A 68644-nucleotide genomic window follows, 5' to 3' on the forward strand; every position below is an offset into this window, starting at 1 on the left:
CAGGGAATTGAACCCCAGTCTTCTAGAAGAGCTACCAGTGCTCTTAACCACTAAGCCATCTCTCTAGCGCTGCCTTTCTACTTGTTTTCTTTGACGTTCCTTTTCTGCCTCCATCTAGAGAAGGAGAATAGATATGAAGATGCTTTCTTGAGGTGAGAAGTTCTTCAGTTCAGGATTTTTAGATAGCCCATCTGCAGTCTGGTTGTCTCCAACATCCATATGCCAATGGATGGGGGAGGGAGCTGGTGAAGATTGCTCGCCCCAAGCCTTGGCAATTTTCCAGAAAATGCCTAATAACAAAACTCTTTGGGTCCAGGTTTCCCAGGTCTGGTGAGCTCACTGATCACATGAATCTTTGAAATCTGCTGTGCATTTTATAGCTCTAGCACTGCTCAAGGTGAAGTTGCCATATTTTGGGTGCTTGGTAGCCACAATACTTTATAGATTACCATAACCCTAGAACTGCAGACTCTCTCTTGTTTTAGCTCTCTGGGGAATATAGGTCTTGGTATTTAAGGCTTTTTTTTTTTTTGTTTTTTTTTTTTTTTGTTTTGTTTTTTTGAGACAGGGTTTCTCTGTGTAGCCTTGGTTGTCCTGGAACTCACTTTGTAGACCAGGCTGGCCTCGAACTCAGAAATCTGCCTGCCTCTGCCTCCCAAGTGCTGGGATTAAAGGCGTGCGCCACCATGCCCAGCCTGAAAGGCATTTTTAAGGTTCTAGTATGGATAAGTCTATAAGGGTCAGCACAACTATATGGAAGTCTGCTCATTTAGCCCAGGTTTGTTTCGGCGTACTCTAGAGTTTCCTGTTTTAATTGCAATGGGCCTGATCTGAGAAAAAACAAAACAAAACAAAAAACAAAAAACAAACATTTATATCTTTGAACATCAATATGTAGAAGTTGAGCAATGGGAGGCTCAGGATTTCAGATATTTTTCTTCAACAAGGCTCTATAGCCCCTATGTGAATTTGTGGGAGATGTGTGGGAACATGTAACCCAAGAGCATCAGGCTAGACAGGAGAGGATAGCTCTTAACAATGGGCAGCAGTGTCTGAGCCTTAGGCAATGGCCCAGGTAAAGTGTCCCCTTACAGAAGTAATAATGGTGTTCTTGGATGTGATGCTAGGGGGAGTGTAAAGGAACGACTCTGAGTGCAGAGAGGGAGACAGTCTGGGCTGGGTGAGACTTCCTGGAAGATGCATGCCATGGAAATAATGCTCAACAGTGACAGATAGGGTCATCAAAACCTTGCTGTGTATAAGAACTTCCCATGCCTTGTTTCTTTGTTTTGCAGAGGAAACAGTTAAGCTCAGAAGGGTTACATAACTTAGCCAAGGTCCAAGGAAAGCACTTAGGTTAGGAGACTTGGTACCCCCGCCTTTCCAACACACCATGGATGCTGCCGCACTCACAGGCAGCTGGGGACTGACTCTAGGGATCAGCTGGGATGTACCTGAGGACACTTTACTCGTGAGCAAGAGAGTTCAGCAGGCAGGTGCTAATGCACACCGCTGTGCTGTCGCTGTAGCAATCTAGATGACTCTAAAAATGGCACCCAGCGATGCCTTGTAGTGCTGAGCAAAGACAGAGGCTGCTCATTGCTGTTCTGTGACATCCAGGTCCTCAGCTGGCAGCCTTGGCTTCAGAAGCAGGGTGATTTGATGTTTCACATGGCACCACCTCTGGGGTTTGGTGTTGATTACAGTTTGAATACCCCAGATCTCTCTATGGGCCTCTGGGTATAGTCTGTCCGTATGGAATGACATCAGCTCTTTCAGCCTGGTGGCTGGCTTCTGTCGGCTAAAAAGTGGACAAGAGCCAGTTGCTTATGTTTCTTTTGACCCCAAAACAAAGCATCATGCACTGTATAAATCATATTCAATGAGGTGCCAGCACAAAGGGGAGGTGAAACAGACTTGGACTTTGTGTACATGGTGTGTGTATCATGTGTGTTTACGAGTACACATATGTGTGTGTGTGTGTGTGTGTGTGTGTGTGTGTGTGTGTGTGTATCTCCCTCCTGGAGCTGGAATCACAAGTTAAGACCCAGCTGACATGGTTCTTAGAATCAAACCCTTAGAAAAGCGACAGGTAGTCTTAGCTGCTGAGCAATCTCTCCAACTTTATTTTCTGAGACAAGGTCTTTCACCCACCCTGGAGCGCACCAGTTCAGCGCTGCTGGATGGCCTGGAAGACACAGGGATCTATCTCAACATTCCTACCCACTCAGCTCTGGATTACAGGACCGTGCGGAAGGCCTTGCTTTTCCTACGGTTGTAAGGGATGATCCAAACTCAGGCCCCCAGACCTGTACATGACAAAGACTTTAGCAACTGAGCCACCATCTCAGCCCTGGATTCAGTGTCTTCAAAGGAAGAAGCAAGGCTCAAGAAGGCTGTGTGGGGATAAAAATACTGCCTGGAGCCATTTTTGGAAAATACAATCTGTCACAGCCATCAACATGTTTGCCAACAACTGGCTGGAATGTGGCTAGGTAACTAACTGGGAAAGAAAATGTTGTATTCAAATGCCATGGTCTCTAGTAAATGTCAAAGCGGTGAAAGAGAAGTAGGAAAATTCTAGAGAGGCAAATTAGCTCAAATGCAAATGGAGGAGAATTTGAAAAGGCTTCCTTAGCTGAAGATCTTTCAAAAAAGCAGTTGACGTCACCTTTGACTCAGGCCACTGCCTTTATTTCTCAGGGAGCTCCACTAGGCCAAGCCCTGTGTCCTGGGGAACCTTCCACAGCCCAGTCCCAGGCAGGGGTCCCAAAGCTTGTCTTGGGCCTGCCCTCTTTCCTTCCTGGCTTAACCCCCAGCCTCCTTTCCCTCGAGACTGGACATTTCATTAAACCAGGGCTTGAACTCAGGAGTAACGACCACCTTTATACGTACTGGCTCTTTGCTGGCAAGCTATTAGAGGGAAGACACTGTTCTATAACACTGCAGAAATAAAGCCCAGAAAATTATGCTAAAAGCTCCACCACCCAGGATAAATGTTATAGGAGGCATTAACCTTCCATAAAAATCCCTTTGCTAGGCAGGAATTTAAATGACAGTCACTGTGAGAGGAGATATTTAGCCTGAGAAATGTATTATACTGCCACCTTCTCTTAGAATAGCAAGCTCGTTGGTTATCAGCAATTGAATATTGTCCATCTTTTTCACGTGCATGCTCAGAAATAAAGCAAATATGTACATGCAAGTTGGTGTGTGTCAACTCATATTGCATTTCCTATTTCCCTGGAAGTTGTATATACAGTGCTTTTATTTAGGGAACCTGAATAAGAAATTAATATTCAAGCAGAGGTGAAGCAAGCCTCCACATTGCTAGTCTTGAGAAAAATAATTATTTTTTTCTCCCTAAGGCTTTAAGTGTGATTCTGTGGTGAGTATGCTAGACCAGAAATTACAAAGATTATGTAAGATTTGAATCTTCCAGGAAACAAGCCAGAAGATCTACGTAATGAAGGTTTACATACAGAAGCTTAGGCATGCTCTAAACTCAGGAAAGAGGGTCTACCTTACTGATTGTTCCCATTGTCCCAGCGTGAAAGCCGTCTGTTACAGAATGAGAATGTAGACAATCCCCTGCATCAGAATGGCTCAGTTGCTGCCTCTGCCCTTCCAGAGTTTGATATGGGAAGATGTTCCATTTCCCAAGGGCTTGGTAGATGTGAATTGTTAACACTGACCCTGGCTTTCACTGCTCCTGTGACTGGGATTTCATAAACAGGAGAGTAGTTTTTTTCCCCTCTGAGGGACTAGCTTTGCAGATGGGTTTAGGAGACCCAGAGTGGAAACCTATCCTATAAGACTGGGTACTTATAGACCCAGTCTTGCCCACTGCTCACGCCATCAAGTTGGAATACTATGAGGTAGTAAGGAAATATCTTGAAGTGTTTTAAGACTTTCTGTAGAAAAAAGAATAATAATAAAATCTACTGAGATTAATTATAGAAGATGGAGAACATGCAAAGAAAAAGAAAAATAGGACGGGAAAGTGGAGGAGGAAGAGGAGGGGGAGGAGGAGAGAGGCGGGGGATGATGATGATGACGATGATGATGATGATGATGATGAGCAGCAGTAGCAGCAGCAGTAGCAGCAGCAGCCATAGCTGCCAGAAGAGGTGGTGCTTCCTTGGAATCCCAGCATTGGAAGGCAGGGGAATCAAGAATTCAAGGCCACCTTTGGCCATATTATAAGTTTGAGGACAGCTTGGGCTATATGAACCTGTTTCTTAACAAAATGAAAGAAAGAAAAAAGAGAAGAAAAGAGAGAGAGAAAGAAAAGGAGCAAACAGGGAAGAAATGAAAAGAGAAGGAAGGAGGGAAAATGAAGATAGCAGGAAATAGGAAAATGGATCTTCTGAAAAGCTTTATATATTTTTCTCATGTAAGATAATAATGCAACTTTTTGAAACATATTTTTAAAAATCGTTAATTAGACAATTGAAAGACTTGTATTTTATAATGAATTGGGTTGAAAAGAATGCCATATCTGGGCTTAATGAAATTTGCTACTTCGGGAGGACTACTCGCTATAGTCTAATTTGGGCTGGGAATTGTGCACACTAACTTCATTTGATTACTGTGGGTATTGCCATCTTACTTCCCAACATCGGAAAAACAAAACCCAGGAGGTCCACCAGCTTCTGCAGGTGCCAGTTTACCTAGAGGTGACAGGCTCATCCATCACCACTTACCATCCATCGTGTTCAGTTTTTAGAATCTATGTTACTTCATTCTTTCTTCTTTTGAGACAGGGCATCATATATCCCTGGATGACCTTGAGCATTATCTGAAGTTGACTTTGAGTTTTTGATCTTTCTGCCTCTACCTCCTGAGTGCTGATATTTCATTACACTGGGTCAATATGGTTCTGGGGATCAACCCAAGGCTTTGTGCATGTCAAGCAAACCCTGTACCAACTGTGTCACATTCCTAGCCCAGAACTGCATGGAACTTCATGGCCATCAACTCTTTTAAGATGTTGCTCTTTAGGAGAAATATCTGATCTTACCATTCAATGAGGTCTAATTGATTAACAAATTCTTGAAGTTTTAAAAGATGACCATTGTCATCAGGATCACTGTTGGAGTCTGAGGCAACACTTGTCTGCCTTTTGCCAGCCCTATCTTGTTGTAAGTAGAATACCTATGTCTTAGTCAGGGTTTCTATTCCTGCACAAACATCATGACCAAGAAGCAGTTGGGGAGGAAAGGGTTTATTCAGCTTACACTTCCATACTGCTGTTCATCACCAAGGGAATTCAGGACTGTAACTCAAGCAGGTCAGAAAATAGGAGCTGATGCAGAGACCATGGAGGGATGTTCTTTACTGGCTTTCTTCCCCTGGCTTGCTCAGCCTGTTCTCTTATAGAACCAAGACTGCCAGCTCAGAGATGGCACCACCCACAAGGGGACTTCCCCGCTTGATCACTAATTGAGAAAATGCCTTACAGCTGGATCTCATGGAGTCATTTCCCCAACTGAAGCTCCTTTCTCTGTGATAACTCCAGCCTGTGTCAAGTTGATATCTGCCAAAACACTGCAGTCTGCATGCTTTTTAGTGACCAAGGACACAGGTGAGAATTTCATGTAAGTGCCCATGCCAGCTTAGATACCTACACAGCCCAGCTGACATGGGAACTACCACCCTCCGCCGCCTGAGCTCCACCTTCCTTCCAGCCTACTTCCCCAAGGGCTAGAGCAGTGGCCTGATACCTGCCCACATGCTAAAGCCCATGAACCTCCCAGGAGTTTCACAGTAACCAAGGGCACAGGAGGTATGCAGTAACCAGGAACACAGAGGCCTGCGTTAACCAGAGATACAGGAGGCCCAACTTAACCAGAATCAACGTTGCCTGTCTTCAAGGAAACCAACCCTAACTCAGGTCACAGAGTTCTACTTGCCTCCAAGGGAACTGGTTTCAGTCAGAGACACCCAGGCCAGTTAACACCAGAGATAACCAGATGGCTAGAGGCAAGTGCAAGGACATAAATGACAGAACACAATGCAATTTGGTACCATCAGAACCCTGGCTACTCTAACATGCCTAAAAAGCAAGATAATGGCCTAAAATCTTATCTCATGAAGATGATAGAGGCCTTTAAGGAATATATGAAGATCTTCCTTGAAGAAATACAAGAAAACACAGGCAAACAAATAGAAGCCCTTAAAGAAGAAATAAATCCCTTAAAGAATCAAGTAGGTGAAGGAATTGAACAAAATGGTCCAGGAACTAAAAATAGAAATAGAAAAAGTAAAGAGAACACAAAGGGAGGCAACTATGATAAATGGACAACTTAGGAAAGAGATCAGGAGCTATAGATGCAACAACCACCAACAGGATAGAAGAGAGAATCTCGAGCATAGAAGATATCATAGAAATATTGTCATGTTGGTCAAAGAAAATACAAAGTGTAAAAAGCTCTTAACCCAAAACATCCAGGAAATTCAGGACACAATGAAAAAAAAAAAAAAAGAAACCTAAGAATAATAGGAATAGAAGAGGGTGAAGAATCCCAGATCAAAGGTCCAGAAAACATCTTAAGCATAATCACCGAAGAAAACTTCCCTAACCTAAAGAAAGAAATGGCCATAAATATACAAGAAGCCTACTGACCACAAAATAGATTGGACCAGAAAAGAAAATCCTCTTGTCACATAATAATCAAAACATTGCACAGAACAAAGAAAGGATATTAAAAGCTGTAAGGAAAAAAAGGCCAAGTAATATATAAAGGCAGACCTATCAGAATTACACTAGACTTCTCAACAGATTCTAAAAGCCAGAAGACCCTGGAAAGATGTCATCCAGACCCTAAGAGACCACAAATGCCACCCCAGGATACTATATGCAGCAAAATTCTCAATCATCATAGATGGAGAAACCAAGAAATTCCCTGACCAAAGCAAATCTAAACAATATATTCCTACTAATCCAGTCCTACAGAGGATACTGGAATGAAATCCCCAACACAAAGAAAGTAACTTCACCCAAGAAAACACTAGACTAAACAGATCAAAACAAACCCAAAAGAAGTGAGTCATACACACATAATACCACATCCAGCAACAAAAATAACAGGGACTAACAATCCTATGTATTTAATATCTCTCAACATCAATGGACTCAATACCTTAATAAAAAGACACAGGCTAACAGATTGGATACTTAAGCAGGATCCAGCATTTTGCTGCATACAAGAAACACACCTCAGTGACAAAGACAAACGCTACCTCAGAGTAAAAGGCTGGAAAAAGGCTTTCTAAGCAAATGGTCCCAAGAAACAAGCTGAAGTTGCCATTCTATTATCCAATAAAATAGACTTTCAACCAAAAGTTATCAAATGAGATAAGGAAGGACACTTCATATTCATCAATGAAAAACCCCCCAAGAGGAAGCCTCAATCCTAAACATCTATGCCCCAAATGAAAGAGCACCCACATTTGTAAAGGAAACTTTACTAAAGCTTAAAACACATGTTGAACTTCAAACAATAATAGTGGGAGGCTTCAACACCCCACTTTCACCAATGCACAGGTCATTGAAATAGAAACTAAATAGAGACATACTGAAACTAACAGAAAATTTGAACAAAATGGATTTAACAGATATCTATATGACATTTCAACCCAAAACAAAAAAAATACATTCTTCCCATTACCCCATGGAACCTTCTTCAAAATTGACCATATAATCAGACACAAAACAAGACTCAACAGATACAAGAAGATTGGAATAATCTCATGCATTGTATCAGACCAGCATGGAGTAAAGCTAGACTTCAATGACAACAAAAAACAACAGAAAGTTCACATACTCATGGAAACTGAACAACTCTGTGTTCAATGATAACTTGGTCAGGGAAGAAATAAAGAAAGAAATCAAAGACTTCATAAAATTCAATGAAAATGAAAACACATCATACCCAAACTTATGGGACACAATGAAAGCAGAGTTAAGAGGAAAATTCAAAGCACTTAGTGCCTTCATACAGAAATCAGAGAGATCTCATATAAGCAAATTAACAGCACACCTGAAAGCTCTAGAACAGAAAGAAGCAAACACACCTAAGAGGAGTAGATTGGGAAAAATTTTCACTAACCTTACATCTGACAGAGGACTAATATCTAAAATATATAAAGAACTAAAGAAGTCAATCTCCAAAACCCCAAATAACCCAATTAAAAAAAAACAGGGTACAGAGCTAAACAGAGAATTCACAACAGAAGGATCTTGAATGGCTGAGAAACACTTAAAGAAATATTAAAAATCCTAACTTATTAGAGAAATGCAAATAAATCAAAACGACCCTAAGATTCCACTTTACATCAATCATAATGGCTAAGATGAAAAAATCAAGAGGAACACTCCTCCATTGCTAGTGGGATTGCAAACTGGTATAACCACTCTGGAAATCAATATGGGAGTTTCTCAGGACATTGGAAATAGTTCTACCTGAAGACTCATTTATACCACTCTTGGGCATATACCCCAAAGATGCCCCACCATACCACAAGGACACATGCTCCACTGTGTTCACAGCAGCCTTATTTAATAGCCAGAAACTGGAAACAACCCAGATGTCCCTCAACCCACCTATCTCTTTGTCCCTTGTCAGGGTAATCTAAAAGTTCCGCCTTGTCTCCTTGCCCAGCCAATGGCTGTGTGACAATTATTATCAGTCGAAGCCAGCTGGGGACAGGGACCCTCAGGTCTGGAAGTGTGGCTTTTGGGAGCAGATATAAGAACCAATCCCCAACACTCTTCACTAAGAGCTCACAAATTAGGTAAGCTGGTAGCCAGTGGGCTCCAGGGAGCTTCTTGTTTCCACCTTCCCACTACTGGGATTACCAGCACCGGCTAGGTTTGGTTGCTTACATGAGTTCTGGGGGATCATTAGTGGTCTTTATGCTTGCAAGGTAAGCACTTTACAAACGGAGCAATCTCCTGGCCCTCTGCTGGTCTTTTGATTGTGTCTAGAGTAAGATTGCAATTTATAACCTTAGCCTGTGATGCTCAGTATGACCCATGTCAGTTCTGTTTTCTTCTCCCCTCCAGCCAGCTCTCTGCCTTGCTCTCTAAACTCCACCTCTTCCAACTGACATTTGTATTTTTTTTTTTTTAAGAAAAGAGCAAGCACGTCTGCTTCTCGCTTAGCACGCTCCTCTCCTGGCTCTTCCCACTGCATTACAACACTTCAGATCACAGTTCCTCCGTGGTGCTCCTTTGGCCACCTTCTTTGATGCAGGCTCTCAGTCCATCTTCTCCCATTTCAGCACCTGCTCTGAGTCCTGTGTGACACAGCCTGGCATTATTTGATGCATTGATTTCCATGCTCACTACTGGTTTCCCTTCCTCCTCTTGTGTGGCCTAGAAGCAATGGGAAAGCAGGAGCCCTGCTCATGCATTGTTTGCTGTTACATCCCCACTGGACACGTGATTTTCTGTTGCCACCAATCTCTCAGCCCCATCCCACTCCTGACATCTGGTGCTTTCCACATTCCCTACAGCTGTTCCCACCCCAGCAGCCTTCCTAGAAGCAGCTTGGTTACAAATATTCTCCACATGGAAATGTAGCCTCAGTTTCCATTTCTCTTCTGATGGAGACTCTTACACACTGCTCAAGATTTGCCATGTGCCACTGTTTGGGTGGAAGGCAAGCCTTAAACAGCACTGTCCACAAGGGCAGATAGATTTTCTTGTTGCTACCAACCTCTGTGATGGTTGGGGGGAATTGTCTACCATTAGTAACACCTCAGTCAGGCTGAACAAGCATCCTGGAGAGAGGAATACCTACTGTGACACAGTGTAACTTATGTTATGTATCTCCTATCTCGCCCCAGAACAGGGACTTCTCATCAAAAATCCTAGCCTGAGAAAGATCATGGGTAGCTGGAGACACAGGCTGCACAGTGGCACCTGGATCTGAACTACGTGGGGGGGCCTAGATGGTCACGTGTCCTGCTTTCCTACCTGTTAGATCCTCTTTCCCATTGCAGTCTGTTTAGGGGCGGGGAAGAGTAACATATGGGTTCTTTGGTGTGCTGGATGCTCTAAGACATCATATCAATGAATGGTATGAGGTCCTTTTTTTTATACTATGCCCATTTTCCAAACAGGGGGTCATAGGGCTCGTAGAAAGATTAAGTAGCTTACTTGAAGCACCAGCGTTAAGAGTGGTTACTTTGTAACTTCTTTGTCTCTCCTTGGGATTCCCATGCTAGGACTATAGGAGAAAGAGCCGCAGCAGCCCAGGTTTGAGAAGCCAGTGTGGTGAGTGGAGAGTGCTAGGATTGTATCGGGCAAATTCCCAACAAGCATGCTTTGTAGCTTAAAAAAGTTAAATGAGGCAATTTGTAGCAGATGTCAAGATAAAGGCCAATAAACAAGTGTGAAGAATCTTCTGCTTAACAGGGAAAACAAAAACATTGAACTCTAAAATTAAAAAAAAAAAAACTAAACAATTATTCATTACATTCTCATTGACATCATGGCCTTTGGGTGTCACCAGAACTCTAAACATTTCTCCAGCTAGTAAACCAACTCTAAACATTTCTTCAGCCAATAAACATGCCTACTAGAAGGTATGTGAGAGCCAGAAGGAGGGGATATTGACCCTTGTCTATGGGGGTGCCAGTACTGGGCTAGCATCTGCTGGGATGACAAGATGGAGATGACACATCTCTGGCTCCTGAGATATCAGGCTAGGCTGGTGGCTGGGGCCAGATAATAAGTGTGCAGTTGAATGTTCTGTGGTTCTGGCTGTGACTGACCTGAGAACTAGGAGCCTATGGCAGTGGAGGGCAGAAAATTCTGAAGAGGAGTGAGCTTTGAGATGAGGCTTGAGGGATAAACCAGAAAAAGAGAAGTGGAAGGGTAGATAGAAGGATCAGTATGGAAGGGTAGATAGAAGGATCAGTATGGAAGGGTAGATAGAAGGATCAGTATGTGTGAAATTATAGTCACAGGACATGTGTGTTATTGAAGGCAGTGGGAAGAAGGCTGGATACATTGCTTATATATGTATTTCATTTGTGTATGTGTGTGTGTGTGTGTGTGTGTGTGTGTGTTTTGCTAGCTGGAGGTTGTGGTGTGATGTGCATGGGAGTGCAGGTGCTTGTGGTGGCCAGAAGAGGGCATCAGATACTGTGGAGTTGGAATTACAAGCAGCTGCGAGTCTCCCAGACAGGAAAGCTGGAACGAAATGTGGTCATCTGCAAGGGCAGTATGAATTCTGAGCTATGTTTCCAGTCTCTGAAGAAGTTGGTGAGAACAAGACCATGAAGGCCCTGTGTGTCAACTTCTGGAACAGGCTAGAAGAATGTTGCTTTACTAGTCCATGTGATACTAACACAGTCTTGACCATGCTATAGTCATTCAAAACTGAGTAGGAGAGCTGTCTCACGCATTTAAGAAATTCTATAGCGGGGCAGTGGTGGTGCACACCTTTAATCCCAGCACTTGGGAGGCAGAGGCAGGTGGATTTCTGAGTTTGAGGCCAGCCTGGTCTACAAAGTGAGTTCCAGGACAGCCAGGGCTACACAGAGAAACCCTGTCTTGAAAAACCAAAAAAAAAAAAAAAAAAAAAAAAAAAAATTCTGTTGTTGAGTTCTTCTACTGGAGTGGCAAAATGGGCACAAAATAGATGTTCAGTGTATGAATGAAAGCATAGCATTATGGATAGATCTCCATAGGCACACAGTAGACATTTATGTGGTGATCCACATTCATGCATACCAGTTATATAATTTCTATGATAAATAGATATTTTTAGTTAAAATATTTACTTTCATAACAGAAAGTGAATGCAAATTATGGCAATTTCAAAGCACCTAATGCTTCATACGCTATGATGACAAATTGTTCTTATAAAATAATTCATATTTAGTAACAAGGTTTTCTGCTTGATTGCTTATTATTTTGTTGTACTATTATAGATATTGTATTTGATCTTAGAGTGGAGTTTGCTGTTCCATGTCATTAAATAAATCCTCTGGGATATAATTTATTTTGCTCCTCAGAGAATAGAGGGAGTTCAGTAGCTCTGAAGCCTGTGCCTGCTTTCTACGGAGCTAGGGAAATACAAAACACCTTTGCTGTGATTTCTTCTTTCTCTTTTTCTTTTTTGGTAGATGTATTCATAAAGGCATGTTTCTTTTCTTGGCAAAGATGATGCTGAAGACAGGATGTGTTTGTGGTCTGATGGAAGTGGGCTGAGTTTTCAATTCATGGCAATTTGTCCTACAGGGGTAGAGAGCCACCTACCCTAGTGCTGCCATTTAGATTTGCCCCTTCTCTTGGCATTCTGTCCCCAGCTTTCACGGCATTTAAATCAACAGTGATTTCTATAATGGTTGTATTCATTATCTGCACATTCTGCCCCCATGAGGAAGATGTGGGGTTTGCGTGTCCCTCCTGGGATTCTGGGTAGATTTTATGGCTATCAGACCAATAGAACATGGCAGAAATTAGGATGTGAGAATTTCTGGGCTTAGCCTTTAATAGCATGGTAGCTCCTTTCTCCTCCCTTTCTCTTGGAAGACTTTTGGAGCCTTTAACCCCTGAACAAAAAGCCTGAAGACCCCAACACTGTTTGTACAAGAAAGTGGCTATGTAGCTATTCTAATAAACTGCCCTCAATAAACCCCATAATTTGGATATCTCCACTAAGGCATTATGCTATATTAGAAGAACACTCTGGATCCTCTAGACTGAACCCTATCTGCCAAATAAATGCATAAATGCATTGTAGCCTCTACCTACACCATGTGGCACAGAGCTACCCAGCTGAACTCCATGTGAATTTCTGAATTTCAGAATTATGGTATATAATGAAAATGGTTTTGCTTTAAGCCGTGATGTTTTAGAGTAGTTTGTTATAAAGCAATTGACAACGGAAGCACTTTCCATTAGTGTTTATTATTATTGCCTTCTTTAGACCATAGAACCATAAGGACAAAGAGACCATACTTACTTTATTGATGTCTGTGTACTCGAATAGTTAGCTCCGTCTTAGCACACAACAGGAGCTGAATAAATATTTATTCAAATACGGAGGGAAACTTTCATGTCATATGATACACAGAGCAGTTAAAACTGAGGCGAGGGTCCTCGTCTCACACCCCCTGGTTTTCCTCTCAGGTATGTTTGTGTTTTGATAATAATCTCTTACTTTATTGCATATGACATTCCACTCTATAGGATACATGATCTATATGTATGTCTTAGTTAGGGTTTCTACTGTGATGAACCACCAAACACAAAAGCAACTTGTGGAAGAAAGGTTTTTTACTTATACTTCCAGGTAAAAGTCTACCCTTGAGGGAGGTTGGGGCAGGAACCTGGCTGTAGAAACTGATGCAAAGGTCATGGAGGACTGCTGGTTACTGGATGCTATCCACGACCTGCTTGCCCCTCCTTTCTTATACAACTTACGATCATCAGCCCAGGTGTGGTGCCAATTGCAGTGAACTGGGCCCCTCCCATACAAATCTTTACTCAAGAAAATACACCAAAAGCTTGCCTACAGGCCAATCTGGCTGGGGCATTTTCTCAGTTGAGGTTTCCTCTTCCAAAGTGGCTCTACATTTTTCAGATAAAACTAGCCAGCATAATGTATATAACTGCATATGAGTCTAGATGTAGAAATTACACTTAGGCATTAAAAACATGTGTATATGTACACACACACACACACACACACACACACACACACACACTTTTCTAGTGTATCTCGCATACCCAGTTTTTCTGATTTAGAAAATAATTAATTTTTTGTCTCTCTAGTTTTTGATATGTCACTATATGTATAAACAAACACATGTCTACAGTGGAAAGATGGTCTCCTTGCTTGAGTTGCTTTGACAGCCAAGCTTCTGCTTTGTCAGTATCCACAAATCATAACCCTTAGGAAGACATTCATTAAACAGTGGAATGCCGGAACTGGGTGCTTTGTCTTTTCAGTACATAATTCTGTACCAGCACCATCGGTTCTAATTATTATAATTATTGCTGTGTTTGGTTTCAATTTCACCTTCTATACCACAGCACCAAATAAACACTCAGTGACTCTTGAAGCACTTATTAACATCTCTGCACATCTTTTCTGTTTTGTCGACGGTAGCCTTTTGAAACTGGCCAAGAAGATGTGACCAGTGCAATAGTTTGCTAGCATCATTCAGTGTGGCTTCAATGCTGGTCTTCAGAGTAACCCCTTATAATGAATAGGAAACGCTTTGTGACTTTTAACAGGCTGTTGTAATGAGTTCCCACCTGAATGCTTGTCATTAGCAGGATCCCTCAACTTGGAAGAGGGTGCAGACCAGGGCAATTGGACAGTGTATCAGACACTTACAATCTGACAATCAGGCTAGTTTATGTTAGGTGGCTCAGATTCTAAAAGCCTTCATCTTTCATTTGTATATACACTTTTTCCTAATGGGGACTTCAAAGAATTGGATTTCTGTGTATTCAGAGATGGTATTTTTAAAAAAAAAAAACCAGCACTTGTTAATAATTTATTAATGCGATCAGTGCTAAGAACAAGGCAGGGAACACGTCCCTAAAGGGAGAGGGTGATCATATTGTCAGTGATTGTGTAGAAAGCTAAGTTGTCCCAAGGGAGCCTACAAATTTCATCCATGGTTGAAAACAATAAAAAAAGAATTGGGACTTTAGGCAAGACTTATTTGTTTACAAATGATAATATAACCCAGACTCTCTTAAACAATTGAGCAATAGGATTGATGATGATGATGATGATATGACTGGCCTCAAACTCAGAGATCTACCTGCCTCTGACTTCTAAATGCTGGGATCAAAGGTGTGTGCCACCATTCCTAGCTACTGAGGTTTTTGAGTGTGGTTGGGTCTAGATACTTAGATTAGTGCCTTGTGTTGACTTATTGTAGGAAAGCTTTCCTAAGCAGCCCCTAGCAACCCAAGGCTCTCAGAACCTTCTCAGTTTACTCTGCTATCAACAGGAGTGCAGGAGATTCTCACTGGCCTCACTTAGGTCATATGATTGTCCTCCAGTGGCCAGAAGGAGGGTGAATCATAGTTATCCAGGCCAGGAACATGTCCTTATCTCTGCATATGTGAAGGATGTTAACCTAAAGTGCGTCCATCCAGGAGCCTCAAGACTTTCTTACAACAGTAGCTTTTATTCATCATCTGGGACACAAATGAATTGATATTTGAGTAGAGAGATCTGAGGCTACACCCGTTCTGCCATTCATTCATTTCATAGTTTTGCTGTAGTCACTTTCCCATGTGGGGTCTCAGAGTGCTTTTTTTTTAAAAAAAAGATTTATTTGTTTTAATTTTATATGCATGAGTGTTTTATATGCATGGAGGGTTATGTGCCATGTGTGTGTAGAGCTTATAGTGGTCCAAAAGGCATTGGATCTTTTGGAACTAGAGCTACAGACACTCTGAGAACTGTGTGAGGCTCTATGTTACATATGGGGTTCTCTGCAAGAGCACTGAGAGCTCTTAAGTGCTGATCCAACTGCTCATCCCTCAGATTCACTATTTTTACAGCAAAGAGGACTCTGGAAGAGATGAGGCTGATACCACCATCCAGCTCAAGGATTCTACAGTTTTCTTCAACTGGAAGGGTTATTTTAAATATCCAGGAAGGTGGATTTTTTTCCCCTAAGATAGGGCTCTTCTATGTAGTTCTCACTGTGTTGGAACTCCATTTATAGACCATGCTGGCCTGGAGAGTTCCAATGGCCTCTGCCTCCTAGGTGCTGGGTTTAAAGGCATATGCCACCAAGGCCTGAGATGAAGATGGTACCAGAATGCCCAAACTTCCTGGGTGTGATGGCTCACGCCTTAACCTCAGAACTTGGGAGCCTGAGGTAGGAAGATTGTCATGGGTTTGAGGCCAGCCTGGGTTACATGGGTGAGTTCTAGGACAGCATGATTTCAATGTGAAATCTAAGTTTTTCAATTACAATTGCTTGAATTAACTAAGCTTATCTTTGTCTCTTAAAAAAAAAAGGTTAAGGTAGTCTAGATTTTATTATTCTTTGTAAGGAAACTCAAGGAGAGTCTGAAGTTGGTAGCGACGCGGTGACAGCTGCCTTTCCTCAAGTAGAAACAGGCCAGGTCTTCACAGTTCTCAGAGACCTTGCTTCAGAGCTCTTCCCCCGACTTCCCCCACAGCTCATCAGCAATGCTGTCAGGACACTGTTTCTCGGTTGTAAGGTCATTGGGATAAATGGGAAGGTTGGCAGATTGCCTGAAAATGAGTTTGGCTTGAAAGTTCCTTACCCAAGAAACAGAAAGAAGAAGCCTGCTGGGACAGCCAAGGGGAGAGAGAAGAGCGAGTGGCCTCTCTTGAAAGAGCTGCAGCCCTGGAAATGTGGCTAATGGCTGGAGAGGGCTCACGATGATAACACACAGCGGCCACTTGGATTTAATTATAGCAACATTTGCAGACAATAAGTGGGCCCTGAGTGAAGCCGGCCTGATGATAGGCAGTGACACGAGCTCATCTCGACTTCCGGCCAAGAGGAGATGAGAGATGACTTGGAAATGTTTCCTCTAAAATATCTGCATGTGTCCCCATCACCATGGTCAAATATTTATTCAGATTCCTGGACTGGAGATGACACTGTTGTAAACTGTGGAGAGAGCGAGCCTCGGACTTGGACTTAGGCTACCTGAACTCACTTCTGAAGTTTCTGTTCACAGGGGCTCATTTTCAGAACGACAGGCTTTGTTCTTTGCCATCAGGAAAATTAGCAATTTCGAGGCTAGAGATTTGTTGAGGAACATTCTATTTTTAAAAACGTTCTATGCTTAAAAAAAAAAAGCTTCTGTTGTTTACATATAATGAAAAGAAGATAAGATTCCTGACATCTACATACTCTCAATAAAAGGATTCATTAGAACGGTGGAAAATTTAAGCATTCTTTATAATAAGCTGTCAGTAGAATTCTAGGAGAAAAAAATAGAGGCTGAAGAGCAAACATTGCTTCCCTCCCCCCAACCTTGCTCTTTCTTTACCGAATGTCTTTCCTGTGTCAACAGTGAACTTGGTGCTCTGTGTGTAGGTCAACTCTCTGTGGTGGATTTTATGAAACCCATTTTAAAGGGGAGGAACCTGAGGTCAGACCGATTAAACAACTAGCTCTAAAAATTAACACTCCTTAATAAGCCGTACTCTCAGACGTGTTGATTTTCAAGGCTGTAATACATCAACCTTCTTTCACCACTGAATAAAATGGGGCCAGTAAATGGGAACAACAAAAGAGTCCTTGTCGCTTACTCCCAAGCTGTGGTAGTTTGAGCAGCTCCCATAGTCTCTCTGCTTCCTCCTTGAGGTTCAGAGATATGAACTCTCAGCTGTTCCTGCCTCGTTGACTACAGCCTGCTGTCCCGATTCCCTGCCACAGTGGATTGTTACCTTTCTGAAAACATAAGCCCAAATAAACTCTTTCTTCTAAAAGTTGCCTTGGTTATTATTTGTCACAGCAACAGAAAATCAACTGATATACAAGGCCAATAGGTAATTTAATAAGGCATAGAACTGGAATTCAAAGCTGTCTGAATCCAAGGGCTTGCTTCTTTCATTCCTTTTCTCTCCTCTTCTCTTATGTCCCCTTCTCCCTTTCCTCCCCCCTCCCCTCTGACCCTCATTCCATCTTCTTCTGACCAGGTCTCTTGTAGCTCAGCATGATCACAAATTTGCTATGTAGGATAAGATGACCATGAATCAATTCTCTGGCCTCTACCATCCAAGTGTTGGGATTATGGGTGTGTGCTATGGGTAAGGCTTGTTTTATTAACACTATTCTGACTCCTTTTGCATTTCTTCTATGGCTCTCATTTAGTTTGATAGACTTGGAACTGTGGCCCTAAGAACCATGATTTAGGAGTAGGGTTCTGCAAGATGGCCTGGTTTTGAACTCCAAGCTTTCTGAATAGTGAAAACAAGTCCCACACAGACTTCCTCAGTGCATGTGAGGGTCTGAGGATGGGACTCAACAGATGTGGTGTTAGCGTCTTGCACCCAGCTAGCATTGCAAGAAAAGCAGCTGCTGCTGATTGCTTTTAATCCATTCAAATGAACTAATTTTTTAAAAATGAAAATAAGGTGTTTTGCCTCTATGTACAATGAAGAAGTACATTCCAAGAGGATTCTCCTAAAAAGATTCTGATTATGTCTCATATCTATCTAATATTCATGACTCTCAAATGATTAGTTCCTTGGGTTGAATGATTATTTTTCAGGCTTGTAATTGATCTCAGTCATGGTATCAGTAAGAGTTTACTTCTTATGAACCTTCCTTATGTGTGATGGCTTAAAGTAACAAACAGGTACTTAGACCATGAATCTATGGGTCACAGCAAGGGCAGGATTTAGATGGGTGGTTATTGGTTGGCCATTGGCTGGAGAGATAGGGACAACACTACCATACTGATTTTGCCACCCAACAGAATTACATGGGCTTGTTCAAATTGTGGTTGTATAGGATTCCATGAGAGAGGAGAATTGTTCAAATTATCTGGAGTTTTGAACTGTGCTTCTTCTTACTTTGGCTATATTCTGTTTGCTGAGGGAGAGACTGAAAATGAAGCAAGGCAGAGGGATGGTCAGGACCGCAGAGGGTTGGTTAGAACTGCAGGAGGGTAGTTAGGACTGCAGGGGTATGGCCATGAGTCAGGGGGATGGTCAGGACTGCAGGGCTATGGTCAGGACTGCTAGGGGATGGTCAGGATTGCAGGGGTATGGCCATAGTGCAGGGGGATGGTCAGGACTGTTGAGGGGATGGTTAAGGGTGCAGGGGGATGATCAAGAGTACAGGGGGATGGTCAGGGCTAGTTCAGAGAAAGTTCTGAGAGATTTATGTTTATGATGATAGTTCAAAATTACTGTTATTATATTGAAAGGGCACTGTTTATACATTTACTCAACACACAGTAAAAGAGGTCCTTTTTGGGGTGGCAGAGATAAAAACAAAGATGGAGTATATCTGAACTGGCACAGCAGGAGCCACTACCATGAGCAAATATGTGGTAAAGAGATGCAAGAGAAAGAGAAGCTGAACAATTTGAGGACTATGAACAGAGGAGGAACTGGAGATACACGGATTGTGAGGAATGACCTGATGAGTAGCCTGCCCTGCCACCTAAGGCCATGGTGAAGTCCCAGCCTGTGCTGGTGCTGAGGGCCATGTCTGGTTCCCAGGCCATGCAGTGGCAGGGATCTGCATTGATGTTCATGGCTCATATTATCACCAAAGGCCATGCTGATGTTTCTGGTCCGGGCTGCCACCTGAATCATGTGGATTTCCAAGGGCTGTACCCCTACCCCTCACTAGCTGCAGCAATAAGGAGCATGGTTCCTGCACCTTGCTTGGGCAGCATAGTAGAGCTGACCCTGATGGTATGGGTGCAGGTGAACTGGTTCCAAGGTCATGAACATGGGAAAGCTGACCCCATTCATCTGCCATGGAATGCCATGGGTGAGGGAGAGTTGCTCTCCCCTCTTTGCCCCTCACTGCCTGAGGTCGGCAGAAGAGACAACCCTGAGAGTATGAAAATCATGAAAAGCAGGAGAGCTGTCTCTGCCCCTTGTTTGCTGCAGCACTTAAGAGAGTGGGCCCTGGACCTCGCCTGGGCAGCACAGTAGAGTTGACCTCTGTGGGGTGGGCAAGTGCTCCAAGAGCATGAGAGTGGGAGAGCAGGCCCTGCCCCTTGCTGGCTGCAACACTGGGTGACCTAGCTGGGGCAGCGTTGGAGTACTTGTGTTGGTGATGTGGGTACAGGAGAGCTGACAGGCTGACTAGTTCAGCTACCACTCAGACTTTGAGTTGGTCCACCCCATCATCTACCCCATCTGTGGACTGCTGGAGTATGTGAATGGGCAAGTCCTGAAGATCCAACGCTGCAGGATCTCAATGACACAGAGAAACAATAGGATATCTGAGAGGAGTCCCAGTGAGGATCCAGTATTGATAGTGTAGCAGAAGCCAGAGGGCTTGAACCAGATCAATAATTCATTGCAATGGACATTTGCAAGTAAAGACATGTGGACAAAAGGTTATACTGTGGAACACACTGTGACACACTACAGCTTCCATGACAGATTTTTTAAAATTACTTTTTTATTTGGGGAGGTTGCAAAGGCAGAGGGTGGATAGGGAAGGACAGGGAGACGAGTGGGACTGGGGTGCATGATGTGAAATTCACAATGAATTACTAAAAATTTTTTTAAAACCCTCAAATAACCGGAAGGAAAGTGGCAGAAACTGTCTGAATGAGGATCTAGGGCAGGCCTCTAGGGAAGGAAGAGAGATACAGAGAAATTAGAACAAACAAAAATGGAAATGAGAGATGGCTCTGTGGTTAAGAGCACTGACTGCTCTTCCAGAGGTTCTGAGTTCAATTCCCAGCAACCGCATGATGGCTCATAACCATCTGTAATGGGATCCAATGAGGACAGCAACAGTGTAATCATATACATAAAATAAAAAAGTAAATCTTTAAAAAAAAAAGAAATGAAACTAAAGCTACTGATCTGAGAGTGTAAGTGTGGTAAACTTATGGAGACAATTCTAACGCCAATTGTTGACAACGAGAAGCAAGAGCCCTAGCCTTGAGGGTTATGGAGGGGGCTCAAGTCTGAATCTCCAGCTACCACGAATGTAGAAGATTGGCTTGGAACCATTTGGAACTGTGGCTGCAAAGTTATTAATGATTTTTTCTTCAACAACAACAACAACAAAAGGCATATTGCTTTCTATGATGACAAAAGTTTAGGAGGTCAAGGTTGGAGACATGGCTTGGTGGTTTGCTCTTCTAGAGGACTGACTGGGGTTCAAGTCTCATCACCCACATGATAGCTCACAACTGTCTGTCACTCCAGTACCAGGGAACATAACACCTTCCTATGGCTTTTGAGGGCACTAGACACTTCTTTGATACACAGACATTCATGCAGGCAAAACCTCCATACCTTTACACATAAAACCAAAAAATTGGCATAAACTTATCATCAGACATTAAAAAAAAAAAAGTCTGGGGAGCAGCAATTAAAGATAAAAATCGTTGGGCCAGACTCTTGGCTGGTCTGCTTTTGTGAAGATACCACATCCTGATTCATCCTAGAGAACCCACTGTACTCAAAGCAGTTGAGAACCTGCTGAATGCAGAGCAGTTGGACAACAGCTTGACTGCTCTACGGAAGACCCAACAGTCTGAAGGCCTCCAGGAGATCTATTGTAGCCAGGGCAACAGATCAGCAGCTTCTCTGTCCCTGTGAGGAGCCCCCAGTTGGAAGGCCCCACAAGTGTTTTGCTACAGCCAAAGTTGCAGGCCTACCAGGAGATCTGAGGCAACCCAGAGACAAAAGAGGCAGACTCCAGGCAGTCACCCAGACCAACAAACACCAGTGATATCGAGATGGCTAAAGGCAAGTACAAGACCATAAGCAACAGAACCCAAAATATGTGCATCATCAGAACCCAATTCTCCCACCACAGCAAGCCCTGAATATATCAACACACCTGAAAATCAGGAAGCTGACCTAAAGTTCTATCTCATGAAGATAATAGAGTCCTTTAAGGAGGATATCAATAACTCACTGAAAGAAATACAGGAAAACACAGGTAAACGGGTGAAGGAGTTGAATAAAGCAACTCAAGACTTAAAAGTAGAAGTAGAAACAATAAAGAAAACACAAATGGAGGCAAACCTGGAAATGGAAAACCTAGGAAAGAGGTCAGGATTTATAGATGTAAGTATTACCAACAGAATACAAGAGATAGAAGAGAGAATCTCAGGTGTAGAAGATAACATAGAAAAGATTGACACAACTGTCAAAGAAAATTCAAAACATAAAAAACTCCTAACCCAAAGCATTCAAGAAATTCAGAACACAATGAAAAGACCAAATCTAAGAATGATTGGAATAAAGGAGAATGAAAATTCCCAGCTCAAAGGACCTGAAAATGTCTTCAACAAAAATCATAGAAGAAAACTGCCCTAACCTAAAGAAAGAGATGGACTTAAAGGTACAAGAAGCCTATAGAACACCAAATAACTGGGACCAGAAAAGAAAATCATCTCATCACATAAAAATCAAAACACTAAATGCACAGAACAAAGAAAGAATATGAAAAGCTGCAAGGACCAAGTAACATACAATGGTATGCCTATCAGAATTATACCAGACTTCTCAACAGAGGCTATGAAAGCCAGCAGAGCCTGGTCAGAGGTCATGCAGACTCTAAGAGAACACAAATGCCAGACCAGGCTACTATACCCAGCAAAACTCTCAATCAACATAGATGGAGAAACCAAAATATTTTAGAACAAAACCAAATTCAAACAGTGTCTATCTACCAATCCAACCCTTCAGAGGATCCTAGAAGGAAAACTTCAACACCAGGAAGGTACCTGAACCAAAGAAAGGATAAGATATTAAGCATCTCAAAACAAAGCCAAAAGGAGAGAACCACAAGCACATAAAGCCACCTATAACAACAAACCTATCAGGAAGCAACAGTCATCTCTGTTTAATATCTATGAATATTAATGAACTCAACTCACCTATAAAAAGACATAAGCTAACAGACTGGATAAGCAAACAAGATCCAGCATTTTACTGCATATGAGAAACACACTTCAATAACAAAGACAAATACTATCTCAGAGTAAAAGAATGGAAAAGGTCTTCCAAGCAAATAGTTTGAGGAAACAAGCAGGACTTGCTACCCTAATATCCAATAAAATAGATTTTCAACAAAAAGTTATCAATCGTGATGAAGAAGGATGCTTCATATTCATCAAGGGGAAAACTCACCAAGAGAAAGTCTCAATTCTGAACATCTATGCCTCAAATGCAAGGGCACCCAAATTCATAAAAGAAACTTTACTAAAGCTCAAAACTCACATTGAACCACACACAATAATAGTGGGAGATTTCAACACCCCACTCTCACCAACAGGTCATTGAAACAGAAACTAAACAGAGACACGGCGAAACTAAGAGAGGTTATGAACCAAATGGATTTATAAGTTATCTATAGAACACTTCACCCTAAAACAAAAGAATACACCTTCTTCTCAGCACCTCATGGTAGCTTCTCCAAAATTGACCATATAATTGGTCACAAAACAACCCTCAACTGATACAAGAAGATTGAAAGCATCCTATCAGATCACCATGCCTAGGACTGGTCTTCAAGAACAGCAAAAACTACAGAAAGCCCACATACACATGGAAACTGAACAACTCTTTATGCAATGCTAACTGGGTCAGGGTAGAAATAAAGAAAGAAATTAAAGACTTCCTGGAATTTAATGGAAATGTTGACACAACATACCCAGACTTATGGGACACAATGAAAACAGTGCTAAGAGGAAAGTTCATAGCACTAAGTGCCCTGATAAAGAAACTGGAGAGATCTTACAGCAACAACTTAACAGAACACCTGAGAACTCTAGAACAAAAAGAAGCAAACTCACCCAAGAGGAGTGGAAGACAGGAAATAGTCAAACTCAGGGCCAAAATCAACCAAATAGAAACAAAGAAAACAATACAAAGAATCAACAAAACCAGAAGCTGGTTCTTTGAGAGAATCAACAAGATAGATAAACTCCTAGCCAAACTAACTTAAGAGATGAGAGGCAGTATCCAAATTAACAAAATCAGAAATGAAAAGGGAAACATAGCAACAGAAATGGAGGAAATTAAAAAAAAAAATCCTACTATAAAACCCTATACTCAACAAAACTGGAAAGTATAAATGAAATGGGTGGTTTTCGAGACAGAAACCACATAGCAAAGTTAAATCAAGAGCAGGTAAATTATCTAAACCGGTCCATATTGCATAAGGAAATAAAAGTTATTAAAAACTTCCCAAGAGCCGGGCGTTGGTGGCGCACGCCTTTAATCCCAGCACTTGGGAGGCAGAGGCAGGCGGATTTCTGAGTTCGAGGCCAGCCTGGCCTACAGAGTGAGTTCCAGAATAGCCAGGGCTACAAAGAGAAACCCTGTCTCGAAAAACAAAAAACAAAACAAAACAAAACAAACAAACAAACAAACAAAAACTTCCCAAGAAGAAAAAGTCCAGGGCCAAATGTACCAAATGTATTCAGTGCAGAATTCTACCAGATCTTCAAAGAAGTTCTTATACCAATTTTCCTCAAACTATTCCATAAAACAGAAAGAGAAGGAACACTACCTAACTCATTCTATGAAGCCACAATTACTCTGTTGTGTAAACCACATGAGGACCCAACCAAAAAAGAGAACTTCAGACCAAGCTTGCTTATGAATATCGGTGCAAAAATACTCAATAAAATTCTTGCAAACCAAATCCAAGAACACATGAAAACCATCATTCACCACAATCAAGTAGGCTTCATCCCAGGGATGCAAGGTTGGTTTAATATATGAAAATCCATTAACATAATCCACTATATAAACAAAGAAAAAATTACATGGTCATCTCCTTAGATGCAGAAAAAGCATTTGACAAAAATACAACACTTCTTCATATTAAAAGTATTGGAGAGATCAGGAATTCAAGGCCCATACCTAAACATAATAAAAACAATTTACTGCAAACCAACAGCCAATATCAAATTAAATGGAGACATACTTGAAGAAATCCCATTGAAATCGGTGACAAGACAAGGATGCCCACTTTCCCCATATCTATTCAATATAGTACTCGAAGTTCTAGCTAGAACAATAAGACAACAAAAAGAGATCAAGGGGATACAAATTGGCAAAGAAGAAATAAAAGTATCACTATTTACAGATGATAATAAATGCAAATCAAAACGACCCTGAAATTCCACCTCACACCAATCAGAATGGCTAAGATCAAAACCACAGGTGACAACACATGTTGGAGAGGATGTGGAGAAAGAGGAACACTTCTCCATTGCTGGTGGAATTGCAAACTGGTACAACCACTCTGGAAATCAATCTGGAAGTTCCTCAGAAAATTGGAAATAGATCTACCTGAAGACCCAGCTATACCAGTCTTGGAATATACCCAAAAGATGCTCCACCATGCCACAGGGGCATGTATTCCACTATGTTCATAGCGGCCTTATTTGTGATAGCTAGAAGATGGAAACAACCCAGATGTCCCATGACAGAAGAATGGATACAAAAAATGTGGTTCATTTACACAACGGAATACTACTCAGCTATTAAGAGCAAGGACATCCTGAGTTTTGCAGGCAAATGGATGGAATGAGAAAATATTATCCTGAGTGAGGAAACTCAGACCCAAAAGGACATGCATGATATGTACTCACTAGTAAGTGGATATTAGCCAAAAAAAACAAAACAAAAACAAAAACAAAAAAACGTACAGAATACCCACAATCAACAAGCTGATGTACCCAAGTGAGAAAGCCTCAGTCACACTTGAGAGGGAAAAGAAAGCAATCACAAGTAGGAAGGAAGGGAGGGGCCTGGGAGGGAAAGTGGATGGGGGTGGGGGGAAGGGGTGAAGGGGAAAGGGGAACCTGATCTGGTATTGGGTGAGGGAAAAGGACTGAAGCCTTGAGGGCCAGCAGAAAGAATGTAAACAGGCAACCTCAGAGATAGGAGGTTCGGGGTCCCTCCAGAATGTACGAGAGACCTGGGAGGTGAGAAACTCTCAGGACTCAAAGAGAGGGACCTTAGATGAAATGCCAGACAGTAGGGAGAGGGAACTTATAGAGCCCACCTCCATCAGGAAGACAGGGTGTCAAATGAGGGAGGGGGGGCATCCCATAGTCACAACTCTGACCCATAATTGTTTCTGTCTGAAAGAATTATAAGGATTGAAATGGAGAGGAGCCTGAGGAAAAGAAGTTCCAGCGACAGCCCAAAGTGGGATCCAGCTCAAGGGGAGGTCCCAAGGCCTGACACTATTATTGAGGCTATAGAGTGCTCATAAAAAGGGATCTATCATGACGGCCCTCGGAAAGACCCAACAAGCAGCTGAAAGAGTCAGATGTAGATATTTGCACCCAACCAATGGACAGAAGCAGCTGACCCCTGTTGTGGAATTAGGGAAGGCTGAAAGAAGCTGAGGAGAAGGGTGATCCTGTAGGAGGACCAGCAGCCTCAATTAATCTGGATCCCCAAGATCACTCAAGCATCGGACCACCAAACAGGCAGTACACACCAGCTGATATGAGGCCCCCAACACACAAACAGTAGGACTGCAGAGTCTGGGTTTATTCAGAGATGATGCACCTAATCCTCAAGAGACTGGAGGCCCCAGGGAATTTAGAGGTCAGGTGGGGTGGGGTGGGGACATCTAGGTGGAGACAGTGGGGTGGGGAGGAGGTATAGGATATGGAATAGCTGGAGGGTAGACAGGGGTGGAGACAAAATATGGACTGTAAAAAAAAATAATAAAAGATAAAAATCACCTACTAACCGCCCATCTGGAGAGAAAGACTTCGAGCAATTTAAAGAACTCCCCCAAACCTTTACTGTTCTCACTCATCCAATATAGCTGTGCCCAGACCAGCTGTGCCCAGACCTGCTGTGCCCAGATCAGCTGTGCCCAGATCTGCTGTTTCCAGATCACCTGTTCCCAGATCAGCTGTGCCCAGATCTGCTGTACCCAGATCTGCTGTTCCCAGATCAGCTGTGCCCAGATCTGCTGTTCCCAGATCAGCTGTGCCCAGATCAGCTGTGCCCAGATCTGTTGTTCCCAGATCAGCTGTGCCCAGATCAGCTGTCCCAGATCAGTTGTGCCCAGATCTGCTGTTCCCAGATCAGCTGTGCCCAGATCAGCTGTCCCAGATCAGCTGTGCCCAGATCGGCTGTGCCCAGATCGCCTGTGCCCAGAGTGGCTGATCTCTGACCATCTTTTCAAGATTTTTAAGAACTGGCGTTGCATGTTTGCATTACAGGTGGCCTTACTGCTGAAATTAATTCTAGGAAGAGTGGCAATTTCTGCTATCAGGATACATGAGACGGATTGTTGTACTACGTCATTCTTCACTGTGACAAAGTACACGTTAAAAATCGTCAGGAAGGGGAAACGGGTTGTTGGCTCATAGTTTCAAGGGTTTCTGACCACAGTTGCTCAACTCTACTGTGTCTTAGTGTGAGCATGCTGAAGTAGAACACTATGGGGGGTTGCAGGGTGGAGAACAGTGTTATATTTCACAACAGACACAGAGGGACTGAGAGGATGGGACCAGGGACAGGAATGCCCTTCTAAGGCACACAAAAGTGACCTACCTGCTCCTCCTGGCACTACTTCCTACTCTCTGTCATTTCCCAGTAGGACCATGAAATTCTGAATCCGTCAGCGGAACCATCTGCTGATTATTTCAGAACCCTCACGGCTGTACCACCTCTCTGACTGGATCTACCAGCAGCGACCAAGCCTTCTGCCCACCAGTCCACGGAGGCAGTGCAACTCCAAACCAACACTCACTGTAGTCGGATGGGATTGAAAATAAGTCCGTTCCCCAAACTCACAAACCCAGTGGGGTTATGGATCAGACAATCCGGCAGAGGCACTTTGCAAAATACCCAACCATTTCTCTTTAAAACCGTGATGTCAACAAAAGCAATGTACACCTGAGGGCAGTCAGGAGGAGTTCAAAAGGGACTGAGTGACGAAATGGAATGTGGCATCCCAGAAGTGATGTGAGGAGAGAAAAGCAACGCTGGGCTGCAGGAGGGAATGCTGGGAAGGAGGGCAGTGGGCAGCGTTCCCAGGGAAGATGCCAGACTCCATCTCCAGCGTTGGAGGAGGGCAGCGGAGATATCAGAGTGGAGCCGTGAATTTAATCCTGACGTATTCATATCGGCAAGTCAGTCGGATTAGCTTTATACTAATGGGAAAATGTTGACAAGAGAGAACCTGGGTGCAGGGTGTATCTTCTGCAAATGGAAAGCACGTTTGAAAGTTTATGGAAAGATAGACAAGGCCTATGAAAAACTGGAGGAAACCCTTTCTGAAAAGTGCTCAAAGGACAAGTCTATATGTCCCTAAGAATGTGAGTCACACGTGATGTCTAAGCCTTTCTAGAAGGAGCCAGAAAATCACAGATGGAGTTACTGAAGAGGACTGCACAGTAATCCATATGGCATACTTCGAGGTGTGCAGTGGTCGAGCGCATAGACGCTGGACCCGGAATGTTCGTTTGTAAACCCCTCTGCCAGTGCTTTGTCAGTCTTGGGTTAGTACTCTCACAAGTCCGTGCCTAGCTTGCTCAGTCTGTGACGTGGTGAGGAAACAAGGTTGGTTGCTTTGAGAATGAAATGTGTTGCTATTTGGGTATCAATTGGAACCGTGCTGAGCCATTTAGAGTTACAAATGTGTTTTAAAATAAATTCTGAGTAAAAAATAAGCTACCTTCTTTGTGTGTGTGTATGTGTGTGTGTATGTATGTATGTATGTATGTATGTATGTGTGTGTATGTGTGTGTGTGTGAACATTTATTCAAATGTATGTTGAAGCCAGAGGTCAATGTCATGTTTTGCTTAAATACTACCAACCTTATTTTTGAGATAGGGTCTCGCTGAGATAGGAGCTTGCCATTTTGGCCAGTAAACTCTAAGGACTGCCCCATCTCCTCCCCAGACACTGGAGTTGCAGGGATGTGCCATTGTGGGTGAATATTTTAAAACTTTTAATAGCTTCTTTCTGAACTCCACATCATGCATCCCAAACTCACTCATCTCCCTATTCCTTTGTATCCACCCTCTGCCCTTTTAACCTCGCCTGCCAAAAGGGAAAAAAAATGATGAAGCCAAAATGCTAAACCACACACATCTCATCATGGAAGCTGCAGTGTGTCACAGTATGTCCCACAGTGTACCCTTTTGTCCACACAGCTTTACTTGCAAATGTTCTTCGCAATGAGTCATTGGTCTGGTTCAAGGCCTCTGGCTTCTGTGACATTGTCAATGCTGGGTCCTCACCTGGACTCTTCTTGGTTATCCTGTTGTTGCCCTGTGTCATGGAGATCCTGCAGCTTTGGATCCTCAGGATTGGTCATTTCACATGCTCCAGCAGTTCATAGATGGGGAAGATGCTGGGGTGGTCAAGTCAAAGCTCTGGATATGGGCCTGGGTGGTCGCTGAGTTGGTCAGCCCACCAGTTCTCCTGCACCCACACCACCATGGCAAGCTCTTGAGCACTGCCCCAGGTAGCTCTCCCAGTGCTGCAGCTGGCAAGGGGCTGGGCCAGTTCTCTGGTTCTCATGCCCTCATGCCCGTGCTTATCTTTCCCTTTGCCACCAGGGCCAGCTCTACCACCTCTACTGTGTTGCCCAAGCAAGGTTCAAGCCCCACTTTCCCAAGTGCTACAGGGCTACCTGACCTGCTCTCATGACCTAGGGGCCAGCAATCCCTCTAGCCTGCTACAGGGGCGGGGTGGGAGTGGGGGTAGGGTAGAGAGGGCCTCTCTGCCCTGTCCACACTGAGGTGAGCTTTTAATGTCAGTACTAGGGATTTGAACTCAGGTCCTCTTACATCTGTAGCTGTGCTCTTATCCAGTGATCCATCTCCCCTGCCCTAAGTTATAGTTACTTTTGATATTTATATTTGTGTTCAAGTTAACTAATCTTTTCCTTTCTTTTCTTTTGCTATTAGATTTATTTTGCTATGTTTCATTTCTAACTTCTATGGCTAAATGCATTCTTGTTTTAGTTTCAGTCATTTTGTTTAACCCAATTTTTAAGGCTGTGAATTTGGCTGTAATTATAGATTTGGCTGCATTATGTAAGTTTTATTTATGCGATAAGCACATTGTCCACATTTTCTAAGTATGCTGTAATTATAGCTTGAATTTTCCACCAATAATTTACATAAGATAGTATTTTAATAATTAAAAATACTTATTTTTCTTTAATGTTTAATAAACATTTTAGGGGCTGAGAAGATGGCTCCATGGATAAATTCTTCTGTGAGAGCATGGGACCTGTGTTAAGATCCCCAGTATCCATGGGGAACATGAGCATGACAGTGGGTACCTGTAATCCCTGGAGAGGGTGACAGAAATGGGGGGATTCTAGGAACTTGCTGTTTAGAGAGTCTATCCAGTCTCTGAACTCAGGTAGTAATATCCTTTATCAAAAAAATAAGGTAAGGATGATTGAGAAAGATGACTAGCATTGACTACTGGCCTCACATGGGCATATGGACCTGTATATATGGACACACATAAGTAACACACATACACACACACACACACACACACACACTTTATTCAATTTCAGTTCCATCATGCTGTAGTCAGACACCATTGCAAACCACTACTGATTTGGAGATTCATTTGGGTTTTCATCATTGGAAAATTTACATAATAATTTCAATATAAAAAGGAGAATTTTTACAGCTTGAAAAAAAATGAATAACACGGTGGAGTTTTTTGTTTGTTTGTTTTTTTGTTTTTTTTCAAAGCAGAAGTAGGAGTTCTTCCTCAAACCTTTGTCCTATCTGTCTCTTGCCTTGCTGTCTACCACCCTTCTCTCTGTGTTTTTAAGTCTTTGGAGGTCTCTGCATGCTTTCCTGGTGATGTTTTATTTCTTGATTTGTCCATTGTAAGTAGCACTAACTGGCTGTACAGAATGAAATGTGAAAGTTATCACCGTTACATTAAACTATCCCCAGTTTAAAATTGTCTCTTTAAATTGTGTGTGTGTGTGTGTGTGTGTGTGTGTGTGTGTGTGTGTGTGTGTGTGTGTGTGTACATGTGTGCAGATGTCCACAGAGGCAGAAGAGGGCACCTAGTGCCCCTAGAACTCGAGTTACAAGCAGGTGTAAGGTATCCCATGTTGGCTCTGGAAACCCATCCCAGTCTTTTGCAAGAGCAACAGGAACTGCTGAGCCAGTTCTCCAGCCCCTGCCCCTAATTTTTGATAGTAAAATGAGTCTTTTAATCATTTAGTTAATTTACCCTTACAGCATTAAATTCTCACTAAATGAGTAAATATCTATTTATTTTTTGCTATATGGATATAAATTTCTTTATGTTTCTAATAACTCTACTTTTATTGTATTGTTTCATAACCCAACAAACAGTGCCGTTCTATTTTTACATTTTCTAACCCAGGATAATGGGCCTGTTCCTGGGGCTCTTACCTTTGTTTTTAGAAATATTGATTTTATATTGCTTGTCTTCTAGACCCACTGTGAAGGTCATCAACATAAATCAACATTTTTACATCATGTTGCATACATTTCCCAGGGTCTTAAAATTGTTAATGGTATGATCTCTATTCTCCTTTTGAATGGTTTTCTCTTGATTTGGATCACAATTAAAAAAAAAAAAAAACAACGCCACAACTTTCAATTCTTTTCACTAGTGTTCGTGCTAAGAGCACTGTTACTCTCTTACCTACTGTTAGGAGATTCATTATACAGGCTGGAGGGATGGCTCAGTGGCTAAGAGCCCATGTTGCTTTTGCAGAGGACCTGAGCTCAGTCTCCAGTATCCACATTGAGTGGCTCATGAGCGCCTGTAACTTAGGCTCCAACAGATTCAATACCTGTGGTCTCCTTGGGCACTCAGAAGTCCATGCCTATACATAGACATATACCCACCTCCACATAATTAAAGATTAAAAAAATAAGAAAAGGTTTATTACAATGTTGAAGTCTTTGTTCAATTGAGCTACCATTTATTTCTGTGTTTCTGTTCTTTATGCTTTTCTCAATTCGAAGTTTTTGCCATATGGATATGAATTTCTTTACATTTGTAATAACTCTACTTTTATTTGCATTCTTCCATAACCCAACAGTAAAGCAATGCAGCACTAATTTTACATTTCTCTAACTCAAGACAATGGGCATGTTCCTGCAGCTTGTGGCTTTCACTGTACCTGTCAGACTTGCAATGCAGCATAGGATTTGGAGATCCACAGCTGATAGTAAGCCATCTTTTCACTTTTTACTTATTTGTAGGAAATTTTGTTTCCTGGACATTTATTATATATACTTGAGTGTTATGATTACTAATTTCATGTTAGGTCCATTTTTTCCTATACTATGCAAGTGTCTGAGGCTTTGTTTTGAGTCAATCCTTGACCAGTTGGAACCTAACTTCAAGTATGTTTCTGAAGAGTGTATGTGACTTACAAGCTTGATAAGTCCTTCAATTTTCAGAATGTCCCCTGGCTTCCCTGATTGAGCTAATATTTTTTTTAGTCATTGTTTTATATAAATGTACACACATACATACATATACATGCTCAGTCACTGGGTACATTCATTGTTTTTGTAACATTACATGTATATTTATTTAGTATGAGATTTGGCTTATATAATTATGAATGCCTAGAAATCCCCCATCTGTGGGGGACAAGCTAGAGACCCAGGGAAACCAGTGGTGTAACTCAGTCTGGATCTCAATATCCAGGAACCAGCAGCTCTGTCATCCAAGGGCAGAAGAGGGTGTTTGTCCCAGGTCTAGAAACATGGGTAAAAGGAAGTTCCCCCTAATCCATGGTGGAGCATGTGGGAGCCTCTGCTGATGGCTTCAATATACATACATATATATATTCAATATACAGACACACACACAGACACAGACACACACACACAGACACACACACACACACATGGACTCACACAGACACACACACACACATGGACTCATACACACACAGACACACAGACACACAGACACACACACATGGACTCATACACACACACAGACACATACAGACACACATACACAGACACAGACACACACGCAGACACACACAGACACACACACACACAGACATACACACACAGAGACACACACACACAGACACACACAGACACACACAGACACACACACACACACACACACACACACACACACAATGTTGTACATGAACACCAAGTCATAAAACAAGACAGAATAGCATGTAGTCCAAACAGACATTATCAGTATGATTTTAGACACATTAGGCTAAAGTCACCCTCATAAACAAAATAAGGATAATAGTTTCCATTTTAGAAGTTTGTTGTAGCAAAGCCACATAGACTGTGTGAAGGTCTGGGACACAGATATTCTGCAATGTAGTGAAACCAGGCTGACACACAGCATTTAGGCACAGACTCTCTTTTTTGTAAGACTTAGACAAGTACAAATGGTTTCAATTTGGATTTGTGATTGGACAACCTTTTACCTGTGTTCGATTTGGCCATTCACTGATATTCTTTTGTAAACTGTCCATACAAGTTTTTTGTCCATAATTCAATTGTATCATTTCTTTTCTTTTTGATGCTATAATGGATCTTTGTATGTTAAAAGTTGGTCCTTATCAGCAAATATTTTCCCCATTATACCACTAATCAGTCTCAGCATTTATACTCAAAACTCTCTTTTGAGAGTCTCTCTCATGTAGCTCAGGCTGGCCTTTATGTAGCCAAGGATGACCTTGACCTTTTTATCCTTGAGCTTCTGCCTTCCAAATGCTGAAGCAGGCATGGGCCATGGAGCCTAGCCTGGCTTATGTGGTGTTGGGCATCGAACCTTCGGCTTTGAACATGTTAGGCAAGCACACTCCCAACTGAGCGACATGCCAGCCATCTGTTCATTTTTAAAGGTCTTTTTTTTTTTAATAAGCAAAGGTTTTGAATTCTGATTAGGCGCATGTGATAGTTTAAACTGTCAACTTGAAGTAATCTAGGATCTCCTGGGAAGAGAGTTGGAGTTGTTTTGGGGGCATGTCTATGGGATTTTGTCTTATCAATTGATGTAGGAAAGCCTAGCATACTGTGGGTAGCATCCTTCCGTAGGCAGGAGGATCCTGAACACGAGAGAGAAGAAAACTAGCCTAGAGCAAGCAAGCAAGGATTGGTTCATTCTCCCTTTGCTATGAACTGGTGGATATGATGTGGCTAGCTGTCTTGTTTGTTTGTTTGTTTTGGAGACAGGGTTTCTCTGTATAGCCCTGGCTGTCCTGGAACTCACTTTGTAGACTAGGCTGGCCTCGAACTCAGAAATCCACCTGCCTCTGCCTTCCAAGTGCTGGGATTAAAGGCATATGCCACCACCACCCAGCATGTGGTTAGCTGTCTTAACTAGCTGGCACCTTCATTCTTCTGCTATGGTCTGTAACTGGAATTGTAAGCTGAGGTAAACCTTTTCTTTCTTAAGTTGCTTGTTGCCAGGGTATTTTTATCACAGCAATCAATATGAAACTAGAATATTGTTTACCAGCTTCTTTGAATAGTCTGTGGCTTTGTGTCATGTCTAAAATACTGTCTATTTACTATCTGGGAGCACAAACATTTTCTCCCCACCTCCATCTCTGCCTAACTAATTTTGTTTGCATCACATTAAAGGCTATAGACAATCTTGCTGATTTTTTTTTTTTGTCCATAGTATAGGCAAGTATCAACGTTCATTTTCTACTTATGGATATTTAATTGTTTCCCATACAGCCTGGTGAGTAGACTTTCCTGTATCATTAAATTGTCTCAGCACTTCTGTTGAGCCAAGTTCTTGAATCCCTATTTTTTCTGTTTGTCTGTAACTAATCTACATATCTATTTTTTTCACTACTACATGGTTCCGATTACTGTTTTTAGAATTAAATTTTAGAATTTAGCCCTGAAATCAGGGTGGTACATATGCTTCTGTTTTGTTTTAATGTATGGTTTCAAGAGGCAGCTCAAGCCGACCTGGAAGTCTTGGTCCTCCTGTTAGCTTCCCGAGTGCTGAGACAGGAGACCTGGTTATGTGAAAATTGTTGTTGGCCTTGTGTTGAAACTACAGGTACATTTGGAGACAGACCTCTTAATCACATTTACCCTCTTAATATAAGAACATAGTGTGTCTATGTATTTAGACCTAATCTTCTAATTTGTCCTTGGGATGTTCTGTCCTTTTTGGTGTAACTTTTATTTTGATTTCATTTTTCTTGATGTTGACTTCAAGGTTTAGGAAAATATTTAAAGAGTGATTTTGCTGATGAATTAATGTTTCCCTTTAAGTCTACTTATGAACCCTTAAGGATCGCTTCATTAGCAAACAGCATGAGGATCTCCACCCCAGAAACTGCTACACGAATCTGACATGAACTGAAGGAACAGCAAACAAACTCTAAATCATGAAATACAGTAATTTTGATTTTAGAAGGCTTAGTTCAGTAGCCTACGATCTTGCTAAACTCACCCATTAGTTCCAGTAATCTCTGCACCCCCTACACCTTTAAGGTTTCCTATACAAACAGTCCTGCTACCATGGCTTCCCATCCTCCCATTATGACAGAGCTCAGAGCAGAAGAGGTGAGACCACAGGGTGGGGCCAACTGATCTTGAGGGTGAAGCTCATGCTCTCACCATGGAGCACATCTTAGCTGTAGATTTGCTTCCTACACACCTTTTACCACAGAGAACAAAGGGCCTTCTTTGAGTTGGGATTTTGACATTTTTTTCCCTTCTTTATTCTGTTAATATGGTGAACTACATTGGCTTGCTTCACTTCAGTTTTATGTCATTCCACTTCATATCTTTTTTTCCCCCTGAGATGTGGGTCTTACGGTGTTGTCCGTGCTGAACTTGAATTCCTGGGTTTAAGTAATTATCCTGCCTTAAGTCTCCAGAGTCATTTCTTTTGAAATGTTGACCAGCCTTGACTGGGGTCATTGCTGAGATCAAATACCTGGCAAGAAGCAATTTTAGGGAGGAAGGGTTTATTTTAGCTATCAGTTTGGGAGTATAGTCCACTGTTGAGAGGACGGCATGGGGACTGAAGGGGATCTTTGCTATATGGCCCAAGGATCTCTTTGCTTAACTGTGTGTGTGTGTGTGTGTGTGTGTGTGTGTGTGTATCGGAGAGCAAGGGCAAGCAGGAAAAAGAATTCCACCATAAACCTTAAGGTGAGTCCCACAGTGAGCCATTTCTTACAGTGAGGCATCATAGTGCTATGTCAAACTTAAAGCCTACATGCTGTAAGGGTCCTGTGATAATTCTGAATGGGGAGACACACAAAACCACAGACTTACTTAAAACATTATGAAGATCTCCTTTGTCCCTTCTCTGTCCTTACCATTTCTCTCTCTCTCTCTCTCTCTCTTTCTTTCGTGTGTTATACATGTGTGTGTATGCATGTGAGTGCATGTGTTTATGTATGTAAATGTGTGAGTATGCATGTGCATGTATGCATGTGTATGCGTATTCATGTTTATGCATATGTGTGTGTATGCATGTGTGTGTGTGTGTGTGTGTGTGTGTGTGTGTGTGTGTGTGTATGAGTGGGTGTGTGCATATGGAGACAGAATTGGTTTTGGAAATTGAATTTCTTATTGTCCTGAAACTTGTTTAGTAAGCTCTCCACTTTCTGTTCTAGGGTTATAAGCACATGTCTCTGTACCTGGATTTTAAACAACAATTAATGAAGTTTCAGGAAGATCAACTTCAGGTCTTTGTGCTTGATTGAATTACCTCTCCAGCCCACTATTTTATTATTTTTTGAAGAAAACACCCATATTTTATGTATATTGGTGTTTTGCCTGCATGAATGTCTGCACAACACATGCATGCCAAGAGGCCAGAAAAGGTCATCAGATCCGGAATGCAGAGTCAGCTCTGAGCTGCCATGTGGGAATAGGGAATCAAACCTGGGTCTTCTGTAAGACTAGGCAGTGCTCTTAACCACTGAACCATCCCTCTAACTTCCTACTTCTACTTTTGTCTTATAATAATGCCACATAAATTCTGAAAATTAAGGATATAAAGTTATGAAATGCACAAGAGTGTACATTCAAACCAATAAATAGCTAAGATAAAATTTAAGGTAGCAAAGTAAGCAAAGATGGAACAATGGAGGAAAGAAATAAGAAGGGTTCAGAAAACATTTATAATTCAATAAAATGGTGGGCTGGAGAGGTAACTCAGTCAAGCACAAAGGCCAGGAGAGATGGCCAATCTCTGTTGGCAGTTATTTATCTATTTATTCATGTTTCCTCAGCAGTTTAAAGATATTCTGTCATTTTCTGGTTTCCATTGTTTCCCCTGTGGTTTGTGATTCCACTTGCTGTTTCGCAGTATGTAGCACCCCCTATCATGCCCCTGTACTGCACCCTGTGCTGCCCTGTGATGCTCCCTGTGCTGCCACCTCAGCTGCTTTCACACTTCTGTCTTGTGACTCTGCTTCTCAGCATTAGCTGGAGTTCCTCACATTGAAGTGTCTTTAGTTTTCTAAATCTGTAACTGTATACCTTTCACATATTTGGGTTTTTTAAAAAATCAACTTACTGATTGATTAATTAATTTTGAGAGTGAGTCTTTCTATGTAGACCAGGCTGGCTCACAATCCACCTGTTTCTGCTTTCACGAGTGCTGAGATTAAATGTGTCAGTCATAGTGCCCAGCATGAGGTTTTTTGTTTTTGTTTTTTTCAGTAAATATTTTCTGTCTTATTATTTTTCCCAGGCAAAACATTTTGATCTCTAGTTCATAATTCTACAAGGACCTAGTTTTTCATATATATATATATATATATATATATATATATATATATATATATATATATATATATATAGTTTTTCATATATTATATATATATAATCTAAGTATACTGTAGCTCTATTCAGATGTACCAGAAATGGGCATCAGATCTTATTACAGATGGTTGTGAGCCACCATGTGGTTGCTGGGATTTGAACTCAGGACCTTCAGAAGAGCAGTCAGTGCTCTTAACTGCTGAGCCATCTCTCCAGCACCTGTTTTCTTTTTTATCTCTCTTACTTGAGCTAAATGACTTATCTGTCTTCAAATTTACCTTATTAGTTTATACTTTTAGTGGTGATTAGTATAGTGTGACTTAACTGAGGGGTTGTGAAGTCCTTGGTGTGTTGAAGTTCAGGACTGCTTTATATCTGTAAGCCTTATATGTTAGCTGCTTTTTAAAAAAAAATTTGAACTAGTTATGTGCAATTCATGGGTCATCCCATGAATTAAATTTAATGACAAAATTTGGTTTATTCCTAGTTCATCTCTCTCCTCACTCTCTAGTTGTCTAGTTTCCATAGCATCCCCCTGTTATATTCTACCATGCCATGCTGGTCATAATTTTAGTTGCTCTCAGGGCATACTTAGAAAACTGGGTGTGATGGTTTCCTGTTCAATGTCAATGCCCTCTCAGCTAGTGGAGACCTCAGGCATTTATACTGTTTACTTGTTAACCCCCATTTTACCTATGCTAGCTTGATTGTGCTTCTGGTTCTTGTGAAATCATAAATAAAGCCATTCATCACAGAGTTCAGGACTGTTGCAGACCTGATGGAATGGCTCAGTAGCAAAGGTATAGAATTGTCAAACAGATATAGCATGATATTTGAGCTCTGTAGCTTAAGTGAGCATGCGTATTATATATCATATATCAAATCCTTTGAAAACTTAATAACTTGATACCAGATAGATTTATTTTATTTATTTTATTTATTTTGAGAAAACAGCTTCTTAGATGGAGATTTCTCTGTTACGTTATTTTATGACACTTTGCCATGAGGGTCACAGTGCTAATAACTTGACCAGGATGGTAAGTTCTCTTTCTAAATACACTATTGTTCAGATACAGGTTTTCAGGTTCTTGTGCCATGGCCCCCTACAGAGCTACTACTTAGAACATGGCTTATTCCAGAGAGTAAGGAGAGATTTAGACAGGAAGACAGAGAGATTCATGACTGACTAAATTCACAGCTGTGAATCTATCCTGTCCTGGGGTTTTCCTGGAAGGGAGGCTTTTGATTACAGCCTTGATCTCATTGCACACAGTGGGTCTGTTTGGTTTTTTTTCTTCTTCTTTTTCTTTTTTTAAATCTTCTGACTTGAATTTTGGTAGGTAATATTCACCTAGAGACTCACCTGTTTTGTCTGTTTTTCAGCTTTTTTTTGGAGCATACATGTGCAAGTATTCTCGAATGATGATCTGGTTTTCTAACGGGTCTGTGGCAAAGACTCCCTTTCATCTCTAATTGTGTTTCTGTGTGTGTTGTTTATGTTTTGTCAGATTGTCTAGGGATATGTTATAATATCTTACTAAGTTCACATAAATGAGCCCCCTTTCTTACAGCACCCTTAATGATTGGCTATGAATGGTAGTTTAGAATATAAACTGCTAGATAGCTAGTTTACTTCCATTTGAAAGCACTTTGAAGCTGTTGATAGGTCTGAACACTATCACTTAAGTCTCTAACTTGAGTTATTTTGTAATTCTTAGATAAATTCCCAGATATAAATGAATCTTGAGTGTCACATTTAGACTTAGTAATAGCCTGAGAGTCTGTTTTGTTTTGTTTTGAAAGATCTCAGAGCCCATAGTTATCATAGATCAAGAGTGGAATGGCTTCCTTCAGTTAATAGGATCCCCCTTCCCACCTCCCACCCAGCCTTGATTAATTCCAACAGCGTACATTTGAATCTGGGACTGGCATGGTGTAAACCCACTTTGTATACTCCATTCCTTTCCCCAGGAACCCCTGAGAAATTACCCAGTGTCCACAGCAGTGGGGTAGCTCTTATGCTTGTCCTTTGGAGTTTCCTGTTTTTATTCTTTGCTTTTTTTTGTCTCTTTATTATTTATATCATAGACTTAATACAAGAACTAGCTTTTGGTTGTAGCTGTGAACCTTAAAATGTATCTAAATTCCATGGAGACCCAGAAGAGAAGGTTGCTGAACATATTGAGATGTGTTTGCCTTTAACCTCCTGTATTTGTAACAGCAGCCACAGGAATAAAATGGTCTCTGTGAGAGAATGTCTAGACCCCTTTGAGTACATCAGTGAATTTTCCCATGGTGTTTGGAAATAGTTTTGTAAAAAGGTACCTTTTATCTTAGTGTTTACTAGGAAACTCACTCATGAGGGTGCCTTTGGAACACTGGTGTTTGTAAAACTCAATGAAAGAGAAGAATAACTGTTTCTGTTGACTTGGTCTTTCTGTCCCTGGTATAGAAATTTGTAACTACAGTCTTCCACTGGAGATTTCATTTCTCTTTGGCATCCAGTCTAACTACTCACCTGGCATCTGAACCAATCTTCCTCTTTGTTTATGGCCTGGATGTTTGCCTGTATTCTTCTAGGGACCCAGCAATGAAAATGACTTGACATCTCCCACACTTTTCAATATGCCAAGGTTCCACACCAGCAGAAAGAATACTCAGTAATGTATTTAATTCTGGTGAACTACTTTAGTAACTAAAGCTCCTTGAGGATTAATATGCCAAAGGTCCACTCCTTAATACGTCAAGGTAGCACCACCCCAGCAGTAAGAATACCCAGTGTGTTTAACTCCGATGAAGAGCTTTAAGGATGAAAGCTTCCTTCCTGTGTGGAAGGAAGGAAGGCAAGAATCAATGACCTGCTAAGCTACCTCAGTTTCCCCAGAGATTGGGATCAGTTATTGTGAAGAGGAATAGACTTTGTTATTTTGGGGACTTGCATGAATGTCAGAAGAGCCATTTTTGTATTTTTTCAGGTCAAGACAATATTCTCCAGTCCTCATACTATTTTAATACTGCTCAAAATGAAGACCCATTCCTCCGGAAAACAGGGGAAAGCTCATTCTTAAAGCTCTTTGATGCCTTGCATAGATTCATTTGTTTCTTTGGGTCTTATGATGGCTAATGTTGGCTGTCAATTTGATATCCATGGAATCAGCAGAGTGACACACCTCTAGGTGGGTGTATATGAAAGTGATTCTAGGAAGAATTGGCTAAGGGAGGAAAGCCTTTCTTCATGGAACAGGCACAGATAGAAAGATCTATAAGAAAAAGCAGAGCTCTTTTTGCCTGCTCACCTTTGATCCTTGCTGGTGAGTACATCGATTACTCTTCTTTTCCCTTTCTTTCCTTGTTGTCTTATGGATCTTGGTGTTTTGTTTTTTTTAAATCAAAACTACACTGAAACCAGAATATATGTGCTCACCAGCAAGAAGAAGCAATAGTGGGGACATGGTCAAGGTCCCAGAGTTACAGGAACAGTGCAGAGACACACACTTTACTTTCTATTATTGGGAGTTGTGTGAACCCTTGACTTCCTTCATTAAAGTTCTCAACCTCAGTTCGGAAAAACCGGGAAGATGGGAGACGCTGTGTGTAGTTGGGTGAGATAAGGAGTTTCCCTTGTAGGAAGGGTGTGAAAGGCTATGTGGTGCTTGCTTGGTTAAGTGCTGGTCTCTCAGCTTAAAAAGCTGTAGGTGATTCTGGTAACATGACAAACAAGACAGTGGTATTTCTGCCCTTCGGAACTTAATCTTGGTCTTGGTTATTTAAGACTAACTATCCAAAGTAGCTTTGATTACATGTCCAGATCTATACTCTCTGGTAGTACAATTTTACTTGGCATTATGGGTAATGTCCATATTGCTGGATTCATATTGATTGAAGAGCTACAGCCAGTCCACAGAATGAATGAGTGCTTGTGCTTTTTATGTAGAAATTTGAGAGAAGATGCTGAGTTGAGAGGAGGATGCATCTGTGTACAGAAAAAGTAGAAGTAAGACCATCAGTAGAGTGCTAAAAGGAGAATATTTTATAACTTAGGGAGTGTCATGATTTCGTCTCAGCAGTAAACAGGAGTAGTATTCACTTTGATGTGCTAAGAGTCCCCCTCACTGACAAGGACCTGATTCTGAGTTTGAGGACTCTTTTCTGAGTACATGCAGACTCCTGAAAAGGCCACCTTGTCCGTCTGTTTCCTACCCCACACTCTACTAGAGAAGGCTGAATTTCTGACAGCCATATCCCTGCTCCACAGTTCTCTAATTTGCATGTGTTATTATTCATCCATTCTCCACTCTAAACACTCTGACTTACCTTGGCTTGAGTTAGTTTTACTTAGTCATTAACCCGGTACAAAGAATGAACATTTAAATCTAGCATTGATCTGTGTCTCTGGATATATATTTTATTATTTATTATTTATTTATCTTCAAATGTTATTCAGATGGATTCTCACTATGTAGTTCTGACTGGCTGGAATGAACCCTCTATGTAGACCAGGCTAGATTTGAACTCATAGAAATCTGCTTGCCTCTGCCTCCCCAGTGCTGGGATTAAGGGCATGGGCCACTGGGCTTGGCCCTCTTAGTATGACTGAGTACCTGACACCTGAGTGAATGTGCAGAAGGAAACTTGAAAGGCAGCCTGTAATATAAAGAAATCATTTTGATGGGAGTAAACGCCTAGAAGTGAATGTTCAGCAATGAAGCTAGCCACTTATTTCAGAAAATCATAGTGATTACTCTTTACCCGCTCTGTATTACTCCAGTCCTGGGTTTTGCAGAACATGCTGAGCCTTTTTACCAACTCGTTCCTCTTTAAGTCATATGAACAAGACAATTTAAATGTGTGATGGATAATCCAATTAGAGAAGCAGAGAGTCTTCTCACTGTACTCTGCTGCTTAGTCAATAAATGGAGACACATGCATCATGTGAAATAACAGATGTATAATCTGCAGAGTCAACAAGCATGGTAGTGAGGTCCACTGAGTGTGAGCACCTTCCTGTGAAAGAATGATATAGTTAAGTGCCTTTTGCTGTTCAATTATTACAATAGTGCCAAAATCGAGCTCTTACTTGATGCCAGGAAATCTCAGACTGATATCTGCTTCAATAATTAAAGCTTTATTGGCACACCGTCACATCATTTGCTTAGATATCGTCTGTGGATATTTTCTTGCTATAATGGCAGAGTTTCCACAGGGACTACATGGCCTATAATGCTTAAAAGATTTACTTCCTAGTCACTTATAGAAAGTTACTTACCTGTGCATCATAAAATTTATTTCTCAAAATATCCTTGGGTGACTGCAGTCATCTCCAACTTACAGCGTTATAATTTGAATGTGAAATGTCTTCCACAGGCATTTACCTCTAGCTCTTGTCACTGGTTTTGGAAGTTTGGAACTTTTGGGAGTGTGGTCTTCCTTGTATAGGGAGGTTACTGGAGATGGACTTTGACAGTAAGGTCTGCTTCTGGTTCTAGACAATATCCTCTCCTTCTTGATGCCTCAAAATATGAATAAGCAAGCCAGGCATGATGGCACAAGCCTTTAATCCTAGCACACAGGGAGGTGGAAACAGATCTCTATGAGTTGAGGCCAGGCTTGTCTATAAAATGAGTACTAGGACAACCAGGGCTACACAGAGAAGACCTATCTTCAACAACAACCACCACAACCACAACCAAACAAAACTAAAACCAAAAGAAGTGAATAAGCTATGTAGCATACTATACTGTCCTTGTCATGATTGACTGAGATATACTGAAACTGTGAGCCAAAAAACAAACCAAAACCAAAACCAAAACCAAAATACTTTCCTTTACCCTGTTTCTATCACATGATTTGCCATGGTGACAACACAATTAACTAACAAAGTCAATAGCAACAATTGTGAGTCTATGACTGAGATAAACCTAACCAAGCAGTTTATATGTAGTTTATGGGAGAACATGAGAGTTTGCAGCTATGGGATGGAGGAGCCCTAGAATGCTATCATCAGAGCTGAACAATTCAGATGGGAGTTGGACTATAATGCTGTCAAAAATATGGGCAGTCAAGGCTGTATGCATGAGGTTTCAGAGGGGAACAAGAAATCTGTGAAGAACTGGGCTAAAAGACCATTTGTACTATATTTTGGCAAAGAATCTACATTTTGCCTTAGTCCTCAAAGTATGAGTGGGACTGAACAGAAAACTAATGGGTTAAGTTAATTGACGGGAGAAATTTCAAGATAGTGGAACATGTAGATTATGGCATTGTTACTGCCTTATGCATTTAGTCATACTTAACAGTGATCAAAAGGCACAAGTAGAAAGATGTAAAAATGAATGGTTTACAAAGGAAAAGAGTGTGAAGGTAGTTTAAGTTTTGCACAGGGAAAAATTTATAATTCTTAAAAAAGATTATCCTCATTGAAACCATCAGCACCATTGAGAAATAGTACACTTTGCACTAGGGCAATAAAAAATGGTATCTTGAGGTGAACATCTGTCAAAACCTCCAAGATATTAAACCAAACATTCACCCAATAAACTTTCATTTAAAAAGAAGGTACTTAAGAATAGAGACACTCCCTGGTCCTAGAGGCATGACCATTGAAACACTGTGCTTCAGTAGATGGGAGGTGCTTCAGAGAGGAGAGAGACTATGTCTACACCGACTGTTCTGACCTGTGAACATCTGAATGATTAGTAGCCTAACATTCCCTGAAAAAGAGCAAGCCTGAGATGACTACCAGTCTACCACTATGCAGGACTTGACAGGTTCCCAGGGCAGGGCAAGGCAGGGAGTGAGCCAGAAACTGGAAGAACCCTTCCTTGGACCTCGGGCCTCTGGTTGGAGTGAGCCCAAGATAGATGGTCCTCATATGGGGCCACTCAGGCAGCTCTGGGCAAGGAGTGAGCCTGAGATGACCACAAGATGAACGTCATGGGGCCTGGACTGTGAGCTAGCTTGAGATGTTCACAAGTCCAGTGATGCCCAGGTCTAGGGGAGGCAATCCATGACTGAGATAACCTCTGCCCAGTGCCATAATGCATGACTAGGGCGTTGCACTTCTGAAAACACTTCTGAGATGATGCCAGGCACACAGAGACCCCGGGTACCACTAAGAGGAACAAGTACATGGTGAAGGAATGGAGAAGAAAGAGAAACAGAAGGCTGTGTGCACAATGAAGAGAAGCAGAACTAAAGACTTGAGGGTACCGAGGAACAGCCTGATGTGATGTCACTTGGGACCATGGTGGGGTCCTGGCCTATACTGCCACTATGTATCATATCCGAGTCAGCTGCCAAGGGTCTGTTTTCACCAAAGGCCAGGCAGACATGCTTGTTATGGGTTACCACCCTGGGGGCATGTTTATGTCTGAGGGGTATGCAGAACTGGCCCCATCCTTTACCTGGGCATTCTGGAGGAGCTGACCCTGGGGGCATGATAGCAATAGAGCTGTCCCATCCCCTCACCAGCTACAGCACTTGGGAGACCAGGCCCCACACAGTAGAGTTAACCCTAGAGGCAGGTATGCAGGTGATCCAGCCCCAAGAGCATGAGTGTGGGAGAGCTGGCCCTGCCACCTGTCTGCCATGTGGTGACATGGGCAAGGGAGTGATCCCCCACCTCTCACCCCTTACTACTTATGGCAGGCAGGAGAGCTGGCCCTAGTCCTCACTAGCCATAGCACTTAGGAGAATGGGCTCTGCACCTTGCCTGAGCAGCATAGTCAAGCTCATTCTGGTGGAGGGAAATGGGCCAGATGGTCTTGAGGGTGTGAGTGTGGCAGAGATGGCTCTGGCTCCGTCTACTGTTTAGTGGTGTTGTTTGGGGAGTGAGCCCTTTCATCCCTTTTCCCTAGTCACCATCAGCAGGTAGGAGAGCTGGCCCCGACAGCTCATGAGACCTGTCCCTGACCCTTACTTGCTGCAGCACTTGGCAGAGTATGCCCCGCACCTGTCCTGGGCAGCACAGTAGAGATGACACTGATGGTGAGGGGCACTTGTGAACTGACCCTGAGAGTTTGAGTGTGGGAGAGCAGGCCCCACAACTTGTCTGCTGTGTTGTAGTATGGGCAAGAGAAAGATACCCTCCTCAACCCTCAACCCTTGCTACCTACAACAGGTAGGTGAACTGGCCTTGGGGTCATGAGAACAGGAGAGCTGTCTTTGGCCCTTACCTGCTGCAGTACTTAGGAGAGCTGGCCCTGTATGTCACTAGTACAGCACAGCAGAGCTGGCCCTTGATGTAGGGGTTGCAGATGAGTTGACCCCAAGGGCGTGGACTCAGGAGATCTGTCCCTGTCTCTTGTTTGGTGTATGGTGGTGCAGATGAGGGAAAGATGCCTTCCTCCCCTCCCTCCATATATGGCAGGCAGGGCAGCTGGTTCTGGGGTCATAAGAAGGGAAGAACCATTCCTGTCCCTCACTGACTGCAACACTAGAGAGAGTGGACCCATACCTTGCCTGGGCAGCAAGGTAGAGCTGGCCTTGGTTGCAGGGGTTGCAGACAAGCTGGCCCTGACAGTGGAAAAGCCAGTGGGCTGGTTAACAAGGAGATCTCTCTGGCTTAGACCCAGGGCTTTGAGCTGGCTCACTTCAACGTTTACTGCATCAAAGAACTCTTGGAGGTATATAAAGAGGCTGGTCCTACAGATTCACAACTACAGGATCTCCATGACACAGGGCAACAACAGGATATCTGAGAGGAATCCCAGTTAGCTTCCAGTATTCCTAGAGTAGCAGAATCCAGGGGCTTCATACCAGACTAACAAGTCATTGCAATGAACATTTGCATATACTGGGACACAATGTGACACATTACAGATTCCACAATGAATTTTTTTTCTCTGAAGGGTGTGTGTGTGTGTGTGTGTGTGTGTGCGCGCGCGTGTGTGTGTGTGTGTGTGTGTGTGTGTGTGTGTGTGTGTGTGTGTGTGTCCAGAGATTGAAAGGGTGGATGGCAGGTATGAAAGGAGGAAGAGATAAGTGGGATTGGGGTATATGGTATGAGATTCACAAAGAACCAATAAAAAGCAAAAATAAAACAATAAAACACCAACAATAACAGCAACAAAACAAGCAAACACAAAGAGTATAGAACCTCAAGGAAAAGGGCCACCCGGGGAAGTGTTTTTATTCAGACACCAAGACTACATCTTGAGCTTGCAATGGAACATGGAGTTATCTTCACAGTGGTTTTGTAGGCATGCAAACTGCAAGAATTTGGGGTCATGGAGGCTGGCAGGAAGAAAAGCTCATGAGACCAGGCAATGTGTAGTATGGTCAGATTCTCAGGACTGGTGTCCTCTTGAGGCAGGCCTGTATAAATCTGTGAACGTAAAGCATGAATAAGGCGCAATGGGAGACCCCAGAGTGTCAGAGACACGAGGATCATGGAATGTCTGCCAAGGAGAGCCTGTGCTTACGAAGTGAACAGACCAAGGTGGAGGCCCAGGTGCTTCAGATGGCGTGGGTGTAAAGGGGTAACAAAGCCTACTCTCTCATACGGGTGCTGCATATACACATAATGAGCTCCATACACCGGACATGGAACGATAGGATTTGGGTTTTAGTTTTGCTTTCATCCAATGTTTCCCTGCTTTCTTCCTGTTTCTCTTTGTTAAAATAGGAGTTTTAACCTATTGCACCGCTGTGTATCAGAAGGATGTAACCTTTTATATAAGAATTCACTTTTATATTTTAACATTTCTGTTTATTACTTATTTACGTGTATAAGTCTATGTAATTATATGTGCATGTATGTGCAGATTCCCACTCAGACCAGAATGAGGTATTGGGTTCTCTGAAGCTGGAGTTACACATGGTTGTAAGCTGTCTGATGTAGATGCTGGGGAATAAACTCAGGCCCTCGGCAAGACCAGCAATGCTTTTCACCACGAAGCCATCTCTCTGCCTCCAGGAATTGCAAATTTATTTTTTGCTTCCTTCTTTTCTTCCTTCCTTCCCTCTCTCCATTTTTTCTTTCTCTTTTCTTTTTCTATCCATCCATTTATTTATTTTCAACATTTCATAGGTAAGATAGTACCTTGAGTCTCAGAATAGACTATGGATATTTGAACAGGTTTGGGACAGGCAAGACTGTGGCTTTGTTTGAAGCAGAATCAAATGCATTTTGAATCACAAAATGTCTGTTAGCTCATGATAGTCCAGGAATAAAATGGTATTGTTTGACTATGACTTATTCTTCATGGGCTCATGTGTTTGAAATTTGGTCCGTAGCTGGAAGTATGGTTTTGGGAGGTAGAAGAAACTTTGATGCTGTGGCCTAGCAGAAATAAGTCATGGGGGTGGATTGAAGATGATAACCATCTTCTGGTTCCCGTTTAATTTATTTGCTTTCCAACCTTCCATGATTTAAACAAAACATGCTATAAGCTCAGACCTTTGGACTGAACTAGTGCAGCTCTTAATGCCTCTCTGCTATGATGGGACATGTGTGTGTGGTGTGTGTTTGGTGTGTATATGTAGTTTGTGTGTGTAGTATGTGTATGTGTGGTGTGTGATGTGTATGGTATGTGTATATGTGGTATGAATATGTGTGTATATGTGTGGTGTGTGTGTGTGTGTGTAGGTTAAATAACTCCAAGGTTTCACAATTTGAAGTGAAACTATAACTAATGATATAGACTCAGGCATTAGAATCCTATGCTTTTAATAGCTACCCCATATTGTTCCTCTTATACTTTAAGAATAGGCTCTAGCCATCTTGAAAATAGAAAACAACTTGAGGTCACTTTACACTTTGTGTCTCACCAGCCTGTTTTAGATTATGTCTGGAGAGAAGATCATTTTGGATGAGGCGAAGAACATGTTTTTAAGGACATCGGCCATGAAGGAACCTGCCATGGCCTGGGTGTTTGTGTCCTCTTCCTACAGTTTGGGTGTTGAGATTTTGTCTTCTATGTTACTGACAACTAGAGTTGGGGCTTCAGGAGGTAACAGCATCACATGTTAGAATGCTTTAATTAGTGATAATAATATGCTTATTGAAAAACACAGGGAAGGATACTGTCTCTTCTGGCTATGTAAGTATACAACACAATGATTGGTGCTACGAAAGAGGAAGAGTTGCCCTCACCAGACCCTGGGTCGGTGGCTGTCATATGGTTTTGGGGCCTCTCAAAAAGGAATATTTATCTCTTATTTAAAGCACTGATTTGATAAGTCAGCCCCAAGCAACTATAGTAATATTCAACTATTCTCTGACCTCGAGTTAGATATCCCAGAGTGAACGCTGCTTTGGTTTTAGAAGAATTTTCCTTTTAAAAAGCATTACTGTGATCTTTCTTCCCAGTGGCCATGACTTCTTCTACAGGATATTAGCATCTTGAATTTCCATAGGGAAAGCATCCCTCCCATGACCAATCATATGGAATGTGTGGGATTGGCATTACCTTGATTCCAGTTTGGGCTCTGAATATCTCACCAAAGAATCTTCTCCCTTAACCCATTGTGACTGGTTCAGAGACAGGCACATGAGTTAATCTACTCCAACCAGAGTGGAGCTTACTGTCCATGATGAAAACGCATAAATGCTTTCTTCTTCACTGAAGTTGGTTCTGAGAGGTTACCAGGTAAGGAACTCGATGAAGAGAGCCCTGCACTTCCTGGGCAGCTGCTTTGTGGAGCTTGATGGTGAAGTTACCCAAGTTAGCCCGGATCCTGAAGATAGATTTATTCCCCAAGCTATTATTGTATTTTTGGTATAAAAAAGATCTGTTATTTTGTTGACGGCAAACAGGTATTGTTCTCATCTGGTATATCTAGTAATTGAGTAATGGTTGCACCATTAGGGCTCTGAACTATTGAATGGAATCATTTCTTGATGGCGTTGTTGGGAAGTAGTATAAAGTTAGAGGTAAGGCTGTGGAGGAAGTGGCTCACTGGGGTATACCCTGGAAAGATGGATTTCATTCGTAGACCACTCTTCAGTTTCTCTACCTCCTGGTTGCCATGAACTGGGTAGCTGTGCTCTATCTCTCTGCCATGACCTTCAGAGTCACATCAGGCAGACAGTGATGGGGCCAAGTGACCAAGAACTCAAGCTTCAGAAACACAGAGCCCAAATTCATCTTCCTATTTCTAAAACTGTCTCTCTGAAATCTTTATCACAGAGAGAAAGTTAGCACAACTCCTTAGTTACATAAATCAAAAAAACAAATTTGCATTCTTTATGCAAGCAAATTTGAAGTTTGGATTTTCTGTTGCTTCCCTGTTAGAAGCACTAACCTGCATAGTATTGAAAAAGTGAAACATAAAAACATAAAAACTAGGCCTTTAGGCCCAGCGTTGAGAATGTGACCTTTGTGACTCAATGCTGCAATGCATGCTAATCATAAAACAGTGACATTCCTCCACCCACCTGCTTCCTGGATTCAGGGAGTGTTTGTTCAAAAAGGACCACCCTGACCATTCATGGAACCCACTATGCAAATGTGCTATTGTTAGGGGCTCATAGAAACTGTCTTGAGAAATAACCTGCACAATTACCAGGTATTCCTTATGACTCTTGTGACTTTGCACTTCCTCATGACTCTTAACTGATATTTTTGGTATTTTCCAACAACACCCTCCCCACCCCCTTGAGTTGTGGTTTCTTCCTTTAAATACCCCCTTACACAGCTACTCAGGGCACCACAGTCTGAAAGACCCACAACATGAGGACTCCCCCACGTTCTGACTCAGGAGAGGCGACACCCCAAGTCACTCACAAGAAACGATCTTGCTGCAAACTGCAAGAGGACTTTTATTCAAGAGTGCTCTAGGGCCCACAGTCATACACCACGCAAGGGTAGAGGACTGTGGCGCCCTGAGTAGCTGGGTAAGTGGGTATTTAAAGGACTAGTTTTCCTTTTTCTGTTTCTACTACTCTATACAGGGTTTCCTTTACCAGTCCTAATTTGTCCATAACTTGATAGTCTTCAGGGGTGTATCTAAAGCTGGTCTCTCTGACATCATAATAATCTTTAGGCTCCTTGACTGCCAGGATCATTGCTCCTTGGGCCACTTGTTTGGAGGTTAGATCTGCCATCTGATTTCCTTTAGCCACAGCATCTTAGGTCTTTTCCTGCAGTTGTCAACAGCCCTCTTTGTCTGTATATTGCTCTGTACAGTGGCAAAAGCATACCTGCTGTCAGTGTAGACTTCTCTTTTGCCATTCATAGAGCTTGTATCAAAGCCACAAGTTTGGCTTTTTGGGCTGAAGTCCCTTCAGGGAGGCTGCTGGCCTAAATCACTTGCTTTCTGTCCACCACTGCACTGCTGCCCCCGCCTTCCACTTACCTTCAACCACGAAGCTACTGCCATCTGTGTACCAGCTCGAACTCCCAGGCCAAAGCTTCTCTGATCCTTCAGATCATTTCGAGTACCAGTTTCTTCTGCCAGAATGTCAGTGCAGTGATGAGTAGGAGAAGTCTCGGGCAGTAGGGTAGTGGGATTGAGGACAGCAGGGGAAGCGAAGGTCACTCGTTCAGTTAACAAAAGCTCTGATAATGTGTCATACAAGCGTTGGTCATCCATCTATCCATCAGGGGGCTATCAGATAATGCTGTCAAGAGTGTGGGGTGCCACTACAGTTATTTGCTGTCCCAAAGGGAGCTTATCAGCATCCTTGACAAGCAGAGCTATGGCAGCAATAGCTTTCAGGCAAGAAACCCACCTGCTGGCAACAGGGTCTAACTTCTTGGGTAGGTAAGCCACTGGCCTTTTTCAAGGTCCCAAAGTCTGATTAAGGACTCCTCTGATGAACCCTGATCTCTCTTCTACATAAAGAGTGAAAGGCTTGGTTAGGTCAGGCAAAGGCTGACCATCAGTAGGGCCTTTTATATTTCTTTAAAGACTTTCTGGTGATCTGGGGTCTACACAAACACTTCCCCTTCTTTGGTTAGGGGGTACAACAGGGCAGCTAAGGTCACCAAACCAGGTATCCAGAGCCTGCAGAAGCCAGCGGTACCCAAGAATTCTCTTACTTGCCTTAGTGTAGTTGGGGTGGGGATCTGAGTTACAGTCTTTTTTCTGGCTTTCTTTAGCCACTGCTTCCCGTCTCGAAGGGAGTATCCCACATAAGTAACTTCAGTCTGACACAGCTGAGCCTTTTTAGCTGAGGCTTGGTCTTCTGTTGCCCAGGTTTCTAGGTCCTGTCTTTTTTTTTCCCTCTCTCCTATCTCTGTGGCCAAAATTCTAGTCAAATTTTTCTCTTGTCTATGATCCCTTCTGTCTTTTCTTTCTTCTGCCTCCCGCCTCCTGCCTCTCTCTCTCTCTCTCTCTCTCTCTCTCTCTCTCTCTCTCTCTCTCTCTCTCTCTCTCTCGTAATATGCCTTCTCTGCCTCTTAATACACCTTCCAATATCTGAAGTTTCTTTCTGATATCGGTGGCCAACTGCCTTATTAAGGCCAGGGCCACTGAGGCCTTCTGGGCTTCCGAGGTAAGATCAAAGAGGGTGAACCACCTGAAGGCTTCCATAACCCTTTCAAGGAACACTGAGGGAGGGAGGTTCGATCAGCCCCTGCATTATCTCTTACCTTAGCCAAATTAGTGGGCCCGTCTTGAGGCACCTTGGAGATGAGAGCCTGGCGATAGATTTTCAAGCTCTCCCTACCTTCGGCCATGTTGCAGTCCCAACTGGGGTGAGTCAAAGGGAATCCCATGTCGATCTCATTTTGTAGCTGTGTAGACTGCCCGTTGGCTCCCGGGCTATTTTTCTAGCCTCTAACAGAATTCTCTCTCACTCTTCGATTGTGAAGAGCATCTGCAACAGCTGTTGGCAATCATCCCAAGTAGGCTGATGAGAGAACATAAGGAACTTTACCAACCCTGTGAGGCGTTGGGGATCCTCTGAGAAAGGGGGGGTGGTTAGTTTTCCAGTTATAAAGATCAGCAGAGGAAAATGACCAGTACTTTAGGGTTTGAAGTTTGGGCGGGTCCACCAGAGTCCCCGGACTCTGTGCTTTGCAGCTCCATGTACCCACAGCGGTCTGCCTCTCTCTGCCCCAAGGGATTCAGGGCTCCCTCAGTGGCTGGGGTTGAGGCTGTGGATAAAGGGGAGGTAGTGGACTTGGCCACTCAGGAGGCTTCATAGATTTTGGAGGAGACGATGGATTTAGCTGGTGGCTCCGATTTGGGAGAAGCCTTCAATTTCTTTTGTAACATGAGAGTACAACCACAATTTTGGGAAGCAAAACCCAATTTTAACAGTGTAAACAATCCATTCTCTTTAAAAATCAACGCCAAAAGCATTACTTGTTACAAAGTTTGGCTGCCTGTTCCTGCACACAAATGCAAGAAGGTGTAGCCGCCAATACCTCAAAAAGACACTGCCCTAAATCCTATCTTTTATAAGTCTGGTTTCTAGGATAAGAATTACATAGAATATTACCCAATTCAGGCATATCTTTAGAGACCTGTTTCCATGGGTTGGCTCATTTCACATGTTGTAGTTCTAAATTACTCCAACCCAGAGTTACCAGTTTTAAGCCAACTTTTTGTTACCAATGTTACAAATTTATAATCATAACCAATAACTTATGAGCCAATAATCTATAACCAAGACATATAAAACATATTTATACCCTTGAAACTATTCAGAAAATGAAATAGTTTCATTTGCTTATTTAAACCATACAAAATTCTTAATTTTTCTAGCTGTAATTTCCAGAGAGGAGCACCTTGTCACTTGATGAATCCAATAATCACAAGCACAGAGATTTTTGTAGGAAAGACAGCCACCAGTTACCTTACCATAGAACTTGAGAAACTGCTGGTCCCTTTAAGAGCATCGTTTACAATCAGCTCCTAGCAGGGCTTCTCCAATCACACTAGACTCCTAACTATAGGTGCAGGGCTCCAAAGACCAATTGATACTGTCTATTTATTTTTTCTTTTTCTCTTTTACCAAATTATCTCCAGGTAGTTGGAGAGTACTGCTTTTCTCATGTGTAAACTATCTCTAGTTATAATCAGTTCAATGGCTAAGAGTCAGTCGAAGGGGAGTGCTAATGGTCTGCCCCATTGTCTAAGTCACATACAGGGAGACAAACAAGACACACACAAAAAAGATTATGATAACTGAGACCAGAACGCGCATCCTGCGGGACTTCTAACACCCAGAAACAGAAGCAGATGGCCGAGTGAGCAAAAAATCTCTCCTCTCCAGGAGGGATTCCAACTCGGCACCCAGATGGGGAATCTCCAGGCGTCCCTGGAACTCCCTCAGACCTCCTGGGACGTCCCCCAGGGTAGCAGCCTGTGGTCCTCCTAGCATGTCTGCAGACTACAGTCCTCCAGTCCTTACGGCCCGAAAGGACAGCTGCAAATACAAACCGCACGCATTTCAGAAAACCCCATTGTGTACAAACACCGTAGTCCACTTCCACCTAGACGACCAGAACCAGAGAAACCAAATCCAGGCAGATCCAAACTCAGGCTGATCCGTGCTTCAGAAACAAAGGATGAGACACAAACAAACCAACACAACAAGCACACTCAGAACAGAGACACCGGCCAGCATGCACAGCACACAAGAAGGGATCCCCATACCTCCAAGTCGGTTCTTGGGTGTGAGGGGTGGTCGTGTTTCCCAGCCAATGGAAAGACCCACAACATGAGAACTCCCCCACACTCTGACTCAGGAGAGGCGACACCCCAAATCACTCACAAGAAACGGTCTTGCTGCAAACTGCAAGAGGACTTTTATTCAAGAGCACTCTCGGGCCCACAGCCATACACCACAAAGGGGTAGAGGACTGTGGCACCCCGAGTAGCTGGGTAAGGGGTATTTAAAGGAAGAAACCACAACTCAAGGAGGTGGGGAGGGCGTTGTTGGAAAATACCAAAAATACCAGTTAAGAATCACAAGGAAGTGGAAAGTCAAGACAGTAACAATGAGCCTCTAGCAATAGCACATCTGCATAGCGGGTTCCAGCAATGGTCAGGGTGGGTCAGGGTGACTTTCTTTGAATGAACACTCCTTGAACCCAGGAAGTGGGTGGGTGGAAGAATGTTGCTATCTGTTTTATGATTAGCATACCTTGGAGCATTGAGTCATAGAGGTCATATTCTCAAGCCTGGCCTAAAGGCCTAGAATTTTGCTTTTATGTTATATTTTTTCAGGTCTTCTACCCATGCATGGTGTATGACTATGGGCCCGAGAGCGCTCTTGAAATAAAAGTCCTCTTGCAATTTGAGTCAAGACCATTTCTTGTGAGTGATTTGGGGTGTCACCTCTCCTGAGTCAGAACATGGGGGAGTCCTCACGTTGTGGGTCTTTCAGTATCAAGACTATGGAAATTTCTGTTTTAAGGACTGGCTCTTCAAAGAGATACTTCTGTGTTCCTGCATGTTGCTCCTAACATGGGTTAGATGTTTCCTCAGTTGAAGAAAGGGCTTTGATTCATTTTCTTGTAGAATTGTTGGGAAGATGAAACCGTACACCCTCTGTGTCCATAGTTGTAGAGAAAGAGAGCATCTTCCTGTAGGGTTGACATCTTGCAGATCACTGAAAACTCTACTTTGTTCAGAGAACCCAGGAAAAGTGCTATATTTGCTAATATTCAGAAGCTGCCCATATTTTTTAGACTTGGTTCTTAGTCGCTGAAGTACTTTGCGTAGGAAATTCTTGCTCAATAAATTATGCTTTCCAATGAGAGATCCCATAGGGCATGACGGCTTTCAGGTGTTAAGGACTCAGCCATGCAGCTGCTTTCTGGGGAAGACCCATGGACCACCACCAGCAGTAGCACCATTACCTTTGCATCAGTACCATCCATCAAACATCAAAAGTGTACCAAGCGGCAGAGTGGACACATCACAGACATCTGTCGCAGATAGCTCTGGGGCTTTTTGTAATTTGATGCAAATTCTGTTCTCCTGGGAGGGGCTACCAACAAGGAATGAGTCAGCACTCAGGTGATTTCCTGTAAACCTGCTTCCCACCTTAATTTGTAAAATAAAGGCTAGAGCCAGTGATTGGGCAGGAAAAGCAAAGGTGGAGGTGAAAGTAGAGAGAGAGAGAGAGAGAGAGAGAGAGAGAGAGAGAGAGAGAGAGAGAGAGAGAGAGGATGACAGAGGAGGTGGAAGGAAAGCGGAGCAGAAGCATGTGGCCTGGAGAAACCGCAATAAGAGGACTCATAAATGTGGAAGATGGTGGTGTAGTGGTAGATCTGCTCAATCTAGGCACACAGCTTGTATTCATATTGAGTTATGTTTTCATTGCCGGGGCATATTTGGGTTGGAGATTTACCACAACAGACATCCACTTATTAAGACACTCCTATATCCATGTGAGTTGCCCACCCCCCCCCTTTTTTTTTTTTTTTTTTTTTGCTTAGTTGAGGACAGACATTTAGAAACTGTGTTTCCTAAGGTCATGTAGCTAGTCGAGAGCTGTGCCAAAAGCCAAACCCTTCTTTTCACCACTGAATCTCGGCCTCCACGGAGGGGAGCTTTACAATTAGACCTGGAAGTTCTGATCGCATTCCATGGCTTTGGCAATTCAACAGAAAGGCTCCGGTCCAACCTTTTTCATTTTGTGTCTCAGTAAGTAATATTTCATCCCTCTCCCCTCTGATCCCACCCTCATTGCCGGATTCTGGAACTGTCTGCGCATTTCTGGTCTATGGTTCAGCTTCTCTCCCCAGGCATTTGAGAAAGGCATTCTCCACGAAAAGGGAAAACACATTTTATTAAAGCAAACATGCAGTCCTCAGCACTTTTACTTATCTTATTTATACACTGCACTGCAGCTTTCTATGACCTGGTGATTATCATTTCCCAGAGCTATCATCATTTTAAAGCTACCTGTTCATCCGCTTCAGCAGATGGTACCCTGTGCAGAGTATTGTAAGGGCTTTAAAGAAAGCAAGACAAACAAACAAAGGCATTATGAGTGGTTGGGTCAGCTAGAGGAAGAACTCACTTGCATTGTCTCCTGACTCAGTTACCTTTCAACTGGGGCTGTCAGTTGAGAGGGGACACCAAGAGCTTGCTCCCTAACCTGGAGACATTTATTTAGGTGTGTTTCTTTTTCTCTTTGGACCTATCAGTTGGCAGTATGGAGTAGTTGGTGGTTGGTTAAAACATTCTTTCTTCTGATCTTCCCAATCAAATCTCTCTCCATCTTGTATTTGTCTGCTCTGCAGTTTCTGAGTGCTGACCCTGCTCAGGGTGCTGCTCTGGAGTGAGGTCTGACTGCCACAGATGCTACTATGCCCCTGAGTGATCTCAGTCTTTCCTTCAGTGAAATGAAAATAAAGTCAGAATGCTGTCCCCTCTCAGAAACAAAGAGGTTGGAGCTTGTAAATGTCCTTACGGGTAGATACGTCTAATGCTACAAGCAAGCCAGGCTTATTCAGTAGGCATGGAGTCCACAGAGACCTCACAGACTGAGAGTTCTGTTGCTGGGCTTCTCTGGGTGCATGAGACTCAAGCTTTCTTCCTCTGTCTTGAGTTCTCTGGTTTCTAACGCCTTAGAGCATGTTGCTCGGCTTGCTTTCATCAATTCTCCTTATAAAAAGCCTTTTAAAATATTATTTCCTAGTCCCTCTCAACACGGTGAAAATTTAACACCACAGAAATACTGGATACACAGTGGTGTTCCTGACCCTGGGAAGGAAAGAGATTACCACTGTAATATCTAAATTTTCTGGCTTTCAAGATCCAAAATTTTTAAACTTTGGGAGTTACACGGCCCCTCCTCTCCATGGAGAACATATATACCCCAGAGCAACAGTTTAGCTAAAGTGGTTTTAAAAAAAAACTTATGTAAACCTTTTGCAAAATATAATATATAAAATTGATAAAAAGCAATATTTTAGGCAGCCAATGAGAAAACTAGTTATTATCCTAGCAGTTTCTCAAAGGTCAACATGGGATGCACAAAACACTAATATACCTCCTGTGATTTTACTTTTTATTATAGTTTTACAATTATAGTAGCATGGTGATTCTCAGAGCTTCATTTTCCTGATCTGTAAAATGGATAATGGGCAGAGATGCTTATGTCAGGAGATACTTGCATGGAAGATAAGCAGTGTACAGAATGAGCTATACAATTCCACTCTGTTTTCTATGTACTTCAGTCGTCCTTAGAGTTTCTTCCATTGATCACGGTAACTCTGGCTTGGAAGTTCAGCTGACAAGTGCTGCTTAGGAACTCCTGGCCAAAGACAACCAAGGGCTCTGGCGTAACTCCGAGTGCCTGTGTTATACTTTCCTGACATTGTTCAGGGAAGGGTATTATTATGGTAACTGAACTGTGTTACCTTGGCACGAAATCTTGCCTTTTGTTAAAAAGGGAGAGAGAGAGAGGGAGAGGGAGAGGGAGAGGGAGAGGGAGAGGGAGAGGGAGAGGGAGAGGGAGAGGGAGAGGGAGAAGAACGAAACTAGTGGCTCTAGTTATTAGCTCTTCATATCCTGAGTAATATAAATTTTACCTTATAAAATGATGTTTTTTAATAAAACATTTTCTAAATGGAAACACAAAGTATTATTTTATAATAAACACAGTGTATATTACATGATAGGATTTGGCAGCACACATCATTTATTTTGGTTGTTTTGAATGCACATAGTCTATAGATGTATTGAATTGGGGTATCTCAACTATAACCACAACTTTTAAGTACTAACTTCAATGCCCTTTTCAAAGTGGTAGTTGAGATGTCTTTTTATAAAGGTGGGAGGAGCCTTCCTAGGGCTTGACACTTAGGGAAATGGGCAGTCGTTTTGTCTTGTTTGGTTATTTTGGGAATTGTGCTGTGGCTTTTGGTGGGACTGTCAATGAAGGCTTGTCTATGATTAATTTTTCCCCAGTCCACCAGGGTAAAAGACAGAAACCGTGATTGTTCTGGTTAGTGCTAAGTGCCTACCTGACAGGCTTTAATATCGTCTAAGAGACAAGCATCTGGGTGTGTGAGGGAGGGGATAGGGTTAAGAGAGATGGGAAGATCTATGGTGGTACAGTCCGTGAGCTGAGGACCCAGATTGCACGGACTGGAAAGAGCAAGCCGAACACAGCATTCATTGCCCTCTGCTTCCTGATGTAGCCGGGGGACCAGCTGCCTCGCCCGATGGACTCTAGGCAGGAAGCCTAGATAAGCCCTCTGATCTTGTGTGGACTTTGTTAAGTATTTTGTCACAGCAAGGGGTAACTGACACATCCATTCCGTCTCCCTTGTATAGTATGTCTCAAAGAGGAAGAAATGAATGGAAGAATGAGAAATTGAGAAAAGAGGGGGGAAAACCCATGATCAGTTTATTCTTTAAAATTTCTGCCAGGGGGAGAGAGAGAGAGAGAGAGAGAGAGAGAGAGAGAGAGAGAGAGAGAGAGAGAGAGAGAGAGAGAGAGAGAGAGAGAGAGAAATTGACACCAAGAGCTGATAAAATTGAAGTTCTACATCACAGATTCGAGTTTGGACATTCAGTTCTGAGACTCTGCATCCAGCGGTGGCTTTATCACTTTGCTGTGGAGTCATAATCACTAATGGAATCTGCCAGCTTTACACATGCTGAAATTAGCTTGGATTCCCTTCCCAAGCCCATGTTACAAAGCCACACGGGAATGTAGTCTACATGCTGACCCCACCAAGCAGTCACTGCTATGGAGGAGGCTTGTGGACCCTCCTAGAGGGCTAGAGAACTGCCCCACTAGGGAGAGCGTCCTTCCCTCTCCATGATGAAGAGGATTCAGAGGGCACTTTGCCTGAGCGAGAAGAATCAGTTGTGCTCTGGGACCTGTTTGCTTCTCTAGTATGAAACCCCATACCTGTTTGGATGAGACACTTCCTTGGATACTTCGCAGGAATTGAGCCCTTAAGCTTTTAACAAGAAATTCTGGGCCGACTTGCCTAAACCCTCTGGGTGAAACTTGTAAACCCTGAAGATTTCTTGAATGAGTCTAAAAACAAGCCCATTCCAGGAGCTTACTAAAGTATTCTTTGTTTAATACTTAAGAGTCATCTGAGATAATCTTAGTTTTCCCCCGTTTTTCCTCCGTGTCCCATTATCACCCTCTGTTCCGTTGCTTTCCGTCTTTCTCTGTTTCTCCTCTTTGCATCTCCCTTTTCAGCCCATCTCCTTCCCTCTCTCTTTCTCTCACTTGTTCACTTACACACACGGTCTCTTCCCACCCTTTCTCTTTCCCATTCTCAAGACACTCGCTCCCATCTCATAAACCACCCAGCTGTGAGATAAATGAGTGGGAGAAGAAAGTGTGTTTCTTTGTCACTCACAGTGACGATTAAATGGCGTCGCCAAGGCCAGTCTCCTTCATCATCGTTTTTAAATACTGTCATCGTCAACTTGGCCGGAATTATCCTGTCCCATGCATGAGTGGACTTAGTCATTTTTCACACAGTGTGATGCAGAACTTTAGAATCATTTTAGAGAGTAAATGAGTCTCCACCTCATTTAAATGTATACCCCATACCCTTCTATTGTTGCAGACTGCCCTAGCTGTAAGAGGTGGCATAGGATGTACTCGTAGGTGTAAAAACTGTCCATAGCATAGATGACGGTTTGAAGGCAGGTTGGTGTAACAGGCTTTGATTCCCTAAGAGCACACAGTGAGTGAATTGTAGCCACTCACAGTGGGATTCTATTCTGTACTGCAACCGTTCTTCAGGTCTACACAATTCACAGGAGCTAAAGGGGCCCTTCCAAGTGAGTGGATTCCTGTATCAGAGAGATGATATCACCATACAAAGCAGAGACCCTGACTGACTCTTCAATAAAGTCATTATTCGCTTCCTGTCACCTCTTAACTTCTTTAATTGCTTGTAATTGATAATCCACTGAACTCCTGGATTCATGTCTGCAGCTACAGGATGCTATGAGTATTTTATTTCCTGGATAGTTTTCTGGAGATGGAATTTCGGAAGGAGATGGCTATAATGCAGATGTTAGGGCCACAACACTTTTCATGAAAAGACTGGAGTCTGATTGTTCTTATATCTAAAAAAGGCCCTGGGCTGATATCAACTCATGATCAGTAGCAGGATTAGGTAACAGAAACCCAAAGTCATATGGTCTAGGAAAGTCAACACACTTTTTTGTTCCTGGAGGCAGTTGTATTTCAAGACATATAGTTCATTGTCTGTCCAGAGATCTGTGACCTCAGCTGTCATCTCTCATTGTTTTTTCTAAATTTTTATTTTATTTTTCATTCTTGTGTCCATTCCTCCAATGGTTACTCTTTTAAGGCTCAGCTCAAATAGCAATTAGAAACAAACAACTGCCCAGTTCTCCTGGCTGGTCCGCTCATCTTCTCTGGCATTTGCTGGACTAAATTCTGGCTACTGATTTTTTCTTCTCTGCCAGGCATTAGCCCTCTTAAAGCAAGGGTGGCGCCTTCACCATCTCTGTGCCTCCAGCCTCGTACCTGCCACAGTCTAGGTATCAGTGAATACTCAATACTCTCTTTTGAAAGAGCCAATTTGTGAGAAGTCTCTGAGAAAAAAACAAGTATTTTGTGCTCTGTGTTAAGACTTTCCCAGATATAATTCAGGTATGGGCTTGGAAAAAGAAAATACCAGAAAGCATGACATGGAGAAGGGTTATAAATTATTTAAGCAAAGTCAAAGGATGCTGAACATCCCTGAGAAGTCATCAATCCTAATTTAATAGGAGGGAGAGAAGTTTCACATTTCAGATGCTGTCTTTATGGTTGTGAGGGCAATGCCGTATTGACCAATTGTTCATGCCCAACATTTTTCCCCTCCCCTTTTCCATCTGTGAACAACAATCTCATTGATGTTGGGAGATGTTCGTGGACGTTGAAAGCATTTCACTTTGTTGTTTAAAGAAGCCTTTGTCCTGAAGGCATGAGCTTATTCTTTCACACGAGGTGGAAAGGCAAACGAGAAAGCCTCCTTCTGTCCTTGGGATCACATTGTAGGAGCTCTTTCTTGCAGCCATAAAAGCCTTTGGAAGGGACCTTTCATTATAAGGCCTTCACGTTAAGTACTGCACACGGAGAGGGAAGCTAAATCCCAATTTACCCTGCTGCATTCCTCAAGATTTGTTCCCTCCCAGTGTCTGCCCTGTGCAAGCTCCATCAGGCCACTGCAGACCAAGCCAGAGGATTTGAATATTAATGCCATTCAGGTTTCCTTGTGAGACTCTGCCTGCAAGCCCATGCCTGAGCCAGAGAATAAAGAGAATAAAGAGGAGTCAGAAGACGAGCACAAATCATGTCCAACTGCCCAGCTCTACGAGGGTGTGGAGAATGCTTTCTGGAGGGATGTGTCCAAGGCAGAATGAAAGCTTGTCGTTCGGGAGACAAAATAAAATCAGCTCCTTCCCATGTAGTCAGATACATTCTTGATGAGATTCCGGGTCTCACAAAAGAATGTCGCAGATTCCTTCCACTCTCACGAGGCATCGAAATGTTGATCTGGAGAAACAAAGAAATAGAAAAAGAAAAATGAGTTTGTTGTCAGATTGAAATACCACATTTTTGTATTGCTGGCTGCGGTGTCTGTAATTCTCATCTGTCATTTCATTGTGAGTGTGTGTGTGTGTGTGTGTATGTGTGTGTGTGTGTGTGTGTGTGATTTCCCCCTCCAAACCTGCAAAACATTGCAAAACTGGATTTAAATATTTCAGGCAGACTGCACCAAGCATTTGCATTCCTCTGACTCATTCAGAGAAAAGACATCTGAGCAGAAATACTGCAGATAAAAGAGAAACCATTAATCCAAGGAAGATTACTGGCACCGAGTCTTTATCCTGTACCCTTCCTGAACGAAGACAAAGATCTCACTCTGTACATCCCTCTGGCTTAGCTTCAGATAGTAAGCAATATAGAAGTGTAGACACGGTCTTTTTTTTAAAGGCACACTGCATGGAGCTGAGTGCTGAAGCTCAAGCATCATCCCTCCTCTGGAGTCTTGCTTTCCTGGGTGTGTCGCTTTCCTTCTCAGAGTCTTCTGCTCCTGCTTTTACTCCTTTCACGGTGGCTTTCTGAGGTCCTTGCCTTCCCCATGTTTCAGGATCGACTTACGAAAAGACCTTTACCATAAGTCCAATGTAATCCTAAGAGCCCTAGGTCGAGTGCGGACAGATGCTAAATGTTTGGGGCTAAGTGCAAGTAGGTACTAAGCACACCTATACAGCAACCAGTCTTGGTGTGATGTGCTAATTATTGGACTCTAGATATGACCTCACTTTCTTTGCCTATAAAGCAGGCAAAAAACAAATCTTTATACTGCACTCCAAGCATACCCACTGTCTTAGTTATTTTATCTATTGCTGTGATAAAATGCTCTGACAAACACAACTTCAGGGGAAAAGGGCTTATCTGAGCTCATCGTTTTAGGGGTGATAGTCCAGCTTGATAAGGAAGTCAAGGCAGCAGGAACTGGATGCTGCCAGTCACACTGTATCCATATTCAGGAAGCAGAGAAAGATAAGTGCTCAAGTTTACCTGCTCACTGTCTGTCTGTCTGTCTGTCTCTGCATCTCTCTGTGTCTGTCTGTTTCCCTTCGTTTTAGACAGGATCTTGTTGTATAGCTGTGCTTGGCCTGCAACTCTCTATGTAGAACAGGCTGGACTTGAGCTCACATAGATCCACCTGCTTCTGCCTCTGGGACGCAAGGATGACTAAAGGTGGGCACCATCACACTTGGCACTATATTCTTCTTATTCCATCGATGACACAAGCCCAAGAAATGGTGGCAGTCATTTTCAGAGTGAGTCTGTCCATCTCAATGAACCCAATCAGCATAATCCTTCCTTATAGTGATGGATACCTTGGGTGATGCCAAGTTTTGCCACTTTGGCAGCACTTACCACCATATACAGATCCTGTGTTCATTTTAGAGAGTTTTAGAGTAATATAAATATCCAAGCACTAGTATTTTAAGAATAATATTTAAAGGCAAGTTAAATATAGCATCAAATAATTTTTAGGGGCATTATCTCTGTTTACTAAGGACACTTAAATTAGCTTTTCCTAGGAAAGACATTTTTGTCTCTCTCTCTTTTTTTTTTTTTTTTGAAGTCTAACACGCTATCAAGCATGTATGTAGACCATGTTGATAAACATGATGCTGATGATTTAAAGAAGGGGTTGACCGAACAACCCTCTGCAGAACCCTGCCACACAATGCCAGGCTTCAGAAGTGACCTCATGCACATTCTACAACAGCTACAAAGAAGAAGTCTTAGTTATCAGTAAGTATTCCTGCTTTGTAGACCAAGCAATTAAAGTTTAAAGACCCTAAGAAAACTTCCCGAAGATACACAGGATTTGAACTCAGGTATGAGCCTACATAGGTTCTAAATTATTTCTACCACATTCTCAGCTACTACAGTGTCTACAGGGCCACTCATGTTACATTTCCACATTGTTGTCTCCCCATTTAAATGTTTCTAGTCTACATGATTGGGAATACGTGCAGATACAGATATTTTACCCAAGGTGTTTTAATAAGCATTGACAATCCCTAATGTCATTTCTTAATGAAGTGTCGATTCTCTAGGTCAAGCACAAGTCCTCTTATTCTTACCAACAACCAGGAGCTGATCTTCTGGCTCCATACAAAGTTACACCCTTACTCCATGTATTGTGTTTTATAAAAAAGATAAAGAGAGAAGGAATGTGTTTGGTGGAGGTGCAGTCAGGTGTGGGGGCAGGGAGTGCCTCTGTGGGCCCATGCTGAGGCATCTCTTCCCCCTGAGGGACCAGCCACAGGACAGCATAGTATAGAATAGAGTTTATTCAGGGCATGGGGAGTGGAGTTGAGATGGTAGTAGACAGAGAAAGGAAGAGAGAGAGAGAGAGACAGAGAGAGAGACAGAGACCGAGAGAGACCGAGAGACAGAGACAGAGAGAGAGAGAGGGAGAGAGGAGGAGAGAGGAGAGAGGAGAGAGAAAGAGAGAGAGAGACAGAGAGAGAGAGAGAGAGAAAGAGAGAGACAGAGAGAGAGAGAGAGAGAGAGAGAAGAGTAGAAGCCGGCCATGAGCACGTGGAGAGAGAGAGGAGGGGAAGGGAAGAGAAGACAGAGCGGGAGCAATAAGGCAAGAGTGCGAGAGAGAGTGGAGGGGGCGAGCATCCCCTTTTATAGTGGGTCAGGCACACCTGGCAGTTGCCAGGTAACTGTGGAGCAGAGCTTAGACAAAATGCTAACACCAAGGATCCCATAGTAGAGAGAGTGTCTGATCTGAATTTCCCATGGAGAAGCAACTTCTGCGTGAGGTGTCTCTGGTTCTTCAGTTATCTCACTTGTATATCAGAAAAGTGTTAGTACGAGACATGGGTCCAAGCACACAGACTCTCCAAGCCTTCTGCAAATGGAGAGTATGATGTTGATAAACACGATGGTGATGATGATGATGATTTAAAGAAGGGGTTGGCAAAAGAAGGACCACTCAGTAACATGTAAAGTTTTATGGGCTGTATGCTCTCTACTACTGTCGTGACATGTAGCTGAAGACCATACTTAAGTGGAAGAGCACAGGGGCACTGCAATAAAAACACATCATGTATTAATCTGGATTTCAAGGTTGATGAGTCAAGTATATTTTTAATTAAAAATTATCATACAGGCATGGATATTTACTTGCATGTGTGTGTGTGTGTGTGTGTGTGTGTGTGTGTGTGTAGCTGGTATCCACTGAAGACAGAAAAGGGTGTCAGATGGCCTGGAGCTGGAGCTACAGAGGGTGATGAGCAGCCATATTGAACTTGGGTCCTCTGGAAGAACAACCAGAGCTCTTAACTGCCTAGTCATCTTTCCAGCCCTGACTAATGTATCAGGAATGAGATGTCAAAGAATTTCTCTTATTTTCATTTCAGTGACCCCCTTTAATCTAAGTTCAAGAGAACTCAGGAAATATGGAATGGACTTTTGTGACCACTGTCCCTTTTTAATAACACTGGAAAAATACAGTGAACAGCATCGATGATGATGATGACGGTAATTAAAACAATGATGCTATTCACAAACATCTAGAATATAAGTGATTCTGTTTCCAGCAGTAATTGGAATTAGACTCTTCTCTGACCACTGTGCCTGCTGAGCTGGCAATTGTCACCAGCTACTTTTAAAATAACTGATTTCCATGTTGCAACAATAGCAGAACACACTGTATCTAATTAAATCGCCACTTACTGTAGCCCAGGGCATGGGCTCCCTTTCCGGAGATGTGTGTCCCTGTGACCCCATCTTCCTAAGCTGTGCATTGAGTTATGACACCAAGTTGCAGGAAGTGATTTAGTGATGACTCACGCAATGTAAAAGATTCAGAAGCCAAAAGTTCTATGGGTGGCAAACCTGGACTGTATTTACATGGAAAACCTCCACAATTGAAAGAGGCTTTGTGAACTCCATCAGGTCAGGAATCACCAAGCTAGGTGGGACTTCTGCCTTCAGGTCTGCGCCAGCAAAGTCTTCCATCACAGGCTCTTAGTTAGTTAGATGAAGAGAATTTGCATTTTTTGTTGTTGTTGTTGTTTGTTTTTTGTTTTGTTTTTGTTTTCTAGGAGAAATCTCTCAATTTGGTTTTGTTTTTAAACTCTCTAGTAAGGAATTTTCTTGAGTCGCTAGAGTCTATAGAGTAGAGTCTATCTAAACTCTCCTGGATGAGAAATGGAGGGACAACATTTGAACTTGAGGTGAGGGAGCATTCTGCCAAACAGAACTAAGCTGTGCTGCTTTGGTTGATTTAAACCAACAGAAAAGTGAGGTCAGACTATAGTCTTGCTTCTTGTGTAATTTTGAGGCCAGGAGCCACGATGGGTCCCCTCAATCCCATAATGTTTAAATGAGGCATTCAGAGTGATTAGATTTTAGTCTGAGGCTAGAGATCACAGTAGAAACCTTTCTCAGGATGAACCACTTATTTGCAGGGTAGTCTTTGCCATTTTTAATTGCACTTTCCTCTCATGCCCTTATTAATTATCTCTCTAGTTCCTCTTAGGTCTTGTCACAATGCCAAATATTGAAATAGAAAGGTTTACTTATTTCCAAAAGCATCGAAAAATAGGACTGGTTCTACAGCTGGCCGTTTTGACTTTTTATTTTATTTTATTTTTTACTTTTTTTTTTGTTTTGACTCTTAAAGAGTCAGATTGCCCCCTGAACTGTCCACTGCTAATACACTCTTGGATTGTTATTTATCCAACAGACACTTCATGTCTTAGTGAATTTAGTGGAACCATAGTTTCTAGTTACAAGGTTCCTTTGCTGATGATGCTCAGTGGTCCCAGATGCTTGTGGGATTCTGTGGCATTTCCTCTAAGGTGATGTCAGTTTTAGATCTATCTCAGGTTAGTTTCTTCTTCTCAGGGTCAAGACTCTTAGGGTACCAATACTGGCACTCAGTATTAATAGCAGTCTTTTATTTGGCGTGTCCTTGCTTATACTTGTTGACATTGTACATACGATCTTTCAAAACCCATCAAGTTTTACATGTTTGATGGAACACTAAAATAGCGAACTTGCTTCTGATGTCAGAGATCTTGGATAACCTTCCTCAGTGTTATTCTCTTCCTACCCCTGCCTCTGCCTCCCCAGTGCTAGGGTTGAAGGCACAGGCTCCACACACAACTGTATTTTTGTTTTAATGCCCACAGCTTGACTGGATACTCATTGAGGACATGACAGCACCTGTTTGGTTTTTTCAGTTCCTCAGTACGGTGCCAGTGTGTGGTGTACAGTAGGTTTCTACTTAGGCCAGCTGAGCTTATTTGTGACAGAATATTCTGGATCAGTTCTTGAGGGTCTTTTCTGGAGAGAGCTGAGAGTGAAGAAACTCTTTGGGGAAAAAAAACGGGATTCTCATCATTCTAATCTGGCTGTGAAGACTCCAAGGAACTAGGAAAGAAGTTTAAAACGAAACAAAACAAAACAAATTGATTCAAACACTGTGTTTACAAAAATTCTGCCCCTCAGTCCTAGATGACAGGTGTGTAGAAAAAGGAAAGATCCATCGACTGTACACAGCTACAAAATCTCCGTGGCCAAGAAGTCACGTGGGCTGGATATGGAGAAGAGCTTAATTTGTCTGTAAAAGACGGATTGTTTCAAAGCTGATATCTGTATGTTTCTGAAGTTGGATCCAACCTTCCTATGTGAAATGAAATCTCTTGCAACCTGTGTGAGGAATGAGAGTTGCCCAGAGAGCCTGCCTTTGTGTTTTGCTTTTTAAACGACTTTTCCCAAGTCTTATCTTTCTCCAGTGTCTAGGGCAGTTGAATGTTTCTGACTGAATTATCTCAGCAGGCATCCGCAGCTTCTTAGGAGGCCAGCATGCCAGAAAGCATTTGGCTCAGAGAATCTTTAAAACAAATGCATGTACTCTGAAGGCAGTTAAAATCCTCAGAAGGCGCTGGAGCCTGCTTGTGTGCACACATGTGCACGCTCAGCTGTTAGTGTGCCACACACTCTGAATGTCTCTTTAGCAACTTGGTTTTTTTTTTTTCTTTCATGCTGATTATCCACACAGATTCATATGTAATAAGATGTGTATTATATTCTTCTTAGAAAATTTTAGAGAAAACTTTTTTTCTCCCCGAGTGAGTCAGCTTCCTATTGAGGCAAAAAAAAAAAAAAAAAAAAAAAAAAAAAAAAAAAAAAAAAAGAAGGGACCTCTCAGAGAAGCTGATGAAATGGCAGAATATTAGAATATTATTAATTTTATTTAATGGCATTAAGTTTTCTGCAGAACCCTGAGCTTGAATCATCAGCTGGGCTGCTCTCCTCTCTCTCTCTCTCTCTCTCTCTCTCTCTCTCTCTCTCTCTCGTGTGTGTGTGTGTGTGTGTGTGTGTGTGTGTGTCTGTTCTGGAGTGCCTTTTGTGGTTGGACATTAATAATCAGTCTGGCCATTGATCTCGCCAGACACAGAGCATCTTTCCAGATATGCTGACTGCTGTGTTTAGTGCAATTTTAGTTTTGTTCTTACTGTGGAAAGGAAAAATAGGACCACTACATATGTGTCAGATTTGTTTGCTTTTGACACGAGCATTTTTTTTTGACCTCTTTCCGCTTGTAGCCACTCCTCAAGCAAATTCCTGTCTCCATCAAAGATTTAACATATGACCCCTTCTGTGTGCCAGGTTCTGTGCTAAGAGCTGGAAAGTCAAAGCCCTCCTAGGAAACAAATGAAGAGCAGCATCCAAGAAAGGAAATGTTTCAGACAGTCCGGGGATGGCTGTGCTTTTAGAACCA

The 68644-nt window shown here is 42.4% G+C and overlaps 1 non-coding gene across 1 annotated transcript; it reads left to right on the forward strand.

Annotated features, from left to right (window-relative positions):
- The first annotated feature begins 44037 nt into the window (after positions 1-44037).
- Positions 44038-44168, forward strand: Gm24177. The gene has a single exon (XR_003955533.1). It is a non-coding gene; the product is annotated as a small nucleolar RNA SNORA17 (small nucleolar RNA).
- Positions 44169-68644: the final 24476 nt, after the last annotated feature.

The sequence above is a fragment of the Mus musculus genome, chromosome 4 (assembly GCF_000001635.26).
Source record: "Mus musculus strain C57BL/6J chromosome 4, GRCm38.p6 C57BL/6J".
NCBI lineage: Eukaryota > Metazoa > Chordata > Mammalia > Rodentia > Muridae > Mus > Mus musculus.